The sequence below is a fragment of the Lactuca serriola genome, chromosome 8, assembly GCF_051521515.1.
Source record: "Lactuca serriola cultivar US96UC23 chromosome 8, Lser_US96UC23_V15, whole genome shotgun sequence".
NCBI lineage: Eukaryota > Viridiplantae > Streptophyta > Magnoliopsida > Asterales > Asteraceae > Lactuca > Lactuca serriola.
The window spans coordinates 133,629,886-133,701,974 of NC_136415.1; the positions used below are offsets into that span (position 1 = coordinate 133,629,886).

Genomic DNA, 72,089 nt, shown 5'->3' on the forward strand with positions numbered 1-72,089 from the left:
TCTTTGTACGTATCTCCTCCAACTTTTCCACATAGTATGCTTCATCTTTTGTCTTATTCTTCTTCTCTTCTCTCTTCCTCAACATGCAGTCATTAGCCAAATGATTAAGCCTATTGCAGTAATGACAATCCAAGCCAGTATCTCCCTTCAACTTTTTCTCAGTTTTTCCTTCAGCAATCTTTGAATCTTTCTTCTCTTCCTTCTTCTTCTCATCCACAACACTCTTACTTCCAACATTTCCTTTTGTTTCCAATGACTTTGCCTTCGAATTAAATGGCCTTTTAAAAAACTTTTTCACATGATTGTTAGAATAAAAAACAATAGCTTCATCATCAGAATTCATGATGAATCCTTCGTCTTCGTCAGAGCCCTCTCTTTTAGTTTCCCTTTCAGAAATTTTCGAAACCAATGCCAGTGGACCACCCAAGCTTGCCTTTGTCTCTTCAGCAATTTCATTCACTTCACTTTCATGTGACTTCAATTGATTATAAACATCATTCAGAGTTGATGTATCAAAACTCTGTTGATTTTTAACCATCATGCTTACACTATTCCATTCTTTACGAAGACCCATCACAAAAATCAAATTGTATTCCATGGCTGAACGAGTGATTCCATATCGGTTACAACGATATATTAATTCATTAAGATGATCATAGTAAACTTCTATGGTTTCAACATCTTTTTGCTTGAAGTCTTTCAGTTCCACTAGACATTGTCTGACTGAAGTGATTTTAGTTTTCTCACTTCCCTGGAATTTATCCTTCAAATTGTTCCAGATCTCCTTTGCAATAGTACACGATCTCACGTAATTGTACACAACATGAGGCAAAGCACCACGCAACTCCCTCATACATCTTTTCTCCAGTTACTTGAGACGAGTAGTTTGATTTTCAACTTCAGAATTTGATGAAGATGATCCGATAGGTTGAACATTAGAAGGAGGATTAACATCATCAAAAATGCAATCCCATAGTTCTTCATCCAGACCATTGAGATAGTCTTGCATACGATCTGCTCATTGATCATAATATTCGGGAATCAACATTGGAATTTTAGTGGATGAGCCTAACAAATGAGAGAACGAAGTCATTGAATTGAGATTGAATGACGCCATTGATGAACAGAAGAAAACTTTGAGAATTTGAAGAAAACTTTGAGAATTTATCAACAACCTAGATGATTCAAGTCAAAATCACTAGCAGAATACTCGATTCAATGATTCAATAGCATAATCGAATCACAGACTGAGATCTAAACCAATTTTTCACTTTTCATGAAAGTGCGGAAACTTTTAAACTAGACAACTGATTTAAAAACTTTGAAAAAAATGAAAATCAGATCAGATATATGATTCTTGCTCTGATACCAATTGATGAATCGTGAATTCGAGAATGAAATTAATCAGAGTATGAATCAATGAAAGTAAGAGAGATTTGCACGAGGATGTAAATAGAATCTGTTTTCAGCTCAATATTATGCTTTTTGTTTACAGAGAATTCTTAGACAAAATCTATAAAAAAAAAAAAAAAAAAAAAAAAAAAAAAAAAAAAAAAAACTCTATCTACTCCTCTAGTAAAGACTTCTATTTATAGGAGAACAAAGCATACAAAAAATATATACTAAGGACTAAGCGTGAAGCGCACTGAATACATTTCCTTAGTAAAATAAATACATAACATACGAAGACATGAAACCCTTCGTATGACAACCTACACCTTTCGACTTATTACAACATTTTTATTCTTACAGTTTCGAGAGTAGGTAAAGGGAGTGATGGAGGCTGGGGTGGAGGCCTGAAATGATGCTTAAATAGGGTACCAAGTCTGGAAATTAGGGTTTCTCAATCCAGACCAGACTCGCCGAGTCGGTCACTTGATCCGCGACACGGGTCACGCTCCGACAAGTCGAGTTCCTCCTTGGACTCGACGAGTTGACTCCTTTGACTTATGGATTTTCTTTCCTTTCCTGGTCTTCCTGATTTTGAGTGTTACATTCAAGTTCAATCGTCTCATCTTCCATTTCAATATAGTCATTCGTTTTTGACATCTACAAACAGAAAACAGTTAAAAACATGAAAAAAATAGAAACGGGAAAAATAACTAAAAAAACCTAAGCATAGGAGTACATGGATAACACAACTTTGCAAAAAACGGAAAACAATTGCTAACTTTATATATGTCTTTATTATTGTATTTATTATTGTAATGATAAGAATTAAAGAAAATCAAGGTCGTCTAGAAAACCAGTAGAATGAACTCGGGTTGACAGGTAACGAAATTGAGAAAGAAAAAACTCACTAAAGAGATCGAAGAGGTGTGACATTTTATAAGCTTTCAACTCTATAAGCACTAAACATTATACAAAACTATAGTTTTTCACCTCTTGTGCTAATGGCCTCTGATGAACAAAGGAATATCTTGTTAGTATATTTCATTGTTGAGTTGAGATAATGTGTGATTGTTAAATTTCCGGGGGGGGGGGGGGGGGGGGGGGGGGGGGGGGGGAGGAACAACTCCATAAAGTGGAAGAGATACGCAATAACTTTAAGGGATAAAGACGAAGATTTTGAACATGTGGAAAGTTTGAATCAAACTCTGGTTTTTAAAGAACGCAAGTGGAATGATGAGTTACAAGTTGAGCATTAATTGAATTAACACACACACACACACAAAGGGTAGAACCAAAGAGTTTGTTCAGAAGCAAAATCAAAATAGTAATTAGAAGCTAAAACCCAAAATCTATGTATCATTTTCAATTGGGAAGCCATAGATATATCACAGAAGCATAGTTTCACAAACATAAAACCATTTACAAGAAACCAAAAAGCAAGAAGCGAATTCCCTATTTTCGAAATCATTTACAACAAAATCACTTAATTTGAAGTCTAAACCGGTGAGTGTTGGTGACGAGCTGATGACCGATGAGTGGTGACGATGAATCCACGAATGAGTGATTGATGATGGCAGTAATGAGCAATGGAGAATCTAGAGATGCCTCTTTCTCTTTGTAGGGTTAGATGGAAGAAATAGACGAGGGTTTTCTTTGACGTGAATGATCGAGAATGATGTTACTGTAACATTATGTCTATGTGGATATTAACTAATGCGCAATGGAGAATCTAGAAATGTCTCTTTCTCTTCATAAGGTTATATGGAAGAAACAGAAGAGGCCCTTTATTTTTAAAATAAATCAGGTATATTGTGTATACTCAAAACCTTTTATATATATATATATATATATATATATATATATATATATATATATATATATATATATATATATATATATATATATATATATACACACACCCTATTACCGATCTAATAAAAAATCGCGTTATCCGAATACCCAAAAATATATACTCGATACTCGATTTACCCGACCCAATATGCCTAAATTGAAAACAAATCGGACGGGTAATTCGGGTTTCAGTTATTTTTTACGGGCCTAGTTGTTGATATTCCTTTAATTTAAGGTTTTTTTGTGGGATGATAATCAAGTAGTTTTTTTTTGGTACGAGGAGGATCGAATAAATAGTGGTTGGTAATTTTTCATAACCAATTATTATACACTTTGACTAGTATACACCAATTATTATATGCCTTGATTATATGCTTCAAAATATCTATAATTCAATCATGCTTTCAGTCTTAGAAGTTGTCAAAATTCGTTACAAAGTGGGCTAAGAAAGGGAAGATATGCATTTTAGTAATTTTGCATGTCTTGTTTTTATATTATGTATAGGATCCACGCTTTTTATGTCATTTTTATTGGTGATATTGCTAATATAATGTATTATGGTTATATGATAACTAATTTTTCGGGTGGTTGGATAAACAAAAAGAACAATTATAAAAAAGTCAAGTTCAATCAAATTACGAGTTTATTCCCCAACAAGTATCTAGTTATATAGTATTATGTTTTAAATACTAGCACAAAATTTAGACTTATTAAACTTTTTTAAGGTGTTTGTATTATAAATATATTGAGAATTTTATTATTGTTAGACAAATTTGAATTGACGTAATGATATTGTGTTTCTATTTATTATCTTAATTTTCTTATTAAGACATCGGTGAAATTAAGTGTTAGTTTAGAAATAGATTAGATTTGTCGGTTAAAAAAGTTATCTTATTATTTTTATTATTTTATACAAGCTGTAAAATTAATAAAATTTTAAACCTATTTATTTATATAATTTTTTATGTGTTAAGAAAGTATCATTAAAAACATAAAAATAATATTTATTTTAACAATTAAATCGTAGCATAAAAATAATGTTAGTAAAACCTGTAAGTTTTTAGTAGCATAATAGAAAATTGTCACTATAACCCACTATGATTGCAACGGAACAACCAAAAAGTTTCACTAACGCTTTTATTGACATTTTGTTTTTGTGTCACTAATTGCCTTGGGGACTTCACTGCCAGTTTTTTGTTTTTATTGACACTTTTTATATACCACTAAATGTTTTTGTTTGTAGTGACGGTTGGAACAAATGATATTCTACATCAAATCTTTGGTTTTATGCCGATACTTATAGCTTTAAGACAACGTAAAACAATTTAAGGACACGAGTTTTTCCGTGCAGTCTTACACATGTCGACGTCAACTACTACGATGTTGGTTTTAACTTTCACTTTTTAGTTCTTAATTTCGTCCGACAATAGGACAATCTTCCTTCTATCCTTTTTATAAACCGATCTAATCGTGAATGATCGATCTGGTTTCTGGACGAAATTTGACAAATAATAAATTTTTATTATTTGCAACTCATCGACATATGATTTTCAATGTCATTTATCGGTTTAATAGCTTGTCTACTCTAATATACAACAATATAATCAAGTAACTATCTATTAGATACATGTATTTTAAGAAATAAGCACACCTATGATTAATGCAGGATGCTAGTTTAGTCATATTATTCAAACATTAAGATCCATAAAACATATTAAAAAATATAGATTTTATTTTGTGAAACATTATTGTTAGATTATAGTATACATTATTTATATGTATTGTATAGTATAGGGACCCAATGTAACTTTATTATATATATATATATATATATATATATATATATATATATATATATATATATATATATATATATATATATATATATATATATATACTGCATACATAACCTCCAATTATTGAGGCTTTTACACCTAATTGACATGGTATCAAGCTAGGGCTATTCACCCAAAACCACCCACCACGTACGAATTAATTTTTTTTCTTGTCGTTGACTACCTTGATGTGCTCTTGTTTTCGTTGCCTGATTACGTGTGTCTTCCCAAAATCATCTTTGTTGCTTCTTTCTGGTCTCCTCCCAGCCATCGACAAACCTTCCCAATTGCAATCGCAATCTGCCCTCTTCTGTTGAGCCTCTCTTACTGCACTGCTCTGGATTCTACACTCGATTGGTTTCTTGGTTCTTAAGGTATAAACTCTCATGTTGATTCTTGCCTCCTCCTCTACTAATAACCCATCGAAATTGAGACGTGTATACACACTCACACTAATGTTTACAATCAATTTAGTTTTAAATTGAATGTTGATGGATCGAAATACAAATTGTAGCGTCAAATTTTCTCTAATATGTGTAGAGGAACTTTGTCTTATGGTCATATTTTTGGCAAATCGGTTCCTTTTGGGGAGGATGATGACGAAAGGTATTTCATTGACGCATGGATTAAATCTTGGTTATATAGCACATGTGATCACGGGTTGCTCCAAATTATTTCCGGTGATGATTGCACCGCCAAAGATCTTTGGGACAAGTTGGATGATTTTTTCCGCAACAATAAAATGTCCCATACGTTACAGTTACAATATCAATTTTGTAACACAAAGAAGGTTTCAAGCTCCATCAAAAAAAAATTCAGACACTCAAAAACCTATTTGATGATCTCAAAGATGTTGACTCCATAATCACTGAAATCGAGCTTGTGATGTAAATCTTACGTCAAATATCGCCCTCATATCATAGCATTGTTGATTTCATCGCCAAAATGAAACCTTTTCCATCTTTTCTCGAGGCCAAACACATGCCTTTATTGCATGAATCTCGAGAGGCGGCCTCCGATGCTACATTTGACTCGCCTATGTCTCAAAGTGCGGCTCTTTTTACCTCCTCCAATAACTCAAAATCAAAGAATAGATGGAACAAAAATCAAAACCGGAACAACTCCAAAAATAATTCTCATGGGAATAACATGGAACCACAAGCTAACTATGATAGAATTTTAGGCAATGCACCCGCTCTACAGCCTCCTGTTGCCTTCGGACACACCACCGCTGGCACCTCACCCTCGCATCAGCACCCGTATCACACTCATCAGCTTCATCTGAGTCTGCTGCCCTTTGCATCTTCTCAGCAGTCGCTTCTCCACCCGCCTTCGCAGTTTCATCTTGCGCAGCTCCAGCCTATGCAGGCTCTTGGTTTGTAGCCAATACTCTCACCATAACTGCACTATGCAGTTAGCATTGCGCCAGCAGCCTCAAGCCTCAGTTATGCCACTCAACAGCCCTTGCATCAGAACTTCGAGCAGCCTCTTTAATAGTTCCATGGGCCCTCGCAACATCCCTCTGGTGGACTTTCTTTTGGTGGTCACATTCAATACAACTCTCAATAGTTCACCGACTTAGCATCTGTTATTCAAGCTATGTTTGTTCATCCATCGCACGACAACAATACTTATATGGAATCTGGAGCTACCTCTCACATGTCTTTTAACTCAAGTAACATTCTCTCTCTATCTCTTTCTCTAACACCTTGTAGCTTTAGATATATTATGTTTGGTAATGGTGCTATACTCCCTATCACTCATATTGGTCAAACTTTTTTCCATGTTCTCACAACTGTTTAGCTTTGAATAATGTACTTGTCTCAGATAAACTTGTCAAAAACTTGTCTATGTCTGTAAATTCACTACTGATAACTTTGTTTCTGTCATCTTTGACCCGTTTGGTTTCGTTGTGAAGGATCTTAAGACATGTACATTAACTCAAATATATGATAGCTTGGGTGATCTTTATCCTGTTATCCCATCTCCAGCTCCTCTCTCGGCTACTACCGGTGTTGATGTGTCTCTCCCTACCTAGCACAGACAAATTGATCATCCCGGTTCTTATGTGTTGGATTTTTTACATTCTCGTAAATTTATTTCTAGTACTACAGATAAGTTTCCCACCTGTCACGCTTGTCAACTTGGGAAGCATTGTCGTTTACCGTTCTCGACTTCTCTTACTAAGACATCTAGCATGTTTGAATTAATTCATTCTAATTTGCGGACATGTAGCTCTTATTTCTAGTATGAGTGGTTTTAAATATTATGTTCTTTTTTTGGATGATTTTACTCATGTTTGTGGGTTTTTCCTCTACATGCAAAATCTAAAGTGTTTGATGTTTTTACTAATTTTCACACTTATGTGCAAAATCAATTTCAATCCAACGTCAAACTCTTTCAATGTGATAATGGTCGTGAATTCAATAATCAATCCCATATTACCTTTTTTGCTACTAAAGGCATTAATTTTTTTCCCATATACGTCTCAACAAAATGGAAAAGCTAAACGCACAGTTCGTATTGTTAACAACATTATTTGTTCTCTTCTCTTCCAAGCCTATCTTCCTCCCAAATTTTGGGTGGAGGCTCTTCTTACAACTGTGCACACTCTAAACCTTTTTCCCTCTTCCACTATCACGAACAAAACCACTTTTAAGCTCCTTTTTGGTCATTTTCCTTCTCATGATCACCTTCGTGTTTTTGGGTGTCTATGTTATCCAAATCTCTCAGGTACTGTCACTCACAAGCTCTCTCCTCGATCATCTGCTTGAGTCTATCTTGGTCCCTCGACCGATCACTATGGTTATCGATGTCTTGACCTCGTGTCTCACTGTATCATCATGTCTCGACATGTCATATTTGATGAGGATTACTTTCTGTATTCTGACTTTCATGACAAACCATCCACTAATGATTATGAACATTTTCAATATGAATACATGCCTTCTCCCCCCCCCCCCCCATTGTCACCATCACTGGATCCCCTCTACAACCCAACTCTATTCATAACTCTACAACTCCCCCCCCCCCTATGACATCCCCTAATTTCTCAGCCAGAAAAGACCGATTTAATTTATGCTTTTTAAATAAAATTAGAGAAATCATTTTAAAAGATGTTGTGGAATTTGTCCCCAAAACAAAACTTGATAAAAGTTTATCAAAACCTTTCTTTAAGAAATGTAAAGTTTCATTTCATATCAAAACCTCGGGATGTCATGTTCCGATACAGATCAAAATCATAAACAAGACATTATAAGGCTTAGAACAGTTATTTTCAACTACTAGCCTATAATCCAAAAATCTATCATCATCCTCCGACTATGCTCGGGGTCCACTACCTGTAATAATAAAAAACTGAGTGGGTCAGGCTTGGGAGCCTGGTGAGCATATAGCATTTTCAACCCACAATAATAATAAACTTATTAAGTTCACCAATCAACAATAACCCTGATTACCCATTCCTGTTATCCTCACTTTACATCCCTAAACACCTATCACAAGGGACCTAACCTAAGGAATATCATCGGGATGGACACTACTGCTAAGGGGTCTCCTCAGCCATACATGTCCTAAAGGCAACCATGAGGGGGATGGAGTACACCAATGAACAAATAGTTCACCAACACCTACAAGTTGCGAACCTGCTAGTGTTCCACTTGACTGTCTAGAAAGGTCTGTGGTCGTCATCTATACTCCGCTAGATGACTACAACAACAACAACAACAACAACAACAACAACAACAACGAGGCCTCTCACCATTTTATCACACATCGACTATTTCATCTACCCAACATATTTTGTAGATAAAATACACATACAGTTTAAAACTTGTATAAAACATCTATTCAACAATCACCTCAAATAAACACTTAATATAATTACACATAGCATGTATTTTATAGAAAATACTTCATATCTTGGTGTAAGATGAAAGTGACTACACACTCACATGATTTGATGATAATCAGGCAGCAATTCGTTGCTTAAAACGATCGTTTTTCTAATATAGCCGGGAGTTTTATTGAGAAATCGGGCTCTGCGAAGTTTGGGCTTCGAAACCGAAAAGATAAATTTTTCGGGCTTCTCGGGCACTTTGTGGCGTATTCCAGGGTTTATAATTGATATCAAGGCTTTGGGAAATAATAAAATGAAAGAAATATGAAGAAAGGGGTGAAAATGGACAATTTCTTAAAATTATCCGAGAAGGCTCGCAACCTTCTATTTATATAGGGGGGCTTCTAATCGGACGGCTGAGAAGCTCCCAGGTGGTAGCAGATCCGAAGGGGCGCAGGTGGCTCGCACGTGGGCTGCGCATGCGAGGGCCTCGCTGACAGCTCCTGATTGGACCGAGGTCTAGGGTTCGGGATAGGAGGTTCGTGGCTCACCTGCGAGGCTCGGACATGTGATAAAGGGCACGCATCAAACACCCATTGGACCGGACATCGGATGCGAGGGCAGGCGACACGTCTCGCCAGCTGGCTTCAGTGACTCACCAATTTCGGATACGTGGCGCGTTTTTGAGCAACGGTGACGTGGCCGAAGTCCACCTATGCGAATTTTCTCGGTTTTTGTGCAAAAAATTCTAAAATCCATAGCTTTTGTATCCGAGCTCCGTTTTTGACATTCTTTATATGCACGCGTAGGTAAAATTACGCTCTACAACTTTAGTTTAGACTTCGTCGGCTAATTTTGAATTTAATTTTTATATTATTATTTTTAACAAACCGGGACAGGAAAACCGTTAAAATTCATAACTTCTTCATCTGAAGTCCGTTTTCGTCTGTCTTTTTACCGTTGTACTACTAATGACAAGACCTTCGATTCTCGTTTAGGTTGTATCGGCGAAAACTCACTCGATCTAAAATTCGAGTTTTTAGTTGTCTACTGCTAAGCTGAAACTTCGAAAAATCATAACTTCCTCATACGAAGTCAGATTTGGGCGTTCTTTTTATACATACTCTAAGTTTAACAAGTACTACAACTTTTGTTTAGATCACTAAGGCTAAAAAGTAGTTTATCAAAAAGTCACTTTTTACGACATTCGGCACCGTGCCGGTTTTGTCGCGAAACTTCGACAGGTCATAACTTCTTCGTTATAATTCAGATTTCGGTATTCTTTATATATCCATAATCCTTGTCATGACCACTACAACTTTCTTAATAGATATCGCCTTTATCTAATATTTATTTTCGACGCTCATTTTTATTCTTAATTAATTAACTCCTAATAAAAACACATAAAACACATAATATTCACATAATTCCTTTTCATTTCTTCAAAATGAGTTACAATAGACTATCACCTAAATATAAATGCCTAGGCTAGAAACACGAGTGTTACAATTCTCTCCCCCTTAGGATGATTCCGTCCCCGGCATCACACCTCAACAAACAACTGTGGGTAGCGACTCATCATGTCACTCTACGTTTCCTAGGTGAGATTTGGTCCATTCGTATGTTTCCAGCGCACAAGCACTAAATCAACCATCTTGCGTCGTAACTTCATAGTCTTACGGTCAACGATTGCCTCAGGTTCTTCGATCAACCTCTTGTTTTCATCCAACCTTAATTCAAAAATGGGAATTATGTCGGGCACATCCCCCGTGAACTTTCTCAAATAACACACATGAAAGGTGTTATAAATACCCTCCAGTTCTTCCGGTAATTCTAGCTTATAAGCTTGATTCTCGATCCTCTGAAGAACTTTAAATGGTCCAATAAACCTTGGACTCAACTTTCCCCTTTTACCAAATCTTATAAGTCCCTTCCACGGCGAGACTTTAAGTAAAACCGAATCTCCAACTTCAAAGGATATCGGTTGTCTTTTCTTGACAGCATAGCTCTTTTGACGATCTTGAGTAGCTAACATCCTTTCCCTTATCACTTTCAACTTTCCAGCAGTCTGATGGACTATTTCAGGTCCCATAAACTGCTTTTCCCCCAGCTTCTAGCCAACATGATGGTGTTCGACACTTTTCCCCATACAAAGCGTGGTAAGGTGCCATCTTAATGCTTGAGTGGAAACTATTGTCATAGGAGAATTCTACTAGAGGTAAGTGTTCATCCCAGTTACCTTGGAATTCTAGGGTACATGCTCTCAGCATATCCTCCAATGTTTAAATTGTTCGTTCGCTTTGACCATCAGTTTGCAGATGGTAAGTTGTACTCAAACACAACTTGGTACCCAATTCCTCTTGTATACTCCTCCAAAACCTTGAGGTAAAACGGCTGTCACGATCAGATACAGTCGTTAACGCAACACCATGGAGCCTTACAATTTCCTTCACGTAAGAATTCGCAAGTTTATCCATAGACCATTTCTCTTTGGCTGCTATGAAATGCGCACTCTTAGTGAAGCGATCAACGACCACCCAAATCATGTCGTGGCCGTTCCTTGTTCTGGGCAGTTTAGTCACGAAATCCATGGTAATATCTTCCCATTTACCCATGGGTACAGGCAAAGGTTCTAAACTCCCATACGGTTTCTGATGTTGTGCCTTAACCCTAGCACAAGTTACACACTCGGCCACATACTTAGCAACATCAAGCTTCATCGTCAGCCACCAGTAATATGGTGTTAGATCCCTATACATTTTTGTACTGTCGGGATGAATCGAGTACATGGTCTTGTGAGCTTCTTCCATCAGAACATCTCTTACTCCTCCCGTCTTAGGTACCCAAATTCTATCTTGGAATACCTTCAATCCTTGGTTGTTTGTACCGAATACTAACGTTTTGCCTAAACATTCTTCCTTTCAGTCATTTTTCTCTAAAGCTTCCTCTTGAGCTTTCTTTATACTTTCCAAAATTGTCAAGACAACTTCAATTCTCAACACTCTTGGCCTTTTCTTTTCAAGGTTTACCTTCCGACTGAGAGCATCAGCAACAACATTTGCTTTACCAGGGTGGTAAAGTATTTCACAGTCGTAGTCCTTGAGTAACTCTAGCCAGCGTCGTTGCCTCATGTTCAATTCCTTCTGATTAAAGATATATTGGAGACTCTTATGATCAGTGAAAAGTTTACATTTAGTACCATAAAGATAATGCCAGCATGTCTTTAAGGTGAATACTATCGTTGCCAACTCTATATCATGAGTGGGGTAGTTCTTTTCATGCTCTTTCAATTGCCTCGATGCATACGCTATCACTTTATTCCTTTGGGTTAGAACACAACCTAACCCAACTCTAGATGCATCGCTATAAACTGCGAAGTCATCAACTCCTTCAGGTAATGAAAGAATCGGTGCTTCACACAATCTCTTCTTCAACTTCTCAAAGGCTTCCTTATGCTTCTCATTCCAAGTAGAAGTAGCTCTTTTGTAGGTCAAAGCTATTAACGGAGTAGCAATCGAAGAAAAGCCTTGGATAAATAGGCGATAATATCCAGCTAATCCTAAAAAGCTTTGAATCTCCGTAGGACTTTTTGGTTGTTCCCACTTCATCACAACTTCAATCTTTGGTGGGTCAACCATTATCCCTTCTTGGTAAACAACATGAACAAAAAATTGGACTTCTTGAATCCAAAAATCACATTTGGAAAACTTTGCATACAGCTTCTCCTTCTTTAATACCTCTAACACTTCTCTCAAGTGTTTTCCATGCTCCTCCTGGCTTTTCGATTAAATCAGAATGTCATCTATGAACACTATCACGGATTTATCTAGGAATGGTTTACAAACCCTGTTCATCAAATCCATGAAATCTGCAGAGGCATTGGTTAGTCTGAACTACATAACTAAAAATTCATAGTGTCCATATATTGTTCTAAACGCAGTCTTTTCGATAACCTGCTCTCTCACCTGACCTAAGATCGATCTTCGAGAAATAGCTCGAACCTTGCAACTAGTCGAACAGGTCACCGATCCTCGGCAACGAGTACTTGTTCTTTATTGTTATTTTATTCATCTCTCTATAATCGATGCACATTCTCATGCTCCCTTCTTTCTTCTTTACAAATAACACAGGGGCTCCCTAAGGTGATCAACTAATGAAACCTTTGTCCAATAACTCTTGAAGTTGTGTCATAAGTTCTTTCATCTCTGTTGGTGCTAATCAATATGGTGCTTTTGCTATCGGCGTCGTTCCTGGTAACAAGTCAATACGGAATTCTACTTGTCGATCAGGGGGCAATCCAGGAAGATCTTCGGGAAAGACTTCCGGATAATCACACACCACCGGAGTATTCTGCACCTCCTTCTTTTCCTTCTTAGCATCGATCACGAACGCTAAATATGATGTACATCCCTTGGCCAAACACTTTTTGGCTTTTATTAGGGAAATGATTCCAGAGTTTACTCTGCGTTTATCTCCATACACCATAAACGACTCTTTCCCTGGCGGGTTTACTTTTACTATCTTCTTCCTACATAATATTTCGGCATCATTGGCACTAAGCCAATCCATTCCTATAACTATGTCGAATCCATTTAACTCGATAGCCAATAATTCCTCGTGGAACTTATTCCCATCCAGGTCAATGAGGATGTTTTTCATACGGTGGCTAACAGGTACAAACTTCCCACTAGCAATCTCGACTGTTATAGCATTAACTAGTCTATCTACATGCAAAGCTATTTTTCTACCAAATTCATGCAAAATAAAGGAGTAATTGGCTCCAGAATCAAACAAAATTTGTGCAGGGAATTTGTTTACGAGAAAGGTACCTGAAGCGACATCGGCTTCTTCTTTTGCAGCTTCGAGTGTCATCTGAAAGGCTCTCGCCTTCGGTTTTGGTGGAAGATTGGGTTTTGTTGCATCCTTCTTCTTCGGGCAATCCCTCAAAATATGCCCTTCTTCATTGCACCCAAAACAGACGTTCTTATTGAAGTTGCATTCATTGGCATAATGCCCAGGCTTTCCACATTTGTAACAAATGACTTCCTCGATGCATTTCCCAGCATGTTTCTTCTTACACTTGTCACACTACTTGGCTTCGGCTCCTCCGAATTTTCTTGAACCAATCTTCGAGAATTTGTTCTTTTTATTGGAACCTGAAGTTCCTTCAAAATTTCTCTTTTCGCTAACTTCAACCTTGCTGGTGGCTCTCCCCTTAATCATATCTTCAACAGACTTGGTAGCCCATACAGCTGCCTCCAATGTAAGTGCCTGACGTACTGGCACTGCATACTCCCATGGAAGTCCCTTTGCATATGTGTCAATTTTTGTCAGCTCATCTGGAACAATACGCAAATCAAACTCCATTTTGTCTGTGAAGCTATTTGTATATTCATCAACGGTCATACTTCCCATCTTCAACGTCAGAAATTGGTTTTCTAGCTCAAGCACATTTTGGGTCGAGTAGTACTTGCGCTTGAAGTGCACCAAGAACTCTGCCCAAGTTAGTTGCAGTGGCTCATTAGGGCTTAGGGTTTTCCCCAGAGTGCTCCACCATCGAGCAGCGCTACCTCTGAACTGCCGTACTGCATATGCTTGTAACTTGCCTTGGCAACCACAAGTCATGAAAGCCAATTCCATTTCCGAGATCCAATCCAATACTCCGACAGGATCTTCTTTTCCAGTGAAGGTCGATGGCTTGCAAGTCATAAATTCCTTATACTTGCACCCATTTCTCTCCGCCCTATCCTCGTGGTTATTTCTCCAAACCACTACTGTTGTTTCCTTCTTCAGATCGATCATCATTCAATTCACGTTGTTCAACAGGAACTGAAGGTTCATCCCTATTGTTCAGTAACATTTGCCTCAATTCTTCCTTTTGTTCATCCATCATGGTCTGGATCATAGTTCGTACTCCAGCCATGGTGATGGGTTCGGGTGCAGCTCCTACTATAGGCACCTGTTCCACCACTTGAGGTTGAGGTTGTTGGTTTCTGTTTGCATTTCCAGCTCCACTCCGAGTTCTTGCCATTATAATCTATATACTGAATAAGGCGAATTTAGGTCTTTATCCTTGATAGATATTTCAATTCCCTTATCACTCCGAAATGTTTACATGTTAGTTCTAATCTCGTAATCATAGGCTTAGAATCCTACACACATAAGGTTTCCAGATCCGGTCGGCAACAGACCATAGATCCGAACAAATAATGGCATATATGGCAAACATATAGCATTTAGCACATAAAAGCATTTTAGGCATCTTTCCTAAAATAAACTAGTGCTCGTATCAAAAATATGGTAGAAACTCATCTCACAATCATCACTTAGCATTCTAAGTTTAAGTCTAGAAATCCTACAATTTCTTAGTTCGTTTAACTACTGCTCTAATACCAACTGTGACATCCCCTAATTTCTCAGCCTGAAAAGACCGATTTAATGTATGTTTTTTAAATAAAATCAGAGAAATCCTTTTTAAAGATGTTGCGGAATTGGTCCCCAAAACAAAACTTGATAAAATTTTATCAAAACCTTTCTTTAAGAAATGTATAGTTTCATTTCATATCAAAACCTCGGGATGTCATGTTCCGATACACATCAAAAGCATAAACAATACAATATAAGGCTTAGAACAGTTATTTACAACTACTGGCCTATAATCCAAAAATCTATCATCATCCTCCGACTATGCTCGGGGTCCACTACCTGTAATAATAAAAAACTGAGTGGGTCAGGCTTGGGAGCCTGGTGAGCATATAGGGTTTTCAACCCACAATAATAATAAACTTATTGAGTTCACCAATCAACAATAACCCTGATTACTCATTCTCGTTGTCCTCACTTTACGTCCCTAAACACCTATCACAAGGGACCTAACCTAAGGAATATCATCGGGATGGGCACTACTGCTAAGGGGTCTCCTCAGCCATACATGCCCTAAAGGCAACCAAGAGGGGGATGGAGTACACCAATAAACAAATAGTTCACCAACACCTACAAGTTGCGAACCTGCTAGTGTTCCACTTGATTGTCTAGAAAGGTTCATGGTCGTCATCTATACTCCGCTAGATGACTACAACAACAACAACAACATTGAGGCCTCTCACCATTTTATCACACATCGACTATTTCATCTACCCAACATATTTTGTAGATAAAATACATATACAGTTTAAAACTTGTATAAAACATCTATTCAACAATCACCTCAAATAAACACTTAATATAATTACACATAGCATGTATTTTATAGAAAATACTTCATATCTTGGTGTAAGATGAAAGTTACTACACACTTACATGATTTGATGATAATCGGGCAGCAATTCGTTGCTTAAAACGATCGTTTCTAATAAAACTGGGAGTTTTATTGAGAAACCGGGCTCTGCGAAGGTTGGGCTTCGAAACCGCAAAGATAAATTTTTCGGGCTTCTCGGGCACTTCGTGGCATATTCTGGGGGTTATAATTGATACCGGGGCTTTGTGGAATATTAAAATGAAAGAAATATGTAGAAAGGGGTGAAAATGGACAATTTCTTAAAATTATCCGAGAAGGCTCGCAGCCTTCTATTTATAGGGGGGCTTCTGATCGGACGGTTGAGAAGCTCCCAGGTGGCAGCAGATCCGAAGGGGCACAGGTGGCTCGCACGTGGGCTACACATGTGAGGGCCTCGCTGGCAGCTCCTGATTGGACAGTGGTCTAGGGTCCGAGATAGGGGGTTCGTGGCTCACCTGCGAGGCTCAGACACATGATAAAGGGCACACGTCGGACCCCTATTGGACAGGACTTCGGATTCGAGGGCAGGCGACACGTCTCGCCAGCTGGCTTCGGTGACTCATCAATTTCGGATACGTGACGCGTTTTGAGCGAGGGTGACGTGGCCGAAGTCCACTTATGCGAATTTTCTCGGTTTTTGTGCAAAAACTTCTAAAATCCATAACTTTCGCATACGAGCTCCATTTTTGACATTCTTTATATGCACACGTAGGTAAAACTACGCTCTACAAATTTTGTTTAGACTTCGTCGGCTAATTTTGACTTTAATTTTTATATTATTATTTTTAACTAACCGGGACAGGAAAACCATTAAAAATTCATAACTTCTTCATCCGACGTCCGTTTTCATCTGTCTTTTTACCATTGTACTGCTAATGACGAGACATTCGATTCTCGTTTAGGTTGTGTCGACTAAAAATCACTCGATCTAAAATTCGAGTTTTTAGCTGTCACTGCTAAGCTGAAACTTCGAAAAATCATAACCTCCTCATACGAAATCAGATTTGAGTGTTCTTTTTATACATACTCTCGGTTTAACGAGCACTACGACTTTCATTTGGATCACTAAGGCTAAAAAGTAGTTTATCAAAAACTCACTTTTTACGACATTCGGCACTGTGCCGGTTTTGTCGCAAAACTTCGACAGGTCATAACTTCTTCATTATAACTCGGATTTCGATATTCTTTATATATCCGTAATCCTTGTCACGACCACTACAACTTTCTTAATAGATATCGGCTTTATCTAATATTTATTTTCGACGTTCATTTTTATTCTTAATTAATTAACTCCTAGTAATTAAGCATAAAACACATAATATTCACATAATTCTTTTTCATTTCTTCAAAATGAGTTACAAAGGTTAACCTAGACTATCACCTCAATATAAATGTGTATGCTAGAAACACGAGTGTTACACCTCCCCCCCCCCCCCTCATCCACCTCTTCCAACTCATCTCATGGTCACTCACTCCTGCACGGGTTCGCTTCGGCCTATGCACATATTCAACTTATCCACCACTTCTGATATCTCTCCCATCCCTCGCTCTACTGCTCAAGCTCTTTGTGACCCGAACTAGAAATCTGCTATGGACTATGAAATGTTTTCTCTTTAATCCAACCAAACATGGGATCTTGATCCTCCTCCTCCTCCTAAAGCAAACATTGTTGCTTGTCACTGGCTCTATCGCCATAAGTATGACACAAAAGACAATATTGATCGCTACAAAGGTCGCTTGGTTACACAGGGATTCTCTCAACAACCTGGCCTTGATTTTGATGACAATTTCAATCATGCTTTCAAACCCGCCACCATTTGTATCATCTTGAGCATTGACATATCCAAACACGGGCTCATTCACTAGTTGGATGTCAAAAATACTTTTCTTCACGATGATTTTTATGAGGAGGTCTACATGAAGCAACCTCATGGGTACATTCATCCCACCTTTCCTCGTCATGTTTGTAGTCTTCACAAAGCTCTTTATGGTCTCAAACATGCTCATTGGGCTTGGTATCACCGATTTTCTTTTTTTCATTACCTCTGTTAGGTTTATAAGCAGTCGTTCAGACTACTCTCTCTTTACCTAGCACTCCGGTTCAGATCATATTTTCCTCCTGTTACTGACCCAACTCTTTACCAGAGTCTTGTTGGTGCCCTGCAGTGCCTAACCTTCACTCGTCCTAATATCGCATATGTTGTCCAACAAGTTTTTTTCTTTGTGCATGATCTGCGAGAACCTCATTTTCTTGCACTCAAACGCATCTTACTTTATCTTCAGGGTACCTTATCTCATGGTCTCTTTATTTGTCCTTCCTCTATTGATTTCTTGGTTTCTTACTCTGATGTTGATTGGGTTGGTTGTCCTTATACTCTTCGGTCCACTTCTAAGTTCTATGTTTATCTTGGCAGTAATCTCATTTCATGGTCATCCAAATGTCAACATGTGGTTTCTTGTTCCTCTGTTGGGGCTGAGTATCGTGGGGTGGAAAATGTTGTTTGTTGAAGCTACATGGCTTCACAATCTTCTTCAAGAGTTATCATGTCCATTATCTAAAGCCACGGTTCTATTTTGTGACAATATAAGTGTCATGTATTTATCTTCCAACCCTGTACAACACCAACGTACCAAGCATGTGGAAATAAATTTACATTTTGTTGGGGAACGTGTTTCCATTGGACATGTATGTGTGTTACACGTGTCATCGGCTTATCAGTATGCAATTATTTTTACTGAGGGTCTTCTTACTTAGTTATTTCTTGATTTTCGAAACAATTTGAACATTTGTAAACCTCATGCTCAAACTGAGGGGGTGTGTTAGATTATATTATACATTATTTATATGTATTGTATAATATAAATACACTGCATACATTGTTGGATTAATTGTCACAAGAGAAAATCTACATTGTTGGATTAATTGGTTTATCACAAGAGGAAATCTAGGACAATTTTAGTTCTAAGGGTATTTTAGGAAACATTCCTTTTATGTAGTTTTGGTATTAGAGTAGGATTCTAGTTTATTAATATAAATATGGTTGATGTTTAGGATGTTTAAGTTAACTTTTTTCAGCAATAAAGTTCACCAAGTAATTCCTCGTTCTTGTTCTTTTCTTCTTCTTTGTTCAGTTCTTGGGCACCAAGGTAATATCAGGTAGTATACCTACATTTGGTATCACAGCGGTTCCGTTGAAGGGGGTGTGATTCGAGGTTGATTACAAGCAACCCTGGTTTCTCTTAATCGGGCTTCTGAGAGACTAACCGGAGGCACGGAATAAACAAACGGGAAGACGTCAAAGCGGGTGGCTTTGATTTGGTTCGTTTTTGCGGATGACGGAAGACGGTAAAGGTGGTCATGACCTTGTCTTGTTGTCCGGTGGAAGAGTGCTCTCGGGCTAAGCCTGATTAAAGAGGTCGGAGTTAAGGAGAAAAATATGATGGTGGTTAAAGAAGGAGGTTCGATGACATATCAAGTTTTGGATTTGACTCCGACAAATTATCTGATGTGGGCGGTCAAAGTCAAGTCGATTATGGATGCACACGGCATATGGGACACGGTCAAACCAAAGGCGTTAGGTGAAGCATCGGATCAAAAGAAGTCAAAACAAGTTCTTTCTTTTTCGTTTCAATCGATACCCGAAGACATGGTGTTGCAAATAGCGAGTTACACCGATCCAAAGCAAGTGTGGGATGGGTTGAAAACACTGTTTTTGGGTGTGGATCGGGTGAGAACGGATCGACTTGCAACCTTGAAAAGGGAGCTTGAAAGCTTGCGCATGAAGGAGGGTGAAACAGTCGATGATTTTGTGACAAAATTATCTGGTTTAGCATCAAAACTAAGGATTCTTGGTTACGAGCTTGAAGAATTCGATTTGGTGAAAAGGTTACTTGATTTGATGCCTAAGTCGTTTCTTCAAATCGTAGTTTCAATAGAGCAATGTTTCAAGTTGGATTCGATGTTATTCAATGAAGTGGTTGGTAGATTGAAGGCATACAAGGAGCGTATAAGAGGACCGAGAAAGTGGAGGACACTCAAGGTGGGTTGTTGTTGGCTAATGAGGAAAATTCACATGTTTGTAAGCATTGTGGCAATGGACGCTCACATTGGGATGACTTTGGACGTGGTTGGGGAAGTGTTCGGGGGTCTGGGAGAAGTCAAGATGGTAATGAATGTGTCCGAGATAAAAGTCACGTTAGATGTTACAAATGTGGTGAGTTTGCTCACTATAGCAACGAGTGTCCTAAATGACAAAAGGAAGAAGCGGGTCTAATCGAAGAGGAACCGGCGGTGTTTTGAACGAGTGGTATGACGAAACTTATTAAAGGGGGGGGGGGGGGGGGTGATTGTTGGATTAATCGGTTTATCACAAGAGGAAATCTGGGACAATTTTAGTTCTAAGGGTATTTTAGGAAACATTCATTTTACATAGTTTTGGAATTAGAGTAGGATTCTAGTTTTATTATTATATATATGGTTAATGTTTAGGATGTTTAAGTTAACTTTTTCCAGCAATAAAGTTCATCAAGTAATTCTTCGTTTTTTTCTTTTCTTCTTATTTGTTCAGTTCTTGGACACCAAAGTAATATCAGGTGGTATACCTACATACATAACATCTAGTTAATCAGGCTTTAAACCTAATTAACAATTATGACACGATCTTGATTTAATGCCTATTAAGAATAACAAGAAAAAAAAATACAAAAACGGAATTCCAATATGGATTTTGATAATAATATTAAACTGTTTAATAACATTAAAAGCAAAATACCTATAAAGAAAAAAAAAATCTTTTCTTTAATATGAAAAAATAGAAAATAATGAGGATAAGATCTTTAATCAAATATATAAATCACATTTCTTATCTCATATGGATTCTAAATTTCGTCAAATTCACAAATCCTGCTATATAGAGTTATCAAACCTTTAATCCTGCTAGTGATAAGGGTGTACGGAACCTTCTCTAGTTTCTTTCATACATGCAATATTAATGCTTGTGCTATATAGAGTTATGTAAGAGTTATGTATTTATTTTAAATAGTTTGATACATATTGTGAATTATATATATATATATATATATATATATATATATATATATATATATATATATATATATCCTAGTCAACCTGATAAGGATGTCTTTCTAATCAACCTGATAAGGATGCCACTATGACATATCGTTGGCATAAGTAGAGATGATGTACGGATGCAACATCATATAAAGGTTTATAGTTTTGTAATCTATCAACATAAAAAAATATTTGTGTGTATCCAATCCACTAAAAAAACATAAGTCAAATTGATTGTTTTTACGAATTTCTAAAATTTCTATTAAGAAGGGAATTCAACTACATAACTTAATACTGCTACATAATGTCAGTTTAAGTCAATCTTGCATCAGTAACTGTAAAAGTGTAAATGCCATTTTGACGGATTGATCAAAGTTTTTTATAACAAAAATAACAAAGTAGAACTAATGTAACTTATAATTAATAACCTAAATATCAACGTTAAATGTAATTTTTTTTCTTTCTAAACCCTAATTATGCAATATCCAGAACTCGATAGAACTTTTATTCATTAATTAATTTAATTATAATCGTACAACAAATGAAATAACAAACGGACAATAAGTTGCATCGTTAAGCTTTTTTGTATGGTAAATCTAATTCTTTGAATGCTACATCCATAGATCTAGATGATATAATATTGATATGTTGTTGGTGATTTTAGTGTCACCATGTCATTTTATGTAATTGGAACTAACATATGAGCTAAGGAGATTCATAATTTGTACTCTAATATATATATATATATATATATATATATATATATATATATATATATATATATATATATGTGTGTGTGTGTGTGTGTGGGGGGGGGGGGGGTTTGTGCGAAGTGCACGCATGTATAAGATCGAATTAGAAGCCGGTTCGACGACAAGTCAGGGGTCTGGGGGCAACATCTCTGGGTCCAAGGTTTCCAAAAGGGCAGCGCCCCTTTGGTGAGGTCTAGGGGCAGCTCCCCTGGCGGGGTCCAAGGGGCAAAGCCCGTGGCTGGGGTCCTTAAATCTTCATAGTGGGAAATTCAAATTCTTGAGGGTGACTATGATAAAACTAACGAAACTCGTTTGTTTTGAAACCCTAAATCCTCAATAAATTTCAAATTTCCTGATTTGCTTCTAAAGTAACCCATGACCGGCTAACCCTAATGAAATCTGAATCTTGTTTATTATATAAACGGCTCTTCTCTTTGAGAAGAGAGCCACGAATATCATTAGCTCTCTTTTTCTTCAAACGAACATAGAATCCTCTAGCAATTTGGCTTACGACTAGTGTGACTAGAATCGTAAGTGTCCTCTTGGATTATCCTAGGCTGAATTTCTTGCAACCCAGGCATAGGGTAGAAATATTAGTTCGGAAAGTGTTCACGTGATCCAAGGGGTATCCAGATCTCCAACATAAACCCTTATTCCTCCAACATAGGCATGATCCGTTGTACTCTATTAAGAAGCTTCACCGCATCCGGCGCGTGGAAACCAAACGTATCAAATGCAAATGGTATGGACACGTGTTGATTTTCCATGCACGATTTCTCATGTTTTGTGACTTTGTCTATGACAACTTTTAAAGCAGTTTGTCCTGCCGTGAAACCCCCTGTAAGGTCGACACATGTGTGTTTCTCTCCAACCCATCCAAAAAATCAAAACGTCAGCCGGTTTAAGGGTTGACCTTCCTTCTGTCGGGTCAGTCAAGAAATTCTCAAGTGTCTCTTTCTTGGCGAAAACCCCAACACGCTTAAATATGTCAAACAAAACATTCTTAACCATATTGTGCCTGTATTTGAACCCTGGGAGTTCTTTACAGTGAACTGCATGCTCTCCAAAAGAGTCCAAACATGTCTTGCGATACACCAGACATATCTCGTCAGCTAGGAATATTGGAATCATGAATCTATATTTGAGGATAGTATGATACTCCACAAGAGACATATGTTGGCCAAGCCCATCTATAGGGATAGCTAGAAGAAATACTTGAGCATATAGTGCACGTAAGCACTGGAAAACCGTTTTCTATCGAGTCGTCCTGTCGAGATGCACTTTCATATCTTGGACAATTTTACGAAAAAATGCACTCACCAGTGTATTTTGAGATTTGGAGGGGAGGAGGCATTCCTATGGCCATTCCTTTAATACTTCTAGCTCTCGGGAGTCTCTTTGTAGGATACTTGGCCAAAGTGTGACCTGTTATCCCATAAGTAAGGACAGTGACAAAGCGGTTGGGGATGTCATTAGAAATTAAACTACTAAGATCAATATCCAAAGAATTTCCAAACTATTTTGAGAAAACTGAAAGTAGTCCGGATTTACAGAAATGATCATGAAATCAATATTGCAAATTAAAGTTTTATAATGTTCATTTACAAAATAAGTTACTATTTTATAATAACTTTATAAAAAATATCACCATTTCACGATGTCATCTAGTTTTAGTAAACTCCCTAAAAGCAATAATATAATGTATAAAACTAATAATTAATAGAACCAAGTTTAATGAAGACAAAACTGCACAAATGGTCCCTGTGGTTAGCTGAAAATTGTCGCTTTGGTCCAAAAAAGTTTGAACTAGCACCAGAGGTCCAAACTTTTCATTTTTTTATGAGTTTGGTCCAATTTGCTTTAAATATGTTTATAACGACGGTTTTGCCCCTTAATTTATCCTTTGTATTTTCTTTTTTAAATATTTTTATTATAGAAATTAAAAAGTACTCTCTCTCTCTCTCTCTCTCTCTTTCTCTCTCTTGCTCTCTCTTGAAGAAAAACCCACACACGAGGGGTTTTAACCACCATAAACCACTACTGCCACTAACCCATCTTCCCCACTGTTTTCTACGATTAGTCCCACCCACTCCTTCTCCAATCACTGCTAACTGATTCCCTCCTTTTTTATCACACCCTAAAACCTGAACGACGGAAACGTTCTGGGGCGGAGGACGTCATGTACAGTATTACAACAATGCATAATAGTAAACAAGCAACAACATCATCCATTGCATTAATAATATAATTTTAATACAAGTGTGTTCTGTAGTTTATAAAACACCAAAAATGAATAATCAAAATAGAGACGAGTCTTGAAAGCTTCGTCTTCTCAAAACCTGGTCATCGGTACCTGTGTACTGGTGACATGAGAATACAAGTTATATTGAAAGCATAGATCAGCATTAAATTTGGTGAGTTCATATGTATTTTAGTGTCATCGCTTGTATGAAAGTGTTTGTAAATGTTTGATGTAAATGTTTGTAAGTGTTTGTAAGTGTTTGTATCTCCTAGAAAATCCTATATTTTCTACTAAAAAGTAGCCTTCTACCAAGGCCCGAATATTCTGTTTGTTGTTTGCTTGTAAAAGTGTGTAATTTTCCCAAAGACAGACTATCATTTCTAAAAATATAGCTTACATTACCGTTTATGTGAGAAGATCACAATTTGAATGTAATGGGAAAATAATAATGATGTACTTGTAGTATTTGTATATAACTACTACTGTTGTACTAACTACCTTAAAACACGACGCTCTAAGGCATCGAAATGGTATGACATTAGTCACCCGTAGACCTGCAGGTCCCACTGTAGCTAGCAGCAAGGTGTAGGATAGTCAATCTCGTATAGATCTATACACCAATTCATGCTCTCCCTCCAGGAGACTCTGATTACAAAACACGACACAATAGTAGATTTCCATGTCATGAAGTAGTGGCTCACATTAATGTTATAGTGTTCTAGTGTTTGTATAGTATGTACTAGTGTGATGTATGTTCTCTCTGTTCTAGTGTATTGTATGTTCTCTTGTATAGTGTAGTGTATGTTCTCTTTGTTTCTCATCATAGTATGTTCTTTCTGTTTCTTATAATAGTATGTTCTCTTTGTTTCTCATAATAGTATGTTCTTTTTGTTTCTCATAATAGTAAGTTTGTAGTGACTCATGAATGAACTGACTCTTGTATGTTTCATTGTACTAGAAATAGTGAGTAGTGAACCTCTAAACTATACCTATTATAGTTTACTAGTAATGTTGTTTGAGCGACTGAGTGTGTTTGTACACCTTTGCTACCCAAAGGTGCTGAACTGATGTAGGAACTTTTATATCTATACACATATACATAATATATAACTAAGATCCAAACGACACTCGGACAAACAACCGGATACCCTAAGTCCACAACGAAACAAGGAACAGGAAATAAAGTGAGTTATCAGTCCTAAGTCCTTTCAACCTTACTTATATAACTATATACATATTGACATGATTTTGACAATATATAAGTTTAAAAGAGTTTAATAGAAAGTTTAACATATAAAAGAGTTTTAACCATTTGAATGGTAACAATTGACTTGATGTCAGTTTATAAAATGTTTTGAAGAGTTTGTTTGATAAAACAATTTGAAGTATAAGAAAATCCACTTGTTTGATAGTTATTAATCACATGTGATTGATATAATAACTTTAATAGTTCTACTTGTATTCCCCCCCCCCCCCTAAAAGCATTTAAAATCATTTAAAAGATAAGTTAAGGGGTATGAACTCACCTGCAGTGAGTGATACGAATGAAAGATCGATTTAGGATGCTAAGTGTCAAGTGAAGCCTCGAGCACAAACGGATCCTAATAGCATATAATGATACATATATGGATATAATTAGTTTATATACAACTAATCATTCAAGGAAACCACCTTAGGGACTAGGAAACACTTGGATTGAAGTGTTTAAATCACGAAGGAGTGCATCTAAGGGGTTTACGGCCACACAATGGGGTTTACGGCCATAGGTTTTACGGCCCTATGTGTTTACGTCCATACACTCATGAATACATATGCCTAAAAGTGTTTTATGGTCCTATTCAGCATCAAGGAAGTGTGCTTGACCCATTCCTAGCCTTAAGAAGAGTTTATGGCCAAACTAGGAGCCTTAACAAGGGTTTACGGCCAAGGGAGATGTCCATGGTCGTAAACTCTCATTGATCTTGGGAAATGGTTGATTTCAAGGGTGTATGTTAAGAGATTCTATAGTATAACTAGTATATGGAAGGATACTTACGTTTTGAAGCTTGAAGGGGGTGTTCACGGTCCAAGAACTAGTAGGTGTTCTTGGTGTTCTTGGTGTAAGTGTGAATACTTGAAGATCTAACCAAAATGAATGATTTCATGGATGAAATCAAAGGGTGATACTAGATTAAGAAGAATAACATCTAATAACATGGAAGGAATGCTTACTCTTTTAAAGATCAAGGTGAAAAATCTTTATGATAGTTGAGAGAGAATCCGAAATCTAGGCTTGGAAGTGTAAGGAATGACTAGAAATGAAGATAAAACTCATATATGGATATGAGTTTACGGCTAAGGAGGTTTTTCCGGCCGTAAACTCTAGTTTACGGCCGTAAACTCCTTATGAATGGAGTTTCCGGCTTGTATTCTGGACACTGCACTCTAGAATACACTTCCTAACATTCCTTCTTGAAGGTTCTAGGCTTATAACACTCAAATAGACCCTAAACAGTGCTAAAAGATAGCATAAACGAGTCTGACTTTGATTGAATTGAATGACTGTACAAGATAGAAATTTTGGGTTGTCACATTTTTCCCTCGTCATTTGTCGCCGAACAGAAAAGTAACGAAGGCAGCCTCGCCACCCCACTGTCACCGCTGCCAATGTAAAAAACAGCCACCACCACCTGCTATCGTCGAGATTTCACCAATACCTTATTGCTTTCATCCTTATTCCCTCTACAAACCAGTGAACACTAGAGGTGCTCTGATAATTCCTTCATCTGAATCTGGAATTTAATCTGATTCCCACAAATAAATCGATTTTTTGGGGATAAATACTCACACATAAATCAAATTCCATAAATGATAAACACACTCAAATACAGTGAGGTAGAGGATTCGTGCGCCGCTATTGCTCACCTGTCGAGATAGAAGAAGAAAAAAGATGCACGGTCGGAGAAGAAGATCGAACAAAGATTAAACAGATCGTGCGCCTTCAGATAACCTTTCTTCTCCGATTATGAAAGATCTAAGAAAGGGATGAGCTAGGGTTTGCAGCGATGATCTTTCTTCTCCGTCATCAATGTAGAATCCTTCTTCTCTAACACTAAGGTTTCGTAAATAGGTGGTGGTCCAATTGTAGGAGCAGGGAGGCATACAACAGTGGTGGTGATGGTTTTGTTGCTTCATCCTTGTTTCAAATCTATATCCCCTCCCAGCGAGGATGAAGTGTGGTGGAAGATTATAAAGGCAAACAATGGGAAATGGTTATGTCGATGAAGGTCAGGGCCTGAAGATAATGGAGGTGTATGGTCAGCATTCTCAAAGAGAGAGCGAGAGAGAGAGAGAGAGAGAGAGAGAGAGAGAGAGAAGAAGGATCGATTGTGAAAAGGGATCGATTTTGTAAAAAGGGGGCATACTGTCTAAGAGAGAGAGAGAGAGATTCTTTTTTATTTTTCTTTTAATCAAAAAAACATTTAAATAAATAAATAAATAAAACAGAAAAAGAAAATGTCAAGGGTAAATGTGTCATTTTAAATATTTTTAAATTACATTTGACCAAGGTCGCAAAAAAATGAAAACTTTAGACTTGTGTTGCTAGTCAAAATCTTTTTGGACCAAAATGACAATTTTAAGCAAACCACAAAGACCATTTGTACAGTTTAGTCTTTAATGAATTTTCGAATTAAAAATAAAATTTTTCCAAAGATTAAATTACAATTTTGGTATATAAGATTTATATGCATTTTCGCTTTTTAGTTTACTTTTAAATTTTTGATATAGCTTATCTCGATTGTTTTCAAAAGTTGTACTCATGATTCTTGTGGCTAACTTTGTCTAAAATGCTCCGTTAAATGCCTTAAAATAACGATATTGACATCATTTTTATTTTTTATTTTTTATTTTATATTTTTTCATATTATATTTATATTAATTATAAAATAAAAAGGTCTTACATATTTGACCCCCGCCCCACCACTATACCACCATCACCACCACAAATCATCACCCGACTAATCGTCATTACTCACAACCACTAATCACTACTAACCACCATTATTCATCACCACCAACTTGTTAGGCGTGTCAAACCCAACAAATAATAGGGGTACAACATACTCCAAATACACTGCTTTAATGCACTAAAAAGTAGTACAAGGCAAGCAGGGTCGAACCACAGAGACACGGGACAAAAGTCTATACCTCTTTGCGCAAGGTACTTTGGTCACAAAGGGGGGTTTTGTTTGCAAAAGTCAAATAATGAAAATAACAATCAACTTTGGAACATGCAGAAAAAGAAATAGATTTTTAACAAGTTGTAAAAGTGCTTCCAGTTCTAGTTCTCAATGTTGTCATTTAACCTGATTGTGACTTGATGTAATTTGTGATTACTATTCTAAGTTGTACCTGAAAGGTATTAACACGCTCTAATACCCCTCGCTTACCAAATTATCTAACCAAAACACGCTCTTTGACTAGACCTAGCTTTAGTCATTCAACCTAAACACGCTCTTAGATTGTATTGAAAAACTGCATTAAGTTTTGTACAAGCTTCCTAACAATGTTCATTTCTTCTCATACGCTCGGAAGTGTGAAGACATGTGATAAATGTTCTACAATAAGAAAACCTATTGTTTGTTACCAATCATTAACTTTATAGAACGATTAGGTGCCCTAAAAGTTAATTAACTACACAAAAATTCAATTCATGAAAGTGGCCAATCAAACACAAATCAAAATTAAGGATTCTAGTTTAAACAAGAACATAATCGCTAGAATAGAATCACAAATCAATCATCAAATCGCATGCTTCAAGTCAAGCAATCAACATGTTTTGAACAAGAACTAGAAACTAGGGTTTCTTAGCCACACATGGCTAAGAACAAATCAAACAAGAATAAAGATGGAATTGGAATATTTAATGCTTACAAAAAAGAAATCTAAAATGTTTGCAATGATTAGGTCTTCTCAAAAGCTCCAAGAAATATCTTAGAATCGCCCAAGATCGCCCCAAACTGCTCCAGTAACTGTCTTGCCTTCAAAAATGACGTTCTTGTATTTTTAATTAAATTTCACGTGCTTTCCATAAGAACATGCGTTTTTGGCATGGTCATGCCTTTTGTCCATGTATTTTTGGCATGGCCATTTGTCTTAACCATGTGTTTTTGGCATGGCCCATGCTTTTTGCTAAAATTCCAAAAAGTCTTCACTGTTGGCTCTATCTTCAATCTAGCTTCACCACGAGTCATGTTGCTCAACTATGAGATGATAAAAGACAAACACAACCCGTGTCGGTGTGACAAGAACCACGTTTCAAATGTAGTCCTTTGATATGAAGACAATGTAACACTGACTCAGGTTCCATCTTCATGTTTTCTGCCATGGAAAGACCGGTTCATCTTCTCTTCATGCTCCAAAGCTCCAAGCATCCATGCATCCAAGCTCCATGTTCCATGCTCCATAATGCCTACAAAATAAATAAAAAATGGTGAAGTACTAGGCATTCTTAATGAAATATGCAATTGCCCAAATAATTAACTAAATGCAGGAATTAGGTGTAACTTCTGGAAACCAGAGGGATGAGTTGTGACAAAAAATCAAAACTTAGACTATAAGTTGTAAAACTCGTCGAGTTAACTAATTACTCGTCCGAGTACTCCCTACTCGGCCCCTTACTGAAACGAACAGTGTTGTAAAGCTCATCAAGTTGGCTGATTACTCTTCCGAATACCCCCTACTCGAGCGAACAATGATGTAAAACTCAGTCAACTCGGTGATTAATATGTATAACATACTTAATGATTTATTATTTAACACACACATGTGATTATTACTATATATATATATATATATATATATATATATATATATATATATATATTCAATAATTATTAACGAAATGAGACTATTGTGTGTTTTTTGGTTTTTGTGTATTCATATGTATCTAATTTTGTTATATATTTCAATCAAACTTATGATTTTGACATATATAATTTTCTTATAAATATTGTGTATGAATTACCGAATCCAAATACTCCTGGGTACTCGCTACTCGGCAGTCGGCCGAACAGGTACGGAACAACGAGTTCAAAGTTCTAGAACCATGACTATAAGTGTATACATGTAAACCATATGGACCAAAATGGTAATTTACTCTTTTCCAAATCTTTGTCTATTGCATAAAGCATTTCCAACCCACCCATATGTCATTCATTCCTCCTTTATTTAACTACTAGTATGGTTATACAGTTAATTAAAATTTTAAAATAAAAAATAAAAATTATTAATCAATTATTTTAAATAAATTATTAATTAAGAGATTTTTTTTAGTTATATAAATTTTAATAATTAATTTAATTAAATAAATATGTGAAAGTTATATTACTTTATAATTTGTTTTAAGTTTATTTTAATTTTGATTCTAATATTATTAATTTAATGTAATTAGAGTGAGAAATTTAAATTTTGAAATTTAAAATGGAGAATCAATAGGTTTACAAATGACATGTATTAATTAGGAGATATATTATGGTGACACATGACGAAAAAAGAATAAAATATGCATTAATTATGAGGCCTAATAAGATCGACACATGTCAGAAGGAGAATAAAAACTATTCTTTTATTAGATAGGGAGATTCTTCTCCGAGCTCACCTCATTTTCCCCCCGAATAGTATTACCCCAAATACGAAGTAATAATATTCATTTATCCAAAAAAAAATAGGGATGAAGTTTCAATTGCCAATTTTAGTCCTTTTATTTTTCGACACTACTAGTTTATTTTTATCTATCAGTTATTATTGTAATGTAATTTATATTAAGTAATCATAAATATTAACTTTATTTTTTTGTGTATCGAATTCATATACAAAATTTAATACGTATTAACAATTTGAAACACCATAATATATTTTATAAAATCTTACAATTAAAATTATCTTACAAATATTATAACATATGTTATGCACAGGTTGACTACATTTATAGATTCTTGATGTACAAAATCATAATGTTTACGTCTTAAACCCAAACCGTATAGTAGCAGGAAACATCGGGTATTTATTGGTTGCAATCGATGATTTATTTGCAGTGTAACTAACTTTGGATTTATAGGATTAAAATCGATGATTTATACGTTGTATATTCTTGAAAATTTGTGTGAAGTTTTGATTACAACGAAATGGGAGCATAAAAGTGATTGTGAAGACTTTAATGAAAGTGAACGACCCTTGCATTCTCCCATGGTGAATCATGTATGTAGATATTGATGAATTAATTTGTTATAATAACAAGGTTATAGTATAAAATAAAAAGTTCAAATGAGAAAGTGTAAAAGATGTGAGAAAATGGTTGATACTCAGCAAAAGATTGATGAACATGACATAATTTTGTTAAACCAAAAAGCTAATCAAGTCTTTCTAAGCAAACATCAAAAACAATTTCAGGTAAAGACTGATGATGATCATGCTTCCTTCAGCTTTTACTTCTCCGATGAGTTTGGCCCTCTCTTCTTTCCAAAACCAACAACTGCACAATCAAAAATCAAAAAGATTCACAATTATCCCACAAATAGTTCATAATCTAAGTTTTGTTTAGTGTTTACAAACAATTGCCTAAAGAGACAATTCATGTTCACCATCTAAAGTGCATACGATGTGTTTATAAAGGAATTCAAACAATCAAGAACTGATACATCAAATAAAACTTCAAATTTTCGTTGGGTTTCTCGAAAAGCAAACAGCTTTATAGATCTAGATCAATATTAACATTAGTATGTTTGTGTACTACGGATAAACATCATCACATATGAATGAAAAATGAAAGCGGAAGCAACTATCTTACCAGCGGTGACGAAGCGGCGGTTGTATTGAATGCGCTTGTGAGCACGTCCACGTGGCTGTTTCTTCTTGTCCTGCTTCGCAACCTTTGGGGTTTGACCTCTCACTTTTCCGGCACGAGCCAATGATCCGTGAACCTTTCCTGTAAACAGATTGCAACCAGTATCATCACCAGTTGATGAATTAAACGCCGAATACACAGAAATTAAACACTAACACCTACATAAACCCTTAACCTACCACGGTTTCCAATCTATAACAAAAATAACTGATGAAAATGGAAGTTATTAAGATTACCCATGTTGAATTGAGGATTGTTTAGCTCTGTGTTGTCTTCTTTTCGGCTGGATCTGTTGTGAGAAAAGCAAATCAGGGATTTAGGGTTTAGGATTGGGAACGAACGATATATAATCCGGTTGGGCCGGTTATTTGGGCCTTTTCGATATTGGTTGACGTTTGTTTACATTTAACGGGCCATGTAACGACCTTGGGCTTCGACTTTTAGCCTTACACTTGTTTTTAATTTATACGTTGTAGACTACTTATATTTATTTTCGCAATTAATAATTTAAGTATAAATACATATTTAATCATGGGTATGGTATTAATATGTCAAGATTATAAAGGGAATATAAGTCATAAAATTTCAGGAAAAAAAAAGTATAACCGTCCAAATAAATAATAGAATATAATTATTGTCCAAAGTTTGTCTTCTATATAGAGGTTACCTATGAATTAATTATATGGCCACTGAATAGATTCTTAGTTGTTTTTTTTATTTGTATATTTTAACCAAAAGGTTTTCGGTCTCAAAAAATAATGTGTATTCGGCAATGTTGGAGAATTCGACAATGTTCTTAGACGTCTTAGCTAACAACTAGGACATGGATAATTGATGTAGATGATCCTTATCTTCTTCAATCAAATGAACTTAACATGTCTCTATCGGCAATTTTTTTCTTTTGGAAGGGGGTATTTGGACTAGCTTTTACGCATCAACTAGTCTCTGCTACAAACATGAGACTATGCATCATGCTCTAGAGTCATTGCAAGTGAACTTTTATGTCTATAGAGGTTGAGTATTGTCACGATTTAAACATAACTCAATAGGTTATCCATTATATCTTCAACATGTCTTACCAAATCACCACAACCCAAGTGGTTGTCAATTTTGAATTGCTAGTAACTAGTAACTACAAAGGTTGGGTTTTTGCCACAGTTATCACTTAGGGCTCGAAACAAATTAGGTTCTGTTGATGGCTTATGCTCATGCCCTAAGAACAATGAGGTCAAAAGTAGACTATAGGACATGGAAAATGTCTGTTGTCTTGTCGTGGATTTTAAATTTCATGCATGAAAATCTTAATGTCTAAGACATTTTCTTAGAGTTTGGTTGCATACTTAATGTAATAAGCTAAATGTCTTGTATAAAGAAATTGGTGCTTTAACAAATCTTACTATTTTTGTCTATATATGATGCTTTAAAGGATTCCACTCTTCATTCTCTACAAATAAAGTTGATGCAATTTTCAATGAAAAGTTAAATTTCCTTCTACAAAACCTTCCTATTTTTCTTTCTACTCATTGGGTTATGACATGTGTCATGATCAAACGATAAGATGAGAAAAGATAGTGGATTACACATGACAATCAATGAATATGTAAGAGGATGAAGTATAAGCATAAAGTAGGAATCAATTTAATTTTTTTTATTTTCAATTGATCTTTGTGAATCCTTTTTGGGAGGCATGAGTAATATTTTAATGTGTGAACTATTTTCATATGTTCTAGAGAGGAATCCTATAACATTCGGCCTTTCTCTCTGAAATGCTCAATTTAGTGGTTTGGTCTAGGCTTTACAATGTAATAGTAGGGGGTGTTGGTAGCTTGTTTTGTAATAGTTTACGGTTGTAATGAGTTTACGGCCGTAAACACCTTACAGTCGTAAACTCTTCTCGGTCATGTGGTGTATAAATAGTGGGTTAGTCAGACGTTTTATGGTTGTTGATACCTTTAGAGTTCACGGCTTCCATCAAATTGTACCCGACGTTTATTGCTATAAAACGTGTGCAAGCTTTGTTTGTTCTTCTTTTGTGTTTATTATTGCTTTATGTGATTGTGTTTGCTTTTGATCTATGGTAAGATCTGTTATTTGGACCTTACAATTGGTATCAGAGCAGAACCAGTGTCAAAGGCTTTCTACAATCGATTTTGGAGCAAGGTTTTATTGGACTGAGAGCAAGTTCGTGTTTTTCTACAAAAGAATTTTTGGTTTCATCGAGAAACTGAAATAATCGTTATTTACGGCCCAAGTTTACGGCCGTAATCCCTATTTATGGCCGCAATCTCGTCATAGTTCTTCAACCGTGAACTGCTTTCTTGAACCGTAAATCCGGAATCGAAGACCGTATTCTTAAACCGTAAAACCTTGGACAGTGAATCTAAATTCAATTCTTGCACCATGAACCTTGAACTGTATTCTCCTTTCAACCGAAAACTTTATAGTTTACGGCCGCAAATTCATTTTTGGCAGTGAACTCCTTTTTTACAGTAAATCGGATTTTAACTAAATCAGTTTATATTTTAATTTGAACCTTAATTAATTTTAATTGATTATTAAAAATGGAATCTCAAAGTCAAAACCACTTTCAAGAGCTTGATGCTGTCATGGGTACCACCATGCGAATTCCAAGGTTAATGTCTGCTGATGGGTTTCCGAGTGGAAGTATAGAATAGAAAAGTACATAAAAATGAAAGATTTCAAGTTGTGGAAATGTGTCATCAAGAATCCAGTCAGAGTAACCACTACAGTTGCGGGGCAAGTGGTTGATAAGAAAATAGAAAATTATACTGATGAAGACTTTGAAAGTGTGGAGGAGCAGGAAAAGGCGTTGGCCATCTTGACCATGGCCTTGTCACCAAACATTCTTCAGGGGTTCAGAGAGTATACCTCGGCTAAAGCTTTGTGGGAGGCCCTGATTGAGGTATATGAAGGAAATGAAGATATGCGAGAGAGTCGCCAGGATATGCTGCGACAATGTTTTAATATGTTTAATTATGTTCCTGGAGAGACCCTTGAATCACAGCTGCAGCGGTTCACAACTCTCAATACATAAATGACTGTGGCTGGAATTTTCTACACAAAGTCTAAAGTGAACAAGAAGCTACTGAATGCTCTCCCAAAATCTTGGGACATGAATGTAGCTGTCATTAAGAAAACTAAGGATCTCAGCCGCCTCTCTCTCGCTGAAGTGATGGCAGTCATCAAGGCATGTGATATTGATGACAAGCAGCGGGAAATTAACCATGTGAACTTGTATTCAGCTGCGAATCTTGGCATTTCCTCTAACAATGCTCTTTCATCTTTTTCTGTTTCTCATCCCTTTGCAGGTTCATCATTTAATCTACCTCCTTCGCAAGCTCAGACTCAAACTCCATCGGCTTCTTCTGCTTCAGCCATGCCCATCTCGTAAAATCAATCATTTATGGCTGCTCAAGCTGCTTCATCCTCAACTGGAGCTTCTTCTTCAAGGGGAAAGGAGGGTGATGAGAATCTTTCTCTTGCTTCGGGACTAGTCAATTGCTACAATGCGCTTATAGCCGTGGATCTTCCACCTCAACTGTCATTTGCTAATCTTGATCAGATCCACCCTGAAGACGTTGAGGAGATGGACATTACTTGGCAAATTACCATGGCAGTCTTTAGAGCGAAGCAATTTGCCAAGAAGACTGGAAAGAATAACTAGGGGATGAATGCTGACAAGAAGGTTGGGTTCAGCAAAGGAAAGCTACGATGCTTCAACTGCCACGAGCCAGGGCATTTTGCTCGTGATTGTCCACAGCCAGACAAAAGACTCAATAATGATAGGACAGTGGTTACAATTGGAAACAATCGTAGTGGCAATCAAATAAACAACAAGAAGGCTATGGTCGCTTACTCATTTGATTGGGAGGATCAGATGCAAGCCTTGAACCTATCTAGACGTGAAGCTGCCCACCTGGCACAAGTTTGTGATGATGCCCCAGCAGAGATTGTGGCAGCCGAAAATGAGATGAAGGAGCTGCAGTTTGCATTGATGGTATCCTCTTCTCATGAACCTAATTCAGCCAAGGTAAGTCTTCCATCATGCTCTCAAGCCTGTATTAACTATGTTAAAACTCTGCATAACAAAATTGAGACATTAGGCAGTGAAGTAAAAAATCTTAAGATTCTTCGTGAACTTAATGAAAAATTAATAAGGGACGTAGAGGACCTTAGATATGAAGGGTACCAACTTAGAAATGGTCAAAAACCACTCAAAGCTCAATTGGAATAAAAAAATATGGATTTTAGGAGACTTCAGGAAGACTACAGTAATAAATGTGAAAATTATGATTATGCAGTCAAATAGAACGTTGGGCTAGTGGCTGAAGTTGAATCTTTGAAAGGAAAATTTGAAACCGCCAAACTTGATGTTAGAAAATATGATTTTTCAAGTGAGGTAGTTGCAAATATGACAGACCAAACCATGCAATTTAAGAAGAATCAATCAAAAGATCTAGGGTATAACCATGTGCCCCCTCCCTTTAATCATTCATATGTGCCCAAGCCTTTGTCCAAAGATGAGATTGCCAATGAATCATTTATGGTTTATGGCAAGCCATCTGGTTTTATTTCGGGAGGATTTATTAATGTTGAAAGTACTAACATTTCTACTTCTCCTGCAGATCAATCCTTGAATCAGTCAAAGCACGAAGTTGAAGGATATGTTTCTGAAAATAAAATCGAGTCTAAACCTGAAGCTTTAGTTTTAAATAAACACAATATGTTTTCTGATGTTTCAAAAGACAATGTTTTTTGTGATGGTGTTTTTATTGCTTCTGATACTGTTTTGAATGGTTTGGAAAAGTCTAGTTTGAACAATTTGGTTGACAATTTGGATGTGTGTGATAATAATTTTGAGAAACCATCAACATCACAAACTTTTCCATCTAATGTACCCTCGCTTGCTTCACAACCTAATTCATGTTCATGTTCTTGTGAGAGAAGTAGGGGTGATAGTATGGAAAATAAATTTGATCAATGTAGCACAAGTTATAACAGTAACAAACATATTTGTTTTAATTATGGTGTTGGTGGTCATATAGCTAGAAATTGTCAAAATCGCATGTTTGTACATTTCGAACTTCCAAGAGGAGAGAACGAATTCAAAGGAAGGTCTTTAAATAGAAAATCCTCTAGAAATCGCTCTCGAAATGATGATTGGGCAAATGAACGGAGTAGAAAACGGGTTGTTTTTCAAAAACATAAAAAGGTTTTTCATCACCAAGTCTCAGGCAGTTTGCCAAAACCGAGCACGACCAAGCCAAGGTCAGATTCGTCAAGAAACCACAGTGGGTCTTCAACCAACTCTGGTAGAAAACTCACAGGCTTTAAGCAGACTGATAAACATTCCACTTCTAAATCAACCGGGATTTTTAGAAAACCTAATTATCAATGGCTGCCCAAACTTGCTCCCTATTTATCATTTGTGTCCTCTGAGAAATCCGAATGTTATAAATCTGAAAAGGCATCAGGATCACCTAGGAAGGTAATGATCTAGGTTCCCAAATCTAATTAAACCCGCACATTTTGCAGGGACGGTTGCGGGGAAATATCGTCAGACCCTGGTTCGTCGATAGCAGCTGTTCCCGGCATATGACGAGAGATATCACCCAACTGCACAACATTCAATCATTTAATGGGGGATATATCTCTTTTACGGGTGGAGAAGGTGGTAAAATCACTCAAAGAGGAACTATCTCGAATGGGGTTTTAAGTTTTGAGAATGTTAATTTTGCTCACGAGTTGAAGCATAGTTTGTTAAGTGTCTCTCAGATCTGTGACAAGGGCTATTCGACGCATTTCACTGACAAGGAATGCATGATTCTCAAGCCAGGATTTGTCATCCCAGAAGAGTGGATTCTCGTAAAATCTAAAAGTGATGGGAATGCCTATATCATTGATATGAATAGCAATCTTCCAGAATAAGTTACGTGTCTTTTCTCCAAGATCTCCGAACAATCTGCAATGTTGTGGCACAGAAGATTAGGTCATGCTAATGCAAAGAACTTGAATCATCTTGCGAAGAATGAGATGGTCCATGGATTGCCTGTCAAGGACTTCATCACGTTTGAAAAATGTTTGTCATGTGCAAAAGGAAAGCATCATAGAAAGCCACACCTGCCAAAACAAGTCAACTCAATTAGCCAGGTGCTTCAATTGCTACATATGGATTTGTTTGGTCCAGTAAACGTCCTCAGCATCAACAGAAGTTCTTATTGTCTGGTTGTGATTGATGATTTCTCTCGGTTTACGTGGCTTTTCTTTCTATCCAACAAAGTTGGAGTTGCTGACTTGATCAAGAAGTTCATTGTATTAGTTGAGAACAAAACTAACAATCGAGTGAAGGCGCTTCGTACCGACAATGGAACAGAGTTTAAGAATTCTATTCCTGATCATTTTTGCGCACAAAAAGGTATATTGCGTCAATTTAGTTCTGCTCACACACCCCAACAAAATGGTGTTGCTGAAAGAAGGAACAGAACGTTAAAAGACGCCGCAAGAACGATGTTGTGTGATTCAAAACTACCAGTTTTTTTGGTCGAGGCAATAAACATTGCCTGTTATGTTCAGAATCGAGTGTTAATCAACAAAGCTCAGATGAAAACCCCGTATGAAATCTTCTATGGTCACAAGCCATCAGTCAGTCACTTCCGTGTATTTGGCTGTCCTTGCACCCTTCTTCACTTAGATGCCAGCCCGAAGCTCAATGCAAAAGCCGATGACTGTTACTTTGTAGGGTATGCTGCTCGCACGGCCTATAGAGTCTATAACAAGAAGACAAAGCAAATTGTGGAATTGTATGACGTGCGTTGGTTGGAAGAAAACGAGACGGACGCTAAAGTGGGTCCGGATTGACTGTTTGATTACACATCCCTATTCAAATCAATAAATGTGTCTTCAATTGGCTCATCTAGATTTGTTTCTGGTTTGAAGAAGATCTATGAAGACGAAGACGAAGAATTTGTTTACATATCTCCATCAGAATCCCCTTCCTCATTCACAAAGAAGTCTCCGGTTTCATCTGAGGGGGAGTCTCCAGTTTCATCTGAGGGGGAGTCTTCTACTACACCTGAGGGGGAGTCCGCTGCTACACTTCAAGGGGAGTCGTCTATGCAACATGATAGTCCTAAATCTTCAGTCCAAATTGATTCTCCAGATGCTGAAACTACACCTCATATTTCAATAGAGAAAGAGTTATGTCCTAATGATGCTTCCGCTGTCTCTTCAACTTTTATGGAACTACTCTTTCCTGAACTTATCTCAAATGAGTTTGTAGCAGAGCCGTCTGGAGCGGCTCAATCAGCAAATGAAGGAGGTATCAATATTCACACTCTTCATGTCTCTCTCAATGACATTAGCCAAGAAATACCTTCAATGATTCAACGCGATCATCCGATCGACAACCTTATTGGTCAGCTAGGTGATGGTGTTAAAACCAGAAGTCAGAGTGGATACGTTAATGCTTGCCTTTACTCTTGCTTTATTTCTCAAATAGAGCCCAAGAATGTTGAAATGGCTCTGAATGAACCTAGCTGGGTAGATGCAATGCATGAGGAATTGCACCAATTTGAAAAACTCAGTGTTTGGAAGTTAGTTGAGCTGCCAAAGGGCAAGAAGTCTCTTGACACACGATGGGTTTATCGCAACAAGCAGGATGATTCAGGGGTTATTATACGAAATAAAGCTCGATTAGTGGTTCGTGGGTTTCGACAAGTCGAGGGTCTTGATTACACTGAAGTTTATGCTCCAGTAGCTCGCCTGGAGGCTATTCGTATCTTCCTGGCATATGCTTCCTACATGAACTTTACTGTTTATCAAATGGACGTCAAGACTGCCTTCTTGTATGGCAAGGTGAAGGAAGAAATCTACGTTGATCAACCTCCTGGGTTCGTTGATTCAAAATTTCCTAATAATGTCTACAAGTTGGACAAGGCATTGTATGGGTTACATCAGGCTCCTCGAGCGTGGTACACAACTCTAACAAAGCATTTGCTCGAGCATGGTTATTCACGTAGCACCATTGATCAGACTTTGTTTATCAAGCATGTTGGAGATGATCAAATTCTTGTGCAAATCTATGTTGACGATATCATCTTTGGATCAACCAGTCCGCAGCTCTGTAGAGAATTCGAAGGTGTAATGAAGAAGCGGTTCAAAATGAGTTTGTTGGGAGAAATGACCATGTTTTTGGGGCTTCAGGTTAAACATAATTCAACCGAAATCCTGCTACATCAAGCCAAGTATGTGGAGGATATTCTTGAGATGTTTGAGTTTCGCGATGCTAAGTCTGTCGCAACACCAATGGCTGAACGACCTCTTCTGACTCCAGATCCTAAAGGCGAATCCGTAGATCAGACTCACTATCGATCGATGATCGGATTGCTGATGTATCTTACTGCAAGCCGACCTGACATCATGTTTGCATTTTGTCAATGCGCACGTTATCAGGCTAATCCTAAACTCTCACATCTTATTGCTGTAAAAAAAATTCGGTATATCAAAGGTAGCACAAAATTGAGTCTTTGGTATCCGAAGAATTCTGACTTTAATCTTTATGCTTTTACTGACAGTAATTATGGAGGCTGTGAGCTTGCAGGAAATCTACCTCAGGATGATGTCAGTACCTAGGTGACAGACTAGTTTCGTGGCAATGCAAGAAGCAACACACTGTCTCAACTTCCACATCAGAGGCGGAATACGTTGATGCATCAGCTTGTTGCTCTCAAGTTATCTGGATCCAACATCAGCTATTGGACTACAGTTTGAATTATTTTGAAACCCCCATTTATTGTGATAATGAAGCTGCCATTCAAATTGCCAAAAACCCAGTCCAACACTCTAAAACCAAGCACATCGACATTAAAATTCATTTCATCAGAGACTGTTATGAACGTTCGCTAATCCGGCTGGAACAAGTCCACACTGATAATAATGTGGCGGACTTATTCATTAAGCCATTTAACAAAGCTCGCTTCGATGTGCTTGTAGGATTTCTGAAAATGATACGTTTTGAGGATTAAGTTTTTTTTTTTTTAATTTTATTTTTTTTCTTCAACTAAATTTTCAATTTTTATTTTTCCCGCTTTTATTTTCTCTTTATTTTAATTTATTTTTAACTTTATTTCATTTTTAGTTTATTTTTGTTTCTTGTTTCCTTAGGATAGATTAAATTTGCGCATTTTGTTTTTTCCTTTTCTTTTTATTCTCACCCATGCACAAATTTAGGGGGATAAATAATCAAAAAATCCAAAAACAATAAAAATAAAAAAAATCCAAAAACAATAAAAAAAATAGAAAAGTTTAAAAAAATATATATTGCTGACATTGTCGTTTGTATGTGTTGTGATGGGAAATGAAATTAGCAAGTGATAACGGACAATCTGAATCAGCGTAACGTACCTAAGTTGAATTGTCTACGCTCTGTGTTCGATGCGCTGGTAGGCACGAAAGATTTTAAATGGACTTGACTAGGGAGAGTTGAACCTAATGAATTTAAGGACTTGACAAACTTTGACCTAGTTAGATCCGTTTAACCTGATGTCACGGCGCTCGGATAGGTTGAGCAGGGAGATATACATGGGAATCTACCGGTCACATTAAATAACCCGTATCTAGAACTGTGGATTCACTTTTCCCCGATGTGCGGATTCTGTCCTTAATTCTGGTTGGATGGGGCGACTGGTAAATTCCGATAACTTAGGTCTGTAGAATATCATTTTCTTTCTTTCCGTCTGTTAGTCATATGTTGTCTCCTTTACATGACTTCCAATCCGACCTGGTACACAACATATGCAACTCTATTTCTTTGCAGGCTATATATATGAAATTCCTCTCATCTGTTAGCCATATGTTGTCTCCTTTGCGTGACTTTTAATCCGACCTGGTACACAGCATATGCAATCTTCTACTTCTCAACCCCTCTGAAACAATAAGTAATAGTATTCTGAATCTATCATCTCTCTGAATGGTTGTCTGCTCACCCGGTGTAAGGAGTACTCTGAAAGTTCTTGATGGTTGGGGCATATCAGGAAGCGGGAAACATGTTCTAGTACACTTAAAATTGAACACATACAGATTGTCTGTAGATCTCACTGCTCAATTTAGGTGGACAACAATATCCCTAGTTGTAGTCCGTTAAATGGTCTTAAGAAAAAGTTATTTAAGAATTAGGGCCAATCATGATAATAAAGTTACTATTAGATATATGCATATGTCATGTCATTGGTAAATTGTCCAAATCTGTCACAAATTTTTTGTGTTTAAGTGAACCACAATATTGGCGATCAATCAGACAAAGATGTGAAGATAAGGGTACCGACAAGTAGAATAAGACTGTCCAACAACTTTGATCCCAGCGTCACAAAATTAGTCACAGTAGTTAAAATTTTAGACTATGTTTTGTTAAAGCTAAATTATTTTATTTTTGTGCATAATTAAATTTTAATGTCATTTTAATTATTTTTGTGCATAATTAAATTTTAATGTCATTTTAATTTTATTTTATGTTTATTTTTATTTTTTTATTTTTTTATTTTATTTTATTTTATGTTTATTTTTATTTTTAGCAATTAAATTTTTAAGTTTTTTTAAAAAACTTTTAAATTTATTTTTATCTTTACTTTTTGTACAAAATTAAGTTTTTTTTTATTTTATTTTATTTTTAATTTTATTTTTTAATTTTTCTTTAGTAAAAATAATCCTCAGAAAGTTTTTTAAAATTTAATTGTGTTGGAAATTGCTCAATACTGTGTAGTTATCAGGTAAATGGTAAAAAGGGGTTAATATAGGGGTATATTGCCAGAATCCCCTCATTCACGAGATTTCGGCCGCAAACTGCACATGTCACTCTCTCTCTCTCTCTCTCCCTTCAAAAAAAATTCGTCAAATTTCGCAAATATGATTCAACAATCTCGTAGGTAATGAGTTCTAGATCATAAATATATGTTTTATTGTGTTTTTCACTGAGTCATTTGAGCAGAAATCGAAGAAAACGGTCCGAAGGAGCTTACGGCCGTAAGCTTGGGCCGTAAACTCTGTTCTAGGGCCGTAAACATCTTTTAACCGTGAATGAATTACGACCGCAAGCTTCTTTTGATTATTGTGTTGTTTTGTGACTATATTCTCTTGATTAAATACGTGTTTTTCAAGATTGGTGTTCATCGGCCGTAAACTGTGTTCTTCGGCCGTAAACTCAGAATTCACGACCACAAATTTTGTTCTTGGGCAGTGAACTGTCTGTGTTTGGTGTCTTGGCCGTGAACTCTGAGTTTTACTTGAGTAATTTTTGTTTTGATCAAATTTTCTAAATAAAATAATTTTCTTTTTGGGATCAAAATAAAATTAATATTTTGAATGTTCATTTGGCATATTTTTTCTTACTTATTATGGTTGAGTGCAGGAAACGGCAAACTTGAAATTCGCGAATATGCACAATCTTGCTATTGTGCTTGCAGATCCTCCACCTGTTCATTCATACATGCGATCCATGATTCACAGGCTTCGGGAGTGCTGTCTGGCGTCCGCTATCAAAGTAAACCCTGTTGTGTATCAAAATTTAATCAGAGAATTTTGGGCCACTGCCAGCACGAGCATGGATAATGACGGTCATTTCACTGTAAAAGCTATGGTTCAGGGTCGTGAAATCGTGATCAATGAAAGCTTCATCAGAGACACACTGCTAATCGATGATCAACCTAATTTCCCTACAGAGATTGGGATTGAAGACACACAAAGAATTCTCAGAAGGATGAGCTACGAAGGCACTTCACCTCTGACCTTAAAGAAGCTTCTGCATCCATATTGGAGGTTTTTAGTGCATGTGTTCGTCAGCTGTGTTTCAGGTAAAAGATCAAGAGCAGACGAAATTTCTCAGCAAACTACTGGTGCACTTGTTTCTCTTGCTGCAGGGGTGAGATTCAATTTCTCAAGATTCATCCTGGAAGAGTTTGTTATCAACATCAGAGCCTCAACTCGATGTACGTTCTTGTTATATCCTCGATTCATACAGTTGTTTATCAACACTCAATTTCCAGAAGTGAGAAAGGAGGGTGAAACTCTAGATATGAAGTCTTTGGGTCCTCACACAGTAGGACTCATCAAGCAAAACGAAGAGGAAAAGTTGTTTTTCAAGGATTGTACCCTCTTGAGAAATTTAGGAAGTTTACTGAGCTAGATGAACCTACAAAATCCTATGGTTCATCTGAGCAAAATTCTTCTGAGCCAGCACCTACTGAGAAGTCTTCTCCAAACAATCTTGTTATTGATATTTCTGAGGATGAAAGCACTGAAAAAGAAGATACCCCCACTCATGAGGCTCAATTGGCTGTGGAACATGACAATGTATTTGATCGTACTCAAGATGATGATTTGGGAATGAATGTAGAGTTTGGGGAGAATGTTGGGGGAGATAAGAATGATTCTTTAAGTGACCTTGACCTCAACGGTTTTGATCACGATGATATTGCTGTTTCATTAGCCAGTAGTGCTAACTTGGCATCAAATGAGAATCTTGACACTATTTTCAACAATGTCAATGATGTTGTTCCTTCGACAACTGAGACAAGGGAGACAAATGAAGTTTTTGAGACTACAACCCCTTCTACAGGTCAACCGGTAAGTGTTTCTGATGGGATTAAAACAACTTTTAATCTATGAAGATCGATTAGATCTTGAACAAGTATATGAATATGAAACAGCAAGAACATAATATTAAAACAAAGTAGAACGCAATATTATGAACAAAACAGCTTGAATCAATCGTGTCGAATGATTAAATAAAATCCTTAGAAGAGCTCGATTAAGAACATCAACTGTAAAGGATTGGAAGATTACAAGAACGATTACTGGAAAAATATTGTACTCTTGATAAATCGCTATTTCGATAATCTCTAGAATCTTAACCTAATATGCATGCAAGCATTAACTTATATACAATACATAAAAGGCTCTCGGTTGGACAGGCCCAAACCGGAGAATAAAAGTCTAATCTAACGAGCCCAAAAGACGCAACATTAAAACTCTTTTCAGCCCAACAATCTCCCCCTTTGCGTCAATTTGGAGCGAGACCTTCACTTCCTACTTGGGCCGGCGGCTGAAGCTGGTACCTTCTTCTTCACGGTACTAAACAGACACTTGGTTATGGAAAGGATGGTCTGTCTAAACCGGATGTACCAATTGATCATATCATTGAAGTACTTGATATCATCAGCCGAATTGTCTTTACACTGCTTGATGATGAATAAGATGTGCTCCATGCAAGTTGTAGTGTAAAGATGTTTGTCAGCTAAAGCGAAGAGACATTTCTGTCCTTCGGCTCTAGTGAACATCACAGAGTTTCGCCTTGAATCTATCTTGCCCATTTGCATTTGATTCAGATCACTGGCCGATCCCACAGGCTTGACTTTCGGTTTCTTCTTAAAAACTGTGGCAACCTCCTGATCCATTAGGGCCACCTCCATGATATAGCATGCCAGCATCCTTTTGACATGGTCTAAGATGGGACCATATTCGGCTTCGTTTGTCAGCAGGATATTGTACAAGACTATCCAATCATGAGGGTTTAGATTGGGCAGATCCGCCAGAGAGATCATGTGAGCAGTTCTTGCAGATCCTCGGATAAGCTTGAACTTGACGTTTGTGAATCTCCCCACGGCAAAAGGCTTCATCACCCGAACATTGACAATCTTCTGGGCGCTCCATGTAAGGTATTGAGGGCGAGCGGCCTCCAGGTAGAAGTCAATGAGCTCCCTGTCAAGCTCATCGTTCGGATGCGGGACTTCAGAAATGTTGGAGAAAGCGTGGAAGATGAACGCCTTTCGAGTCAGTGGCATATCGAACTGCGAATCGATGGTGTTGTTGCAGTCGAACGATATCACCGGCTCGAGCCATAGTATGCTTGGAGTCTCTATGGCCTCTTTTATCAAACGATCCCTGGTCCAGGCAGGGAAGAGCAACTTTCGGCTCTCAAGGAGATCGTGGGCTTCTTTTTGCTGTCGTTCGGCTTCTTCAGCCTCACGCGCCACACGACTGGCATCACCTTCAGCATTGCGACTGTTCTTTCATTTTAACATGTCCGCAATGGTCTCCTTGTCTTCATCTTCATCTTCATCTCCATCCTCTGCTATGTGTTTGCCCTTGTTCTTCACACCCGAACCCAAGGCATGACCAGTTGGGGGTGGTTCGGTTGTGTGAGTAGCTTTGGAGGACGGAGGTGGTTTCGATCCTTTCTTCTCATCTCCCCCTTGTTTCGGAATGGACACGAAACTGGGTAGGCCTTCAATTTTGCTTAAGAGGTCCATGGCCGGGGAGAGCTTTTCAGCGAGGGTGCGCCTCACCGAATGATTAAGGATGGGGTCGTGTGCTTCTAGGATGTTGGATAGAGCTGCGTGGACATCCGAAACACACGTCTTTATGACTTCCCTCTCGGATCGAAGAGCTTCCAATTGTTGTTCGGAGTTGGAAAGCTGCGTTGTCTTGACCTTAAGTGCAGTTGTTTTACTCGCCAGAACGTCCATCAGAGAGTTCTCTGCCGCAAGATCCTCTTGTAGTTTTGCCAGACGGGCATCGATGGAGGCACGGAGTGCCGAGTTGTCGTCGCTTATATTTTGTCGGAGGGTAGCGAACGAAGTCAACTCCGTCGAGACGAACTTGGCCAATTGCTGAACAATCGGTTCCAAAGTTGTCGTTGTGGCATTGGCGCTTTCCTGTAGAGACTTCAGCAGGTCAGAAGCGTCGGAGAATAGTTTATCGACTTTTTCGGTCGCCGCCTCACAAGCTCGGGTGGAGGCATCTATTGCAGCAGTTGCTGAGGCCACTGAGTCTTGTTGAGCCCTGGAGAAGGCATCAACTATCTTCTGAAGGGCAGCTTCAGACAAGGATGACTGCTGGTTGGAAGAGGAGGCGAGAAGTTGATCAACCTTCTCGTTAAGCTCGCGAAGATGCTTCTTTGTCACTGGAGCATCATCCTCCTCATCACTTTGAACTTGAAACGGACTATAGTAGACCGAATCAAAGTTCATGTGATCACCACCAAGGTATTGATCATCGCCATCGGAGGCGTCTTCTGGAGATTGAGGTGGTGGTGAAGATGGGGGTGTTGTGGGTTTGGTTGGTTCAGGTTGAGTGGGTGGGGGGTTAGTTTCGGGTGGTGGTGGTGTATGGGTTTCGGTTTGTGGAGGTTCGGTTACGGGAGGGGTTTCGGTTACTGGTGGTGTTTCGGTTGATGTGGTGAATATGGGTGGGGGTATAGGGAATGAGGTTGGTGGAATAGTAGGGTTTATGGTGGGAATGGAAATAGGTATTGTGGGTGGAGGGGAAGGAACTGGAGATTTGTGAAGTTCCATCTCCGGGGTTGGTGAGCGAGGGGGTGTGTTGCCTCGTTGTGGAGATTCGTCTCCTTGTGAGCCCTCAGAGTCCGAACTCCCACCTTCGGATTCGCTTGAAGAGGAGGGAATGAGGAGCTTTCGCTTTGGTTGGGTCTTCCTCCTTTTCGGTTGTGGGGATGAAGCAGGTTTCTGTTGTTTACGCTTCTTTGGAGAAGGTTTTGGGGCTTTGGATGGTTTCTTCCCCTTGTCTGCCTTCTTACCCCTGGCCACCGGTTTGTCGGCATCATGAATCGAGCGCAGCATGTCCGGTGTCAGTTCCCTCGGACCAGATGGCCCTAACTCCTTGATCGCCTTGATCATACTGCTGTCTGAAGGCACACTTCCATACATAGTCTCCGGGATGGAGCCAATGAAGGAGAATTTTGATGCATCCGAGACGATGATCTTCTTGGTATGGAACGTACCAATAGAAGACATCGATGCACCATCAGCAGTTGGGACATCAAACCTGTCCATAGCCCATCTTGTGATCAAGATACAGAACCGGGCCAGCGACACCTCGGAGTGTCGAGAAGTAGAAGAGAGGCTCTGAAGCAGCTGTTGCCAGAGGACAAACCCATAATCTAGGTTTATCCCATTGTACACTCCATACATGATAGAAAGAAAAAGACGACTTGCACCGTCAGATCCTGAGCTCCTCTCTGACAGTCCCTTGAAGAGAACTGTAAATAACCCATTCCACTGGGGCGGTAGGCATGACTTCTTGAACCTGGCGACGGAGGTGAGAACTTCCGTGTAGCCCATGTTGTAGAACATGCTGTAGAACATTCCAACCGGAATCGTCTCCGGGTTAACTCGCGATGAGTCAGTGGCAAACCCTAACAACGTGCAGAAACGGGGGCGAGAAATGGAAGTCTTGTGATCTCCCACTTCAAAGAATACCCGGTCGACGCCCTTGTCGTAGTAGGCCGTCGCATAGACCTGAGATAGAGCCACTAGTGGCACCGTTTCAATTCTGGACAATGCCGGAGCAAGCTGGGAGTACTTGAGGCATTCGATAACCGGCGACATGTAGGGATCATAGGCCAGTGGGTTCAGATCAATGACGAGGCATTGTTGAGGTCTGATTGGAAGAATCTGAGAAGTAGCATGAACGGAAGAGGATTCAGCCATTGTAGCAGGTTTGGAGAAGAAGATAACCGGGAGAGAGTTTGGAAGTATTTTTGCTTTGGAAATTATGGGGCAGTAAAGAGGTAAAAGGTGGTGTTGATGGGTTTTTATAGTAGGTGATAGGAGAGAGAAAAATCGTTTCAAATCTCTTATGGAAATACGAAACGGGTTTTTGGGAGTGACTGATTGGTGACAGTTGGGACGTGCGATGATCACGTAGGAGAGAGAGTGTCAGATTCCTAGGATCACGCCGCCCAGTAAGCGCCGGTTCAGAGAAGGAAATCGTTTCCATTTCCACACGCGCCTGTAACTTCAGAGATATGACGCTTCGACATTGCACACGCGTCCTCAAGTGTTAGAAAAAGCGCGGCCGTTTCAAATTCACGCGCCCACCTTTTTTTTACCGTCGTTTGAATTTCTATCCATTTAACTCCCGCCGAGTCAGTAACTTTTTGTCTTATCCCCTTTTAAACGGCTGTTTCCAATTAATGATCCACGTGGCTAATTTTTGACCACAACTTCATTTGTAACCATCCAGTAAATATCCAGCCTGTAAAATAATTAGTAACGGAATTTTTGAAAATCTTGGATTTTCGTGCAAAGAGTGTAAAAAATAAAGAAGTAAAGCAACTCTTTTTAGGATAATCTGTGATGTCAATAATGACACGAAACTGATGATCCCGGTCACGAATCTCTTCCTTCAAGGTCAAGAAGAACCTCAAAGTGTTAATGTGGAATCCCGTTGAATTACGATCAAACATTTATTAAGAAATGTTGAAAGGCTTCTTTTAATTAGGCTAATTAATGGTGGTTTCGCTTTGATTCAACAATGCAATTCTTGATATAAGAACGAATGTGAACAAAGTACTTGTGAGACCGGTGTAGTCTGTTGAACAAGTAGGTTTGAGTTGATTTTGTAGTGGCGTGGATTAATATGAAATCTCAGATAAAAATTTAAAACTGGATCCCTTGGGAAGAAATGTCATGGTGTGTAACAATTTCATTGGAATCACGCAAAAAGAAAAGAAATTGAGATTTCATGAAGGTACATTCGTCAATTCATTGGTGAAAACTTGATCAAGTTAATTGGTCACCGTCAATTCGTTGGTGTTGAATTTTGGGTTTCACTCAGCTCGTAGTGGCACGAAGCTAAGATCATAAACACAGATGTTGTGTAACCATAAACCTCAGTGGTAGTTTCTGAGAGTCTCAAGGGTTACAGTGATGAAACGAATGTTATGGAGAAGTGTAATGGGGATGGTGAAAGAAGACATAGTACCTCTGCTGCGAACAAAAGGACCAAGCAGGAGACTCTGAACTCATGTGAGAAAAGAGTGAGGTAGCTCACGATTAGAATAAATGAGTTAGCCTTATTGGGAAGACAAGGTTTGTGTATACCAGGTCATGAAGGCTATTATTCAAAATCTTATGAGGCTTGGGACACATACAGCAGCATGCTTCTAGGGACACTTAAGTAAGGCATCGGATATATTCCCATAAACAAATGAGCACACAAAATTTTTTTTTGGATTTTTGATATTATTAAAAAAAAATATAAAATATTGAAGAAAAGAAAAAAATAATATGAAAAAAAAAAAACTTTCGAAAAATTGAAAAACCGAACCCGAACATTCGGTTGGTTTCGGTTGGAAAAAGTTGAAAAACCGAACCCGAACCTTCGGTTGGTTTCGGTTCAGGAAAATTTTGAAAAACCGAACCCGAACCTTCGGTTGGTTTCGGTTCTTGAAAATTTTTAAGAAACCAAGGAGTTTAGATATGCAATATAAAAAAAAACTTTTTACACAAAGAAAAACAAATTTTGCATAAGAAATATATAACACAGAAAAACTACCTTTGAAGTAATGAGCGAGTGAAATGGTTGAACCGAACCCGAACATTCGGTTGGTTTCGCTTCTTACGTTTGAGATTGAGAGGTAGTGTGAGGTACTGACTCTGATTCCATCATTCCTAGCCCTTGCAATATTGTATTGAACGATGCTTCTGGAAGAGCTTTGGTAAAGACGTCAGCCAGTTGATCAGTGGTTCTTACGAAGTGAACTTCGACATTTCCATCTTCCACATGATCTTTGATGAAGTGATACCTCAGTGCTATGTGTTTGGTTTTAGAGTGTTGCACCGGGTTATGACAGATCCTAATTGCACTTTCAGAGTCACAATATAGAGGGATCTTCTTCATATTGAGTCCATAGTCTCGAAGTTGACTCTGGATCCAATTCACTTGTGATGTGCAGGATGCAGCGGCAATGTATTCCGCTTCAGCAGTAGACAGCGACACACATGTTTGTTTCTTGGATTGCCAGCTGACCAACTTCCCATCAAGAAATTGACAGCCACCAGTTGTGCTTTTGCGGTCGAGTCCACATCCTCCAAGGTCAGCATCAGAATAGGCTTGAACGAAGAAGCCTGAATTGGATGGATACCATAGACCTAAGGAGGCGGTTCGCTTGAGATAGCGTAGGATGTTCTTCACTGCCAGCATGTGAGGTTCGCGTGGGTTAGCCTGAAATCGAGCACAATAACATACAGAAAACATGATATCAGGCCTGCTAGCAGTTAGATACATCAGTGAGCCAATCATTTGACGATAGAGCGTGATGTCGACAGCTGGTTTGTCTAGAGAAGGGGTAAGTTTGGTGTCGAATGCCATTGGGACTTTGACTTTTGAGTCTCCCATCATGCCAAACTTTGCTAGGAGAGTCTTCGTGTAAGCTTCCTGATTGATAAAGATGCCTTCGGGTCCCTGTCTTATATTTAAACCAAGGAAAAAATTAATAGGACCCATTGAGCTCATTTCAAACTTAGTCTCCATCAACTTTCTGAATTCAGCTGTTAAGCTGGGATTCGTAGAGCCAAAGATGATGTCATCGACATAAATTTGAACTATCATAAGGTGGTTACCTTCCTTTTTGCGAAAGAAGGTTGGGTCAACCGAACCTTGTTTGAATTTGGACATCTTTAAAAATTTTGTAAGCGTTTCATACCAGGCTCTCGGAGCTTGTTTGAGGCCGTACACAGCTTTATCCAGAATATAGCAATGATTTGGATACTTTTCGTTCACAAACCCAGGAGGTTGCTCCACATACACAGTTTCTTCAAGTTCTCCATTGAGAAATGCACATTTGACGTCCATTTGGAAAACCTCAAAGTTTTTGTGAGCAGCATAGGCCAGAAATATTCTAACCGATTCTAGCCTAGCTACTGGAGCGAACGTCTCTTTGTAATCTATCCCTTCCTCCTGACAGTATCCTTTGACCACCAGACAAGCCTTGTTCCTTATGACATTACCTTCCTTGTCCATTTTGTTCCTAAAAACCCATTTGAGACCAACAACCGAAGCATCTGGAGGAGTTGGAATGAGGCGCCAGACTTTGTTCCTTTCAAACTCGTTCAGTTCGTCTTGCATTGCTTGAACCCAATCAGAGTGATCGAGGGCAGTGTTCACTGTCTTCGGTTCAACTTTTGATACGAATGAGTTAAACATACAAAACTCTACCTTTGAGAATAAGGATGTCTGTTTTGCCTTCAGTTGAGATCGGGTCAAAACCTTTTCAGATACATCACCAACTACTTGAGAGATAGGATGATCTCTGGTCCATTTTGTAAGAGGAGGGTAATTCGGATCGAAGGTTGGATCTAGTTCAGCGTTGATCATCTCTTCTGGCTCAGATTGACTATCAAAATCAAGCATCATATCATCATGCTCCTCCTCAATTGATGAGTCTTGAGAAACATGAGGTTCAGGGGTTTCTTGCGGTGCTGGACTTTCAGGCGTTGAAGCACCTTCGTTTGGAGGGGCACCTTCGGTTGGAGAGGTACCTTCGGTTGGTGAAGGACCTTCGGATGAAGTTGTAGAGCTTTGCTCCCCCTCGACATGAGAACTTGGCTCCCCCTCGACTGAAGCATTGTTGGTTGGAGAGTCATCAGTGGGCGATTCTCCTTCATGCATTCTTCTTGCAGCATCTTCGACAATCTGCTTCATATGATCTATTTTGTTGTCAGCTGCACCTGCTTCGGAGAGAGAAGCTTTTTCCGGTTCATCAAAGAGTTCCAGAAATTTCTCGTACAAATTGGCGATTGAGACTGTGACTTGGCCAGTTTGAGGAAATATTTCCCCGGCAGTGTCATCTATGGCCTGTAGCTTCTTGACGTAGTTATCGTCGAAGGTCACATAGTATGTCTCTTCAATCCTTCTTGATCGTTTGTTTAGGACCCTGTACGCCTTGGATGTGAGTGAGTAACCCAGAAAGATTCCCTCGTCGGCTTTGACATCAAACTTGTTGCGGTGTTCTTTAGAGTTAAAGATGAAACACCTTGAGCCAAACACATGGAAAAATTTCACGTTGGGCTTTCTGTTGTTTAATATCTCATATGGTGTGAGCGTGAATCGCTTGTTGAGATAGGACCTGTTTTGTGTATAACAAGCAGCAGAAATAGCGTCAGCCCAAAAATAAAGAGGTAAGGAAGCGAAACTTAACATAGTTCGGGCAGCTTCACACAGAGATCGGTTTCGTCTTTCGACTATCCCGTTCTGCTGTGGTGTGTAGGGAGCTGAGAAATTATGGCTAATTCCCTTTTCTGCAAGAAACTCTTCAAACTCCCTGTTTTTGAATTCGAGACCATTGTCGCTCCTGATGTTGCGAACGACCTTCTTGAGCTGGACTTCAATTTGCTTGATAAACACTTTCAGCTTTTGAGTCGCTTCAGATTTGAGTTTTAGAAAGAACACCCATGTAAATCGAGAGAAGTCATCAACGATAACAAGAATGTACTTGCTACCACCGATGCTTTCAATAGATGAAGGACCACACAAATCGATATGAAGCAATTCGAGTGGTTCAACAACTTTTGTATTAATTACGGATGGGTGACTTTGACGACTCTGCTTTCCCATTTCGCATGCAGCACATAAATGCTCTCTGTCAAACTTGAGCAATGGAAGACCCCTAACATGACCTCCAGTGACAAGTCGGTTGATATCTTTGAAATTGAGATGAGAGAGTCTTTTGTGCCACAACCAGCTTTCATCGGATTGAGCTTTTGATAGCAGACATATGGCTGGGTTTCCTTTGATGGGTTTCATGTTCAGAGGAAACATTTCACCCTTTCGCTCTGACTTCAGAATCACTTTCTTTGTCTTTTTCTCTATGATTTCAGAACCTTCATCATCGAATGAAATTTTGAGACCTGTACCTCCGACAAGCTGAGATACACTGATGAGGTTGTGTTGAAGTCCTTCCACATAGGCCACCTTCCTTATGGTAAAATCACCATTCGTTATCATCCCATATCCCTTTATGGTGCCGAAAGAGTTATTTCCAAACTTAACGTTGCCACCATTTGCAAGAGATCTGTATTCTCTGAGCTCCTCTTTCCTCCCTGTCATGTGATGCGAGCAGCCACTGTCGATGTACCATTCTTCATCAAACTGCTCGTCACTTATAACCTGCAAAAATTAAGCAGATTTAGGAACCCAAAGTTTCTTGGGTCCATGTGAGCTTTTCATGGGAACAGGAATAGTAAGAGAGATGTCAACTAGATATGTTCTTTTAATTAGAGTTGTTTCATCTTTCTTTTTAATGGTGTAGACTTTTATTTTATTGACATTAGGGATGTTCGTTTTGGACTCAGGTTTGGATTCATCGTCCTTTTGCTTTCCCTTCTGTTCAGCTGAAGAATGAGGTTTTTGAGTGCAAGCGGGATTAGTTCTGGAACTAGATGGAGATGAATGAGTGGAAGTAGAAGAACGAGAAGAATTAGGAAGAGAGGATTTGGATCTGGATGGAGAAGTCTTCCTTGCTGATGACTCTAGGTGACCCTTTTGCTTTTGATCGTTGGTGGGGCGGACCTTCGAGTCTTGTTCTCTTTTGATTTCAGAGCCGAACCTCTGCATTCGGTTGGAGTTGCTCTTGGAACCGAACCTTCGGTTTCGGTTGGAATCCTTTTCAGAACCGAACCTTGACTTTCGGTTGGTATCTTCTTGCGAACCGAACCTTAGCTTTCGGTTGGTATCTTCTTGTGAACCGAACCTTGGCTTTCGGTTGGAGGAACTTTCAGGCTTTCGTGCAGGATTGTTTTCATACTTCAGATTCTTGTCCTTGTGTGTATAGTATGCGTTCTGGGAGTGCCAGAATTGTTTCCTTTCAGAAAGATTTTTCCTGTATCTTTGGTTCCTCTCTATCTTCTTATCCCTCATCTGCTTAGGTTGATGATGAACGTTCGCTCTTGTTTTTGCTGTCACTTTGACTGATTCCTTTTGAACTTCAGGAGTTGTTCTTCGAGCAGAGGGAACAGATGGAATATCTGAAGAAGATTCAGTTTGCCCTGAGGAAGTGGAAGGAGTATCTGATGAAGTTTCGCTTCGAGCTGTAGGTGTTGAAGGAATGTCTTCTTTTGCTAAACGATCATCCTCTTGAGGAATTTCTTTGGTACTACTGGTGCTTGGTTCACTGAAATTATAGGGCTTGTTCAAGGGTTCAGGTATGTACCTCCCTTTCTTCATCCAGGAGGTTCTTTCAGACAGGCCGACGGTTTCGTTTCCATTATCAATAGGAGCTTCCCAGAAATACTCATCACAGCCATCAGCATTGTCTTCGTTAACAATAGCTGTGAGTTCAACTGTTTGATGTTCGGTTACTCCAGTTACCTTGTATACCTGATTTGGAGTGGTCCTGACCTTTTGATACACAACAACCTTTTCTACTAATTTCGGGGACTTTTGTTGGGACAATCTAGTGAATTCCACAGAATTTTCAGAAATAAGATTTTTGTGGTTTTCAGTTTCGCTTTTAACAAATTCTGAGCAGTCAACCGTATCCTCTACAGAAATTTCACTCATGTTTTCGTCCTCGTTAAGCTCAGATGCATTTTCAACATCGATTTTATTTTCTGAGCTTACTTTGGCGTTTAGAGAGTCAAACTTTTGTATGGTTTCGGTTCTCAGTTTAAGTCGGTCATTTTCGTCCAAAAGGTTTTTGAGCATGTCCTTGTGGTCTTTGGACTTAATGAAGGACTCAATTTTGTCCAGTCCAATTTTATAAGTTGGGTTGACATCATCAGACGATATCACACTCTCACAATTGTAAGCTTCGGCATCGATTTCATCCTCCTTAAATTCTAGGAAGGGCAAAATCATACGATGAATCTTTTGGCCTATCTCACAGTCCAAGTGAAGTTGAGTAATATTGGAATATAAACGTTTAGCTATTAAACAAAAAACATTTCGTTGTTTCAACAATTTCAAATTGTCTCTCTGTAAATAAATGTTTTCGTCTTTAACTTTAACTAATTCCGACTCTTTTAACTCAATCCACATACGCCGCTCCTCACTCTTCGACGCCACCCTGCTTAATTGATCAGTCAGGTTAGAATTGGTGACTCGAGTTTGAGTTAAGCTACTATCTAAATGAGAAATTCTTGTGTTAACGTTTTTTAGTTCTTTCTCGTAAGAGGATGATGGTACTTTAGATGAAATAAAAGCAGATTGTACCTTCTTTATCAGTTCATCAAGCTCATTGAACTGTTGGCTGAGTGGTTTGGCCGTAAAGTACATATCTTCCTGCACGTTCGGTCCATTGCTTCCTCCATCGGTATTGTATCCCCTCATCTGAGATACACCAGACACCATGAAGCATTTTCCACCACTGCTTTCCTCCTTAGCCATATAAGCCTTTCCATGAGTAGGCTTCCTCACTTCTTCGTCTTCTGAGTCAGTAGACCAAACTTCAGTGCTACCGAACTCATCGTCATTAACCGAACCCTGCACAATAAGAGCATTAATAGAAGGGTTAGCGGTAGACTTTTTCTTTCTCAACTCATCCAATCTCTTCTGCAGCACGGCTTCCTCATCCTTTCCATCGTCCTTTTCAGCCATCTTCTTAAGAACACAGTCCTTAGCGTAGTGATTCTTGCCACCACAGTAGAAGCAGCTTACTCCGGAATCGTCATCTGCCTTCGGTTCCTTCTTGGGCTCCTCAGCCTTCGGTTCATTGTTCGCCTTTTCAGAGCTGTAACTCCCCTGCCAGTTTCGGTTTTTGTTGTTGGGGAATCTCTTCTTTATGAACCTCTTAGGATTGGATACCATCATGGCATAATCCTCAGTTGAGAGGTCATATTCTTCCAAGTTGAGCTCTTCATCCTCCACCACAGCTTTACTTTTTGATAGGAGGGCCAACGAACCAAGACTAGAGACTACATTCTTCTCTTGAACCACAATCTTCTCTTTGGACTTTAGAATACCCACCAGTTTCGCCAAAGAATATGATTTAAACTGTTCATGGGCTTTGACTGTGGAAACAACTGCTCTCCATTCAGATCGCAGTCCGTTCAAGAAAGTAACCTTTTGTTCGATGAGCTTCCTTTCAATGTCGTGTTTGATCATCTTGCTGAGAAGATGATTGAAGCGATCAAACGTCTGGATCACTGTTTCTTCGGCCCCTTGCCTGAATTCACCAAATTCAGATAGAAGCAAGGTTTGGATGGAATGTTCAAGATCTTCATCTGTGGAATACAGTTCGCGAAGTCTATCCCACACTTCCTTCGCCGTAGTGCATGAGCTGACCAGCCTGAATGTGTCGGACTGAAGGGCGAATCTGATCAACCTAAGTGCCTTAATATTGCACTGAAATTTATCTTTTTCATCTTGCGCAATATTCGTCACGTCCTTAAGCAGATCGTTATACTCTTTTTGCGTCTTAATAACTCTGGATGTCGCGGAATGAGAAAACGGTCCGTTGATGATAGCTTCCCATATGAGAAAACCATTGTCTTCCGATCCAATCACATAGTCTTCAAAATGATGTGCCCATACTTCATAGTCATGGGTGTACAAGATTGGAATCTTTGTCGTCGAACCGATGCTGTTGGAAATATTAATAGGGTTTGATTGCGTTGCGTCCATAATGATCGTAAAAACCTGTTCAAAGATCAGACTTGTAATAAAGCAGATTAGGGCAAAACAATAAATACTAAGATACGTCAATTAAGATGACGGCTCAATAAATATCGATGATTGCGGAAAACCCTAATGGAAATCTTTTTCACAGAAAAGATGTGTATCGATTACACAGCCTCCTGCTCTGATACCAATTGATGGGATTAAAACAACTTTTAATCTATGAAGATCGATTAGATCTTGAACAAGTATATGAATATGAAACAGCAAGAACACAATATTAAAACAAAGTAGAACGCAATATTATGAACAAAACAGCTTGAATCAATCGTGTCGAATGATTAAATAAAATCCTTAGAAGAGCTCGATTAAGAACATCAACTGTAAATGATTGGAAGATTACAAGAACGATTACTGGAAAAATATTGTACTCTTGATAAATCGCTATTTCGATAATCTCTAGAATCTTAACCTAATATGCATGCAAGCATTAACTTATATACAATACATAAAAGGCTCTCGGTTGGACAGGCCCAAACCGGAGAATAAAAGGCTAATCTAACGAGCCCAAAAGACGCAACATCAAAACTCTTTTCAGCCCAACAGTTTCCATTCCTATGGAGACGACTATGGGATGTTCCCCTCCTGTTTCTGTTTCTCCTACCACAGAGCCGTTTGTAAGTGATTTTGCTACGACACGATCTGATCAACCCCCATCAAAGAGTCAAAGAAGGGATCTGAGGCAGGGTAAAGTAATTGCAAGACTTGTTAGCAGCCTCCCAGTACCATCTACTACTACCACTACTACCAATCTCACCACAACAAAGATGTTTGCTACGGGTTCGGGTACTGCTTTTAATGTTGGTAGTCCCTCTGTTCCACCAGGTTTTTCTACTCCTCGGTTTAATCGTGATGATGCTTCTGAGAGATTAGCCCTACATATGGCTGAGGAGCAACTTTTGACGCCTTCCCCTCGTGGTAAAGGTGTTTCTATAGGAGGTGGTGGTTCTAGAGGAGATAACCTAACTATTTACGGACTCCAGAAGGAAATAGCGGTATTGAGTCAGAAAAATATTGAGCTAGATATCCAAGTGTCAGAGCTTCGAGCTGAAAATGCAAAGCTTAGTATTCAAGTGTCTGAACTTCAGTCTGATAAGTCGAGCCTTGGTGTGCAAGTAGCTGATCTTTCAAAGGATAAAGAGTTGAAGTCCAAACAGATTTCTGACCTTCAAGATCACTTCAATCTGCTGACTTCAAGTTATTTTGAGTTGAAAAAGAAGCTTGAGGAAGACTTTGGAGATAAGTACCAGCCATCTGCTGAAGAGTACAAGATCAATCTTCATGTCCAATCCTTTCCAGTTGTTTTGCCTACTGGTCAATCGTCTAGAGCTGTTAGTCATGTTGATAATGAGCCTCCTCAAGCCCCCCATGTGTCAGTGACCATTCGTAACGCTCAGGAGGAAGCGGTTAAGAAAGGGCAATTATTGTTTAAAAGGAACTATAATCAAAATGCATCTTGGGATGAACCCTCAGTTACAATGACTGACCTGGAAGTCGTTCGTTTCAGGGATACTTTTGGTGATCGGTCAGGTATTGTTTCTTGGGGATTTCATGATCCCCTCAAGATGTGGATAGTGCTGCGTAAAAGTGGTAACTCTGAACTCTACAGGGATAGCCACGACTTTAGTTCATTGACTAGGGTTGATTTGACGGAACTGTCCCGAGTTCCCTTTTCAAATCTTACAAATAATCCGCAAGTGACCCAGTTCAAGATTTTTCTTGAAGATCAAGTTAAAAAAGGGTTTCCTACAATGCACACTGCTGAATCCGTGATATTTGAGCATCCAGATGTTGTCAATCACACAACTGATAAGCCTTTGCAGGTGGTGATGTGGCCTGCAACCAAGCAGGTCAAACAATTTCCAGTGCTTCAGACCTATCAAGACGGATCTCTCGGATCAATGGAGTGTTGGGTTTTTGATGAGAACACTTCTGGTGCGGTCATCAAGCTTAAGAGTGGTTGCATTCGTCTCTACGATTCAAGAGATTTGTTGCAGTTTCAAAAATGGGACATTCATCATCTTAGCAATTTTCAGATTTTGGTCGCAGAAGATATTTTTGAAGATGATGCGAAGGTGTACGCAACGATGGTTGCGGAGATTCTCAACAAACGAATGTGGAATGGGGCGATAAGGCAAGCGGATGTCATGGTGGTTACCAAAGATTAACTTCGAGCTAGTCCAAACCAAGAGGGAGATTGAAAGGCTCAATTTAGTGGTTTGGTCTAGGCTTTACAATATAATAGTAGGGGGTGTGTTGGTAGCTTGTTTTGTAATAGTTTACGGTTGTAATGAGTTTACGGCCGTAAACACCTTACGGTCGTAAACTCTTCTCGGTCATGTGGTGTATAAATAGTGGGTTAGTCAGACGTTTTATGGTTGTTGATACCTTTAGAGTTCACGGCTTCCATCAAGTTGTACCCGACGTTTATTGCTATAAAACGTGTGCAAGCTTGGTTTGTTCTTCTTTTGTGCTTATTATTGCTTTATGTGACTGTGTTTGCTTTTGATCTCTGGTAAGATCTGTTATTTGGACCTTACACTCTCATGAAATTGTAAATAAAAAAAATCATAATTCTATCTTTTTCGGAATATATATATATATATATATATATATATATATATATATATATAAATTGATCTCTGAAATACATTTGTTTACAAAAATTATGGTCTTACATGACACAAAAGTGAAATATGCTTTAGACTAATTGGTTATCCAATATATATATATATATATATATATATATATATATATATATAAATTGATCTCTGAAATACATTTGTTTACAAAAATTATGGTCTTACATGACACAAAAGTGAAATATGCTTTAGACTAATTGGTTATCCAATATATATATATATATATATATATATATATATATATATATATATATATATATATATAACAAATGTCAAACTTAACCTAAATAGTTTTCAATTATCTGATCAAAATTTTGATAAACTACCTATTGATAATATTGTCATATGATTATAATAAAGAGAAATTAGGAGGGTTCTCAATGGAAAGCATAAAGACTACAAAGAATAAAACAACATATAAATACTAGTTAGACAAAACTCTAATGTGCTAAAAACTAAAAAGCCCAAAAACAAATCATCCTTAATAAATAATTTTTTTTTGCCACATGTCAATCTCTCATTAATTTTGACACTTGTCATTTTGTGGTATTTTTTAATAAATGTTTTTTCCATTTGTCATTTTCTCATTTTTTACTTTCTTAATTAACACATCATATTTACACATTAATTAATAATTGCCTTAATTGAAAATAAACAATAAATTAAAATATTACAACTCATATAGTATTTAATATGTTTCTTTTTAAATTCAAATTTTAAATTTAAAATTTAAATAAATTTTTGTTTAAACCTTCGTATATTTTTTTATCCAACCCATATAACATATGGGTCTCACAACTAGTGGGTTAATAATATATAGGCTAACACCGATTCCATTGTTATTTTAAAATGTTATGTTGCATTTTTTCCTAATAAATTACAAAGTTGTCGAGTCTTATTAGTGATAGTCAATACACTAAGTGGGTCGGTGTTTGTTTTCATAAAGACAATAAGTGGGTCGCTCATTATTGTGGAAATCAATACTTATATAAAATCTACAAATTTCTAAATAATTTTGTGATTTTTTTTTATTTAAGTTTAAAAGTACCACAGTAAATAAATTTGAAAATTTGTTTTCATGGTATTCAATTCAATTGGCTTGATTGATGTGTTTGTGTGTACCAAAACTTAATATAAACGTGATGTCCATTCACAAATAACAAGGTTAGAGTTGTCTTAGATGGAAATGAATTTATCTTACGGATTTACACAAAAGACCGAATGTGAGTACCGGTAGTGAAAAAGAGGGTTTGCATTATTTTTACGAGTGCAATATAAATTGTTGCAACGTTATTCATGTGTCTATCAGGACCGGTCCCGATGATTCAAATGCCCGGGACGAGCCGGTAAAAAAAAACCCTTAGGCGTAACGTTCAACGATTTAAATAATATAAACTAAAGTTTTTTTCGAACAACAATAAACTTTATAAAAATAAACATAACAAAGTCATAGTATTTTAATAAGTAATTACATATCGAAATAGCTAACCGAAGACTCGTGAAGCTCTTCTAGCATTCTATATCCGTTCAAAATTTAGTTGCAGAATTCCCAAAAATGTTCTCCAAGTTGGTTGGTCCATACATCTACCAAAAGAGAAAGACATGGTTTGAAAATTTGCAACTAACCTAGCAAATATATATGGAAGAAATTACAAATTTGCTCAAATAATAGGCAATGACTAATGGTCATTCTTTAATTAATTTCAAGGCATAGTATGTTTTTTATTAGAGTAGCCATTTTGGTTCAGCCCTCCTTTAAACCGTGAACAAATAAGAAAAAAATTTGGTATGTAGTGTTGTTACTGTACACAACATAAAAGAAAGAGAAAACAGATGAAGCTTGTTTCTTTGTTTTCAAAAGGCTGCTGCTATTAACCTAAGAACAAAAGGCTTTAAATAGCCTGCAAAACATCAACCTAAGAACAAAAGGCTTTAAATAGCCTGCAAAACATCCAACGTGAATAAACAAAATCAATAATACACTCTTATGACTAAGTACACCAATGTTTACTTGACTTTGTCAAATATTTTTTATTCAACCATTAAATAAGACAAACTAAAAGACTAAATATTTGACTCAAATACCTACTTTTGACTAAAGTCGAAATTAAACCCAACAAGCTATAATTCCAGTTTGATTACCAAATCCATACACAAAATGTTGTTTATAGTTGCTTATTTATTCATTCTATGAATATAACATAGATTAGGATTTGTTATGACAATTAAACTAGGTATATATACGGTTTCTTTGTTCATTTTATGTATTCTATTATATCATTTTATTTATTCATTTTAGACTATAGAAACACTTATGTGAGGCCCTCATGAAGCAGAAAAGTCATTAAAGTATTCAACATTCAAGTAGCATGTGTTGTTCAACAAGTTTGAACCACTTAAACTTTAAAACACAATTTCTATATTTCTATTAATTTGTACAACAATACAATTATCATATATGGGAATAACACTAAAACTCAATGAAGTTATCAAAAGAAATCTGGTCGTGAATTCCTCTGATAGAACACTACCAAAAAGCATTATGACATACCCAAATTCAATGTTTTTTCCATTTTAAAATTTCTTGGAACTTAAACTGTTAATTTTCTATATATTTTTATTTTTCTTCAATCAAAATAAGGAACAAAGAGGAAGACGTGATGGTGTTCTGTTCATCGTCACCAATGTAAAATTGAAAAGAAAGAAGACTAATGTTAGGTTGAAATTGATTACCTGATTAGTAGGATTGCAATCGATCATCGTATTATCGAGTGAGTTTTCATAATCAATTAATCACATTCGCTTGAATGATCGTTTATGCCTTCTTCTGCCTTCTACGACTGATCGATAAGAGAGTATTTGGGCCTGATCCTCAATATAACACTAAAAAAACTGGGCCCCTTAAAAAAAGGCCTTGTTTATATGCCCATCTTGCCCATGTTTATAACTAGGCCTGGTGTCTACTATTATCATTGATACACTTAAAAGGTCTCTTAATATTATCATTGGTATGCTTAAACTATGATTTTTTTTCCTCTTTGTGATCGCAAGTCTTCCCTCTTAGGAGATATTATTCATTTAGATTAGATGTCTATAAACCTTATAGAACTACCATCACTAAGGGATTCATATTCTTTTTAAACATTATGCAATATTATACCATATATTTTTGGATTTTTCTTTTTAAAAATCAATAGTGTAGTTTTTGATAGTTTTGAAATCTTTTATAATTTTTTGAAAAACCAATTTGACAAAAGTGTAAAGGTTTGTAGATCTCCTGATGGTATTAAATTTATTAATAGGCAAGTAAACATTTTGAAAAACCAAATTGGGTCATCTTGGTATGAATGTTAGGTCGAGTTTTGTTAGTCATTAACTCATTATGCATGCAAATATCATTCCTTTTTGGATGGACCTGATGCTAGTCGAACTAAATTTTGGGATATATATACAATTCATAAGGGAAATATGTTAAATCGGGATGAATCTTTTGCTTATTGTGGTAACTTTAGGTAGAATAATGAGCCTTTAGCCTGATTTCTGATGATCTTCTTGTGTGTTTCAGTATGGTGGTTACATGAGGTTTAGGCTCCAGCGACCCTGAGAGGCCGAGTGTCAACGATGATGAGATTTGCAGGATTGTTGTCGTTGAGGTGGTCGTAGGAATTAGATAGGATATTCCAGAGATGTTTGGTTCTATCAAGACCATGCTGATTGAGACTTTTGATGAGCGATATGCTGCTGTCACTAAGGCTGCTGCTGCCGCAGCCACTACAGTTGTTGCTGCTGCGAGACTGTAGGGAGGGTGATTCGTTGTGGTACCGTGAGTTCAACAACACGAAGCCACGTGAGTTTAATGAGACCCAGGATCTGATTGCTACTATGAGATGGATCTTTGATGTTGAGGGATGTATTTATACTTGCTCCTGTCCGAAGAATCTGAGGGTTCATTTCATGTTGAACCTGCTTCGCTTCGGAGCAAAGGATTGGTGGAAGTTTGTGACAGCTGATTACACTATTACAGAGCATATTGCGATGACTTGGGAGATGTTTACTGAGATGTTTAGGGATGAGTTTGTACCCATGGTTGAGCGGGAAAGATTGGCTTAGGAGTTCCTATCTCTGAAGCAGAAGACAGAGACGGTGACTGAGATCACTAGGAAGTTTCATGAGAGGGCCTTGTTTTGCCTAGAGCAGGTGTCCACGGAGTATGCCCGTGTGAGTCGGTATTTGAGCATTCTAAGGAGAGATATATGAGAGTTTGTGGCAAACACCACATATCGGATATTGGCTGAGCTGCAGACCAATGCCAGGAGGAAAGAGATTGAGTTGGAGACCCAGTCTTGGGAGGAGGGGGAGACCCAGGTGAGAGATAGGAGGGTAGTATAGTCGCAACCGATGACTAAGCGACCCAAGCCTGCTGATCAAAGAGATGGAATCCAAAAGGGTTTCACTTACGGAGAGTGCGGCAAGGGCATGTGGGACCTGTCGATCAGGATCGGCTTGCTACATGTGTGGCAAAGAGGGGCATTTGGCTAGGGATTCCCTAAATGGATTTCGGGTTTGCTTTAACTGTAACCAAACGGGTCACATGAGGGCAGAGTGTGCTCAGCTTGTGTCTAGGGCGGTTCAGACTCCAGCCCCACGACCCTGCGTATCATTGATGGCCAGCAGAGGAAGGATGAGGCACTGAGGGCTTGAGGGAAAGCATTTCATTTGATAGAATCGGAGGCCCATACAGCTCCAGTCATCGTGGTTGGTATGTGTTATGTATATTTTTTTATCAATTTAATTATGTTTCTTATATTATCGATTATGTAGGTACATTTCTTGTGAATTCAGTGCATGCGCTTTTGCTGTTTGAATCAGGTGCGAGTCAATCTTTTGTGTCGTCATCTTTTTGTCACAATTTTAGTATTGCGAGAGAGACTTTGAGTACGCCCTTGAGAGCCTCGATACCTGATGAGTGTCCAGTCTATGCTACTGATATTTATCAGGGTTGTGTGTTGGAGAGCTTGGGCATTGGTTATCCGATGGATCTTGTCCCTATTACGATGGGAGATGTATGTATGATTGTGGGTATGGATTGGTTGAGCTAGTTTGGGGCTCTGATTGGCTGTGAGTGCAATATGGTGACGGTTTGATTCCATGGTGAGGGAGCTCTGACTATCTACAGTAAGGGTACTAGGTCGGGGTCAACCTTCTATTCTGCCACTAGGGCAAGACAGAGTCTGCAGCATGGGTGTATGGGTTATCTGGAATATGTAGGGGATACATAGGTTGAGGAGAAGGGATTGACTTCCATTTTTGATGTTCCAGTGGTACGTGGATTCCCCAATGTTTTTCCCAAGAAGTTACCGGGTGTGCCTCCTACAAGGCAAGTGGAGTTTTGGATCGATTTGATTCCGGGAGCGTCAACGATCGCCAAGGTACCGTACCGTCTTGCACCTCCTAAGATGCAGGAGTTATCCTCTCGGATGCAGGAGCTATCCTCTCGGATGCAGGAGCTGTTAGGAAAAGGGTTTATTCGGTCGAGCAGTTTTCCTTGGGGAGCACCGATCCTTTTTGTCAGAAAGAAGGATGGTTCACACTGGATGTGCATCGATTATCGGAAGTTGAACAAGCTGATGGTGAAAAACCGTTACCTATTGCTGATGATTGATGATATTTTCGACCAGGTTTAGGGGGCATCTTAGTTTTCCAAGATCGATTTGACGTTTGACTATCATCAAACGAGGATACGAGAAGAGGACATTTAGAAGACGGCCTTCCGAACTCGCTATAGGCATTACGAGTTCATGGTAATGCCTTTTGGGATCACCAACGCACCGACGACGTTCATGGATCTCATGAACTGGGTGTGCAAGCCTATGTTGGATCCATCGGTGATCGTTTTCATCAATGACATTCTAGTTTATTCAAAGACCAGAAAGCAGCACGATGAGTGTTTACGTGAGGTTCTTGGGGGTTTTAAGGATGGAGAGGCTCTACACCAAGTTCTCCAAGTCAGACTTATGGTTGCGTGAGGTTTAGTTTTTGGGACACCTCGTCAATCAGAACGGTATCTTGGTCGACCCAGCCAAGATAGAGACGGTAATGTAGTAGGAAGTATTGAGATCTCCATCTGAGATTCTTAGCTTCCTCGGATTGGCGGGATATTATTGGAGATTCATTAAAGAATTCTCCAAGATTGTTGTTCCTCTCACCAGGTTGATAAGGAAGAATGTTGTTTTTAGTTGGGGGACCTGAGTAGCAAGAATCATTTGAGGCTCTTTGCCAAAGATTATGTGAGGCGTCGGTGCTTGCCCTTCCTGAGGGAGTTAAGGACTTTGTAGTCTACTGTGATGCATCTATTGCAGGATTGGGTGTTGTGTTGATGTAGAGGGGGCATGTGATAGCATATGCTTTGAGGCAGCTGAAGCCTCACGAAGCGAAGTATCCCACGCATGATTTGGAGTTGGGGCGGTGGCTTTCACCCTCAAGATTTGGTGCCACTATCTCTATGGTGTACCATCTACATGGAACATAAGAGTTTGAGATATCTTATGGATCAGCCTAACCTGAATATGAGGAAAAGGAGGTGGTTAGATGTAGTGAAATACTATGACTTCGAGATTTTTTATCATCCGGACAAGGCCAATGTGGTGGCCGACGCCTTGAGCCGGAGGGCGGTGAGTGTCTCAATTCGGGATGTGTCCATGAGGATAACTGTGATGACCCCGATCTTGGAGATTATCAAATAAGCGCAGTCAGAGGTCATTAAAGAAAAAAATTGGAAAAGTGAGCGGGTAATCGGCCAAATATCAGCCTTTAATGTCGACAAACGAGGGCTTTTGACTCTTCATGGGTGGGTATGGGTACCATATGCAGGTGGCGGCCAATGGATTTTGATGGAGGAGACCCACAAGTTGAGATTTTCCATTCATCCATGGGCTACCAAGATATATCTCGAGGAATCATAGTTACCGGTGGCCATGTATGAAGAGAGATATGACATGGTTTCTAGAGTGATGTTTGACCTGTCGAAAGGTCAAGCCCGAGCACCAGCGCCCTCATGGAAAGTTGCAGCCTTTAGAGGTTCCCCTATGGAAGTGGTAGTAGATCACCATGGAATTTTTACGAAGTTGCCGAGGACTGTGAGGGTTTTTGATGCTATCTTGGTGATAATGGATCATTTGAAGAAGATTGCTCACTTCTTATCCATTAGTGAGAGCTCTCTGCAGAGAAGTTGGCTGAGATTTATGTTCAAGAGGTGGTGGCTTGGCATGAGGTGCCGACTTCTATTGTGTCGGACTAGGATGTGTGTTTTACTTCCAGGTTCTGGATGAGGTTTCACGAGAAGTTGGGTACCCGGCTACACTTCAGTATTGCTTATCATCCGCAGACTAACGGGCAGTGTGAGCGGACTATTCCGACGCTCGATGATATTTTGCGTGCATGTATCATTGACTTTGGCAGGAGTTGGGACTCCTACCTCCCGTAGGCTGAGTTTTCTTATAACATCAACCATCATGCCAGTATTGGTATTCCCCTCATTCGAGCTTCTATATGGAAGGAGATGTCGGACTCCTATCTGTTGGGGTGAGGTTGGACAAAGGGTCATAAGGAGCACGGAGGTAGTGCTACAGACTACTGAGCTTATACAATAGATTAGATAGATATTGACGACAAATCAGAGCCTCCAAAAGAGTTATGCAGATCGACGACACTTTGAGTTATAGTTTTAGGTGGGGGATTTAGTGCTTCTGGATGTGTCACCCTGGAAGGGTGTTATCTGCTTTAGGAAGTGGGGTAAGCTGGGCCCCAGGTTTATTGGCCATTTCCAAGTTTTGGGCCGTGTGGGTAAGGTGGCTTACTAGTTGGAGCTACCAGAGGAGTCGAGACAGATTCATGATACCTTCCATTTTCCCAGCTGAGGAAGTGTATAGTTGACAAGGCAGCTGTGGTTCCTTTGGAGGACATTCAAATCGATGATCGCCAGAACTATGTCGAGAAGCTTGTGGCAATTATGGATCATAAAGTGAAGACCTTGAGTAACAAGGTAGTGCAATTGGTCAAAGTTCAATGGCAACACCGAAGAGGCTCGGAATGGACCTGGGACCCTGAGTCTGAGATGTGTAAGCACTATCCTGAGCTGTTCCCTGAGGATGACTTCGAGGGCGAAGTCTGATTCTAGTGGGGGAGAATTGTAACATCCCAATTTCAGGTATTTTTATTTTTGCTTTATCTTTATCAAAAGTTGCACAATTGGGCCCTTAAGGAAAAGGCTTACATTTTTTGTCGTACATAGGGCATACTTAAGGGTACGCGCAACATACTCGTGCAACATGGAATCCCAGGTGATCTGCTAGTATGTTAGGCGTACGTATGGTACTCCGGGCATACTAGCCCAGACTCCAAACCCAAATTTTAAGGGTTGTTCTCTATTTAAACAATCTTATGGCCCCTTTGGATCATCCTTATTAGGCACCATTCCCTCCAAAAACCCTAGTTTTGAGTGTAAGTTGCTTGTGTGAGTTTTGAGAGCTTATTGAGTGTTGTTGGTGCATTTTGTTGAAGAAGGAGTCTAGAGAAGAAGGAGTGGTTGCTTGCAAGCTTGTAGATCCAGAAACCTTTCCTCCTTGTGCATCCTTTTCAAGTATAAAGTTTATACATTTATGAGTTTTCTATTTGATCTACATGGTTGAAGTTTATGAGCCTTTTGTCCCTAAGACTAAACCTTTATGAGTTTGGAGCACTCCAGGGAACTTTAGTTGTCCTTTCATGCATCTTAGGACTTATAATTTTGTGAAAATGATTGCTTGATCATTCCCTATGGCTCATGCATAAACAAAGTAGATTAAAGTGTGTTGGAAATTAAAGTTTGTTGCATTGGGACCTTCCTACCCATGAAAAGGATTAAAGCCCACGACTTTATGGATTAAGACATCTTAGAATGGTTAGATCTGAGGTTGGGTTAGTTGTCTTAAAGGATTAAGACACAAAGTGGGTGACAATGGAAGCAGGCAAAGTATGTCGTGCGTACTCTTGGCTACGCCCTGCGTAGACGGATACGCCCCTGATGAGTCCTGATCGTGTTGTATGCCCCACATAAGGAAGTGTACGCCAAGCGTACGTGCTAAGTAGTTAATTTCTTTGACTTTTAACTTTTGGTCAAAGTTTAGGGTATTGGACCATGAGAAGCGAAAAGTAGTCTCTTTGCCCTTAGAGGACTTAGTTTTGGGATTTGGACTCGCGAGTTGAGTTTTAGACCTTAATTATTAATTGGGGTTAATTATTTCGTTGATTAGGCGGAGTCTAGTTTCGACAGTTCAGTGTGAGATTTACTTGTCGTTAGTATTAAGTGAGTCTCCTTACTTATTCTTACCTGTGTGGTAGAACTAACTGTATTTGTAATGACCAACTGGGTCTAACTATTATTTGTAATATGTTGTTTATTTGTGATAACTCATAGGGTGTGTTGTTGCCCTCTAGGACTACTGGTAGTCCATAGGTTGCTGATAACCCATAACTACTTATTTATGTTGTACTCTATGTGGTATCTTGGGGAACTCACTAAGCTTTGTGCTTACAGTTGTTGATTTACATGTTTCAGGTACTTCTAAGGACCGTGGGAAGGCGAATGTCTAATTGTACACACTCGCTGGGGAGATTTGTTAATGAGACAGTTTGAGAACTCTGATATTTTGTGATAATGGTTGTTTTGGATAATTATGTGGTTTATAACTTGGTTTGTGAAACTTTATTTTTGACAAATTAAAAATAAAACTTTTGGTCTAAAATTTGAGGTGTTACAGTTTTTAAATCATAACCTTAAACAATAATAATAGTTAAAAATAACATAACCTTATAAATTACATTATGTCACCTTATAAAAAAATCAAATAAGTAATTTTTAAATTAGTTAATCATAACGTTAAACGTACACACCAATCGAGAATTATATTTAGTTTATTCACATGCCGGTTGCGTGTAGCGGACATTAAATGTTACTACCTCCGTCCCATATTTATTGTCCACTTTTGACTTTTGAAGTCTTTATTCTTCAACTTTGACCTTAAATATTTTTGTCCTTGATATATAAAACTTAATGCAAAATTTATGAATAGATTGTATTTTAAATGTTTTTTCATTGCTATAAGTTTCAACCACTACTAGAAAAACAGCCTTTTACGACGCTCATTGCGCGTCTTAAAAGGCTCAGACGACGCGCAAATGCGCGTCAAGGAAGGCCCTGTCATAAAGAGAAACGACGCGCAATTACGACGCACGTTTACGACACACAATGCGTATCAAGGAAGGCCCTGTCATAAAGGAAGACGACATGCATTCGCGTGTCGTAACCTTACGACGTGCGTGTTAATGACACGCAATGCATATCAAGAAAGCCCCTGTCAAGAAAGGCCATGTCATAAATGAAGATGACACACATTTTTGCGTATCATAATTTTAAATGTTTAAAAAAAATATTATATATAGATTTACTAATTTTCAAATTAAATTTGTATTTAATATCTCATAATAGAAAATAAAATATCATATACAAAAAATAAAATCCGTTATATAAAATTTAATGTCATACAAATAATGGTTCTATGGAAAGATAAAACAAATCAATAGTTGTAACAAAAATTTACAAGCTAATTAGATACAAGAAATATAAAAAAATACACCCTCAAATGCTTTTCAAAGTCTAATCTCCATGTCAGCTCTTCAACTCACTTCTCGAGTTTGTCCTTAGGTTCTCTAAGGGCTCCAGCATCTCTTGGAGTTTCAAAGGCACAAAGAAGAACAGAACGTGATATTATTTTGCCACCTAGATGTTCTTCAGTGATGTGATGAAAATCATACCCCTTCAAAGGCACAACAAGTAGCCAAAAGCACTTGTTATGTCAAGCACAAGCACATATAGAAATATGCCACTTTGAGTAAAATCAGTGTAAGTAAAGACTAGAGAGAAGATAACAACACATACCAAGTGATGGAGGCTTTGTTGCAAAGTGAATGACCAAGTCATCTACAAGAAACATGACTAAAACTTCCAAAATCTTCTGTGTACCCATATCCCTCTTCTTTTAAAGTTTCCAGAATGTTAGAATGCTCTCCTTGCTCTGTTATTTAAAGTGTCAGGGGAAAAAAAAGTCATAAAGTAGTAGAAAGTAACTAGATTTATTGAAGAGTATCATGTAAACTTGTATGAAGTACATATAGTCATATATACATGCAAGATTCTAAACAGTACCTCTTTAACGGAATGGTGTTATTTTTGTAATCCAATAATACAAAATGGAACCTGAAATTCAATTGGCATTATTGTTCTTCCTTTCTTGGACAATTCATCACACTGTAAACAGGAATGGTGTTATTTTTGTAATCCAATAATACAAATTATACAAATTATATCATCCATGTATTATTATTATTATTATTATTATTATTATTATTATTATTATTATTATTATTATTATTGTTGTTGTTGTTGTTGTTGTTATTGTTATTATTATTATTATTATTATTATTATTATTATTATTATTATTATTCTTATTATTATTATAACCCATATAATAATTATTATTATAATCATTATTATTGAAAGTGAGATAGCAGACCTGATTTGATTCTGAGAACAAGTAGAGAAGGATGAAGGAGATGTAATGTGTATGGTTGTTGGGATATCTGTATATATAAATTCAGATAAGTTAAATAAAATTAAAAAATCCAAAAGAATCAGATGATAAACCTTTGTAATTGTTGGGGAATATTTTCTAGAAGGATGTGCAGAGCGACGACTTATAGTCTCGGATAACTCCAAGGTT

At 38.1% G+C, this 72,089-nt stretch overlaps 1 protein-coding gene and 2 long non-coding RNA genes across 4 annotated transcripts in view; all 3 read right to left on the bottom strand.

Moving 5' to 3' along the window:
* Nucleotides 1-1,607: 1,607 nt before the first annotated feature.
* LOC145065411 (uncharacterized) lies at nucleotides 1,608-3,178 on the bottom strand. Its single transcript, XR_013688409.1, has 2 exons — nucleotides 2,865-3,178; nucleotides 1,608-2,049 (listed from the first exon to the last, which is right to left on the bottom strand). It is a non-coding gene; the product is annotated as an uncharacterized LOC145065411 (long non-coding RNA).
* Nucleotides 3,179-31,580: 28,402 nt separating this feature from the next.
* On the bottom strand, nucleotides 31,581-32,534 carry LOC145070944 (Ribosomal protein S30 family protein). The gene is made up of 3 exons (XM_079017891.1): nucleotides 32,379-32,534; nucleotides 32,086-32,223; nucleotides 31,581-31,770 (listed from the first exon to the last, which is right to left on the bottom strand). Exons 1-3 carry the CDS (start codon nucleotides 32,380-32,382, stop codon nucleotides 31,724-31,726), a joined length of 189 nt encoding a protein of 62 aa, XP_078874017.1. The 5' UTR covers nucleotides 32,383-32,534; the 3' UTR covers nucleotides 31,581-31,723.
* Nucleotides 32,535-71,965: 39,431 nt separating this feature from the next.
* The window catches only part of LOC145071080 (uncharacterized), a 1,792-nt gene continuing 1,668 nt past the window's right edge, over nucleotides 71,966-72,089 (bottom strand). For both annotated transcript variants that reach the window (XR_013690228.1, XR_013690230.1), the window contains exon 3: nucleotides 71,966-72,089. This exon is cut by the window's right edge and continues 8 nt beyond it. This is a non-coding gene — a long non-coding RNA (uncharacterized LOC145071080).

Coding starts and splice junctions, on each gene's coding strand:
- LOC145070944 (XM_079017891.1), bottom strand. Junction 31,771..32,085: donor CCGCCGCTTCGTCACCGCTG/GTAAGATAGTTG, acceptor TTGATTGTGCAG/TTGTTGGTTTTGGAAAGAAG.